Source organism: Fulmarus glacialis, unplaced genomic scaffold, assembly GCF_000690835.1.
Source record: "Fulmarus glacialis isolate BGI_N327 unplaced genomic scaffold, ASM69083v1 scaffold7480, whole genome shotgun sequence".
NCBI classification, from domain to species: Eukaryota; Metazoa; Chordata; class Aves; order Procellariiformes; family Procellariidae; genus Fulmarus; species Fulmarus glacialis.
In genome coordinates, this window is record NW_009187047.1 from 13,130 (window position 1) to 85,126 (window position 71,997).

General features: G+C 41.3%; 1 protein-coding gene across 1 annotated transcript; it reads right to left on the reverse strand.

Moving 5' to 3' along the window:
- Nucleotides 1–7,694: 7,694 nt before the first annotated feature.
- ST8SIA5 (ST8 alpha-N-acetyl-neuraminide alpha-2,8-sialyltransferase 5) lies at nucleotides 7,695–48,827 on the reverse strand. The gene is made up of 7 exons (XM_009573622.1): nucleotides 48,697–48,827; nucleotides 22,375–22,467; nucleotides 19,819–19,905; nucleotides 16,523–16,667; nucleotides 14,148–14,260; nucleotides 9,351–9,443; nucleotides 7,695–8,376 (listed from the first exon to the last, which is right to left on the reverse strand). Exons 1-7 carry the CDS (start codon nucleotides 48,825–48,827, stop codon nucleotides 7,908–7,910), a joined length of 1,131 nt encoding a protein of 376 aa, XP_009571917.1. The 3' UTR covers nucleotides 7,695–7,907.
- Between the last annotated feature and the right edge of the window lie 23,170 nt (nucleotides 48,828–71,997).

Genomic DNA, 71,997 nt, shown 5'->3' on the forward strand with positions numbered 1-71,997 from the left:
ATGAACCATTCTTTGATTGCTTGCTCAGCTGAGCAATTTGCAGTGTGATAGACAGCAATTATATCATCCAGTGTCAATTTGTCTATTCATTTTTCCCTCTCCACATGTTTCCTCTTCTTGATTGAATAATCACAAACAATAATCACAAGCAGCTGGGGGAAGGAAGTACATCCATCAGTTTTAATGTCAGCAAGAATGAGAACTGATTCCTCCAGCACTCACCACAGCTCTGCATCTTCAAAGTCATTTACATTTTCCTTATACCAATGCTATTATCAAGATCGTATTATTTCTATTATCTACTCCTATTTCTGTTTATAATCTAGGAACAATAGAACGCCACAGGAAAATACCCAATTTCAGAAAATATATAGTTGTTTCATCTGCTATTCTGTATTCCCACAAATATTTCTACATTTATGTTTTAATTCTCCTGATGCTGAGAATATTGATGGAAGTGTAAGCTTGTAAGACTGCGGCTACGTAAGATAGACCAGACCCGAGGAAGGTGAGTTTATGTAAAGGGTGAGGACAGTAAGAGGCAGAACTGTTAGGAAGGTGTAAGTAGGCAAAACCCATGGATTGCAGAGGCTTTTCAAACTTGCCTGCATACAGATTGCTACTTCCAGTAATAAATTACCTTACTGTGCCCATATATATAGTAGGCTACAATCCAGAATGTAACATCGAACGTCCAGTGATAAATTCTCAATTTATATCATCATATAGCCCTATATATACTTTTACATATCTGTATACATAGATGATGTTATATCATCATATAATTCTACAGTGGTATTCTCTAGTTATATGAACCAATTTCTAACAGCTGAGCTTCCAACTCTCTCTGTTCAGAGACACAGAACAGCAGAAAATACAAAATGAGTTTGAAGGCACAAAAAGTGGCCCAAAGATTGCCTTTCCCGTAAAACTGTTAAAGTGATTTATTCAATAGAATTAAATAATCTTTCAAACACAGTGACACAGACCAAAAAAATACCCTGATTACTGTTTTAGTTATGGCTTACATCAATTGATAGGCTTTCTATTACAACCATAATACAGCTACAGAAACAATAAGCAAAAATTACAGGGTGGAAGGTTGAAAAAAGAAACGTGAGTCAATGGACACGAGGGTTTAACATCAGCATGAAACTACCATGACTCCACTTGGATTTCTCCGCCCCCACCGTCACCGCCTTACAGAAATACCAAACATGAAACAAGGTTTATTTTTGTAATAGCCCAAGCTCCCCTAGCGTGAAGACACACAGTTTTGCTCCACTATTTCCAAACTAAGCATTTGTTTTCCACCAAGTGAAAACGGAGGACATATTCAACAGGCAGCAGCTGTTCAATACAATTTACATGGGCTGAACGCAGAGGTTTGATCAGGGACCTCATGGTTGACAGTAAGGAGGACCCGAAAATGAAGCGAAACTCACCATGTCCTGTCCCAGATGGAGCAGGGACAGGCAGTTTTCTTGGTCTCTAAGGGGACAGGCTCTAGTGTCACACATAAGTGTGTATCACTTGGACAATACATGGGAATTAATCCCCAAACAGGGATTAATTCGATTCTGCTTGCTCCCCACTACTAAAACGGGTATAACCGGAGTCTTCATAAGCCGTATGGAGCATTGGAGATACTTCAGTGTCTTGGTCCATCAGACAGTTTCAGGTAGAACAGACATTTCGAGAACTAGCCAACACAGTATCTGATTTTGCTGGCTTAATTTGTCACCATTTTACATGCTAACACATCTTACAGTGATTAGTACAGTTAAAAACGTACATCAACTTACCCAAAGATCAAACACCGAGAACATTTATGGCTTCTAAAGGGAAAATCAGACATGTCGGTAACGTATTTACAGCTTTCAATCCTTGAAGCGCTGAGGCAGATTTGTCTTTCTTTAAGTTTCCCACTATGGCCCAGTCCCACATTTCTGATGTTTCTCAGATGCTCAGGGCTTCGGGGAGCGCTGGAGATGCTGGGACTCAAGCTCTCTCACTCTAACGCCTAGCGTACATTTGGATTTCCCCTAAGTTTATTTTAAAAAGCACTTAAGTACAATTGCTTGTTGATTTTGAATACCATGCAAACAACACAGGGATGCCCAGCAGCCTCACCCATGTTAGACAGGATGATAAGAAGACATATGATAATAGTCTGGGAGGGTTTTGGGGGAGATGCAGGTTATTGGCTTGACTTACAAGCATTGGACCCGATGTTTTTTTCTGTTGAAGCCAAATGCGAATATTGTGCTGGCTTCAAAGGGAATGGGCTGAATCCTGCCTTGAACACATTCATATCACTGATGAATTCCACACTGGTATTTTAAAGCAAGCAGAAAAACACCTCTTTTCTCGAGGCATGTGATTCGTATACACACAGTTAGGTCCAGAGGGTTCATTTGTGATTTGACGTGGTGATTTACACTACCACGATGAAATGCTTTGCATAGATGAGTTTGAAAAGATGAAAAGTGCCAAAATCTGGAAGGGAGAGTGACAGTCACAACATTTCTGCTTCCAGATAAGTTTGTTCTTTATGCACACCATTAAAAACACAGTATTGCTACTGCACCATATCTACAATATTTTAAAAAACATATCTGAAATCAAGTGAGTAAGAAACAAGAGGCTGCTCTTCCTGCCCATGATCGGGGCCTGTTTCTGGAGGCTTGCTCTGAAGTACATCGAACTTTCCACAGACTTCACTGGATTTTGGAAAAGGCCCTAAGCATAAATACTGACTCCTTTATTCCTAAAACCTCAGCTCACTCCAGAATTTCCCAGGGAATTTGGCCCTTAGGGACTGCCAAACTTTGCTATGTTTCCTTCTTCATATACGTGTAAAAGCTCCAAAGTCCTCCGCATGCTCGGATGCAAGCAAGATGGGGGAAAGGAATTTCAGAGGTCTCCATTTTCACTACCCAAGCTTGCGCTCTCTACAATCAGAGCTTTGCTGACAACCCACCAGGCCTCAGAAGATTAAAAAGGACAGATTCCCTCTCGCTCCACGTCTCAGTGTTTTATCCACTCCGGTTTCCCTTGCATGCAAACCAAAGGTTGCTCCTTCCTGCCATATAAAGCCGAGCACGGGCAGTCCGCCCACGTAGCTGCGTCACCATCACTGTTTTTGCCTTCAAGGTCTGAGCAACATTTCTACTGATTCACCAAACCCCCGCGGAGTGGACTATTCTTAGACTTGATTTCCTTCCGTCTACTACATCTAACCATCCTGAGTGAACATCACCTTTAATTTATCATCAGTCGAGCCTGCATGGGGACAGCTTTTGTCAGGGACTAGGGGAGCTACTCCTGGCCGTTGCAAGCTGTGGAGCTTCGTCTATCATCATTATCATGTTACTCCACAGTGTTAAAGGCTCTGAACCAGACTGTTGGTTGCAATCTCCCATATTCCCTTCACATCGCTTTTCCAGGCCATCATGGACCTACTCGCCATGGTGCCTCTTCTCCTTGAGATTGCAGCAGGAGGAGCTGCCACGGCATGGCTCTCCCTTTGCAATTCATGAGCTGGCTTTGACAACTCCATTGCAATCACAGAAAATATGCTAAAATATTATAATGGCCCTATCACCATTTAATCCATTCGGTCCAACAGCAAAGTTGGATTTCATAAATCAAAAGCAAGTGGCTAAACTATTTTGACTAAATACTTCCTTCCCTTTGACGAAAGCACTGGCAGATTAATAAGCCTCCTCTGTTGACTTGACAATACAGGAGAAGCAGTCCTAGTTATGTTTTTCCGACTGAATTTGCATTGCCAGTGTACGCAGATCTCAGGAACTTCTTAAGAGATTCTCCTAAATAATATGAGGAGTCAGTGATTAAACCATAATATTATAATTTCTTCTCTCCCTGTCTCAGATTTCATATCCTCAGAACAGAGCTGGGATTACAGCCGGAGCTCAGGATGTGGCACCAGACAGCTGTCAGTGTTTCTTGTTGGACAGATCAGATTTTTGTATCAAGGGATTTCTCCGGGGCCTGCAGCCTTTTCTGTGGGAGAGCATGACATGCTATGCACACCCTTTACTTGCCATAACAGTGTGCAGCAAACACACACGCCTTCCTGACAGTCAATTCTTATCACTCCGGTATCCCATTGTTCAAAGAAGGTTAAGATTGGATATTTGGAGCTTTGACCGCATGGGAGAAGGGAAAACAAAATAGCCTCAAACTCAGACAAATTCTTGATGTCAAAAGAATGTTTTCTTATGCTCAGTACACAAAAGAATGATGGCAGAAAACAAAGAGGGTCCTTCTTTCTTCAACAGCCCTTCTTTTTGTCCATTTAAGCAGGATGGGCAGAAGCTCAGGCTGGTCAATGTTGGCTCACCCACCCCATAGTGACATTGCACAGGTAGTGACCCCCGCGTAGCTAAAATCTCCTGAGCAGTATTTATTTGCTACCCACGGAGAACAGAGCAGCAGGTAAAGTCCATCCTCAGACCCTGCTCCTGCAAGCTGCCACCATGCCGTTTCCACCCGGCCCCACTGATGCTGCAGTACGGCAGCAGGAACCTGATTTTCCAGTGCCCAGTGCAAGGTAAGGAAGCCAAAAAATATCTGAAAACTTCTGCATATGGCATTTCTGACAAACATCGTCATTTTTCAATCATTTTTTGAGCAACACCTCAAAAATGAATCAGAAAGTAAACACGCTGCCACATGCATTTCATCTCAAGGACTATTTTGTATATATTTCTTTAAGTATCTTTCTGGCTTGCAAATCACTTCTTCTATCTAACTATACACCTATGTACACCTTCACAGACATGTCTGGGCCTGTTTCTGTGGTCTCTACACAAATAAAACACCCATCCACTTGAATGGGAGCTCTTTTCAAATAAATGTGGCAAGATTGGGCCTTTGGTGCATTATATGTGCAAGTATCCTGCACACACATTTTAAAATAATTAAAAAAATATAGTAGCTATAGATTTATAACTGATCAAAATCTAAACACAGTAAAACTGCACTTATTACAGTATAGCCTAGGTGAATTTACATTGCTCATTTACATGAAGCAAACAAAGGAAAGGAAATGTCTGTGACCCTGTAACTACAGGTTAACTGTAATTACAGTTTTGCTTATCCTTTTGTCTGTCCAAAAAGTCCAAAAGGATTTTTGCAACTAAAAAGAGGGATTTGCACCATTTCTTTCCAACATATGGATGCTTCTCAAGTGCTTTCCCATCTTTTTTGAAGTATCTTTCGCAACGTATCAGACTCCTTTTGGTTGCTTTTGTTCACTTCAATCATGATAGTAAAGAAAAATCCCTTACTAAAGAAGGTAATCTTAGCAAAGCAGCAGCAGCAAAGCAATACTGAAGTCACTACTAGTCCCATACTTGGTCAGAATAAGGAGTAAGGGCTCTAGGTAGCAGCTTCAGCGTCATTACTGTTATCATAAAGCTTAATGCACAGCAAGATGGCCAACCCACAGGGTCACATTGCTCTCTAAATAGCACTTTCATTACAGCACTTCATTATCAAAGCCCTTTGCACATAAATTTACAAAACACAGCAAAGACAAAGATCTCTTTTGCATATTAAATCAAGGAAACCATTTCATCTACAAGTTCATTCTTAGTGTGCTGCATATTTCACAGCTAGCCGATACGAGGTGGTGCTCACTAACACACGGTATAACTCTAAGACCAAAAGCACAACACCACAGATATATAAAGCTTAAGCACAGGTCCTTCACCTACCCCTGGCTGGTATTTCCCAAGTGAGCTCTGACACCTTTATCAAGGATATGGGTTGCTTTTAAAGTAATCAGACCTCTGGAGTCTAGTGTAAAGTTAAGGAAATACACTCTCACATACTGTCCAGGTCACTGCTGGTCAGTAGGGACTTTTGAAATGGTGACCATCGTGCTTCACTTCCTTTTTGACCATTTTATCTGAAGCGTGAGCAACTTTCACAGCTCTCAGCATAGCACAGAAGCTTTTAAAAGAAGCTTCGTGCATTCATGCATTACAAAATTAAAATCCAAGTCCAGATTTGGATTTAAACCCTCTCCCCCCCCCAAAAAAAAACCAGTATCCCTCATATAAAACTAGCACTTTAAACTCCAAATCCTTGATCAAATATCGTGTAACCTAAGTAAGACAAGACAAGGCACTGGACAACAGCCCAGGTGCTTCAGACTAAGAACATATACGAGGAAACTCTGTTCATTTAACTATGCCAGCACAGCTGAAACGGCAAACCTCACCCTCCTGTGTACGCAGTCATACCAGTATGAAAGGGCCTATACCAGCAGCCTACTACACCACAGTTCAGCAGCCAAAATAAACTCCAGCAATATGTGGCATCTTTTCTGGATCAGGATTTTGCCAATTTAACTGTATCGTGAAAAATTAAGCTTGGCATAACTGACAGAGTTACATTGGTAACTTTTTAAAGAATACACCAGCCCTTTTACTATCCTAATAACATTCTCAACACACAAAAATGCCATGTTAAGACATCTGACATCTTAAGGTGCATAATTTTAAAATAAGCATCATAATCCAAGCCACAAAGTATCTTCACTGTATTTTAACTTCATTTCCTGCCAGTACTTATCACAGATACCTGACAGTATTTAACTCGACCTGCACAACAGTGAATCAACATTCAGATACTCTTACGAAGTCTTTAATAAAAATCAAAACAAAAATGCCCTTTTCTATCTTATGCTGTGATATTTCAACCAAAACATCAACTCAGAAAATATAACTATGCAATCTCCTTGCTATTCAGCCCGAGAAAAGCTTGCAGAAGTGTGAAGGAGCATGTTTCTTCAATGAGGACTCCAATCTGAAGCTGGGATGGTCACTGCAGGAGGAAGTACGCACACTGCTCATGCATTAGCTAGAAGGAAAGCATTACAGACTATGAGAAAGAAAACATGATCAGCAGAGGAGACCAGAAATGTAAGACACAAGAAGGAAGAAGAAAGAAGCTCTAAAACAATTGCACACCATGATCAACACAGTTACCTGTTGCTGTGAATGGGAGTTTAACATTCTCTTCTATCCTGGCTGAAAAATTTCCTAAAGTGATCTTGTTTATTCCTATCACATCTATCTGCTATTGTCACCAATACTTTGTACAGTATTTGTACAGAACAAAGACCTCAAATTATATACTTCCCCTTAAAACTATAATGCTAAAGAGTATTTTCAAAAACCCAAATGCCAGAGAACAGTGCTTTCAATAAAATCTGGCAATGCCCAAGGTACTCGACTCAGAAACCTATGAAAAGTCATACAGTCTCTGCTGAAATTCTCCACCACTGCTTTTCCTCAAATTTTGGTGCTTTTATTCATAGTGAAATGATAAATATATTATACTTTGTGACATTACAGAACAAAGACCTCAAATTATATACTTCCCTTAAAACTATAATGCTAAAGAGTATTTTCAAAAACCCAAATGCCAGAGAACAGTGCTTTCAATAAAATCTGGCAATGCCCAAGGTACTCGACTCAGAAACCTATGAAAAGTCATACAGTCTCTGCTGAAATTCTCCACCACTGCTTTTCCTCAAATTTTGGTGCTTTTATTCATAGTGAAATGATAAATATATTAATGTGCTCTGTTTATCCCTAAACCTATTGGAAATGTGCTTCTTATCTGACTTGCTTTCCAGGGCAGTGTATACCCTGGGACAGAGGAGTTTTGCTTCTCCCACACTGTTACGGACCCAACTCTGCTAGCAGGAAAGATGCTGGTGTCCTCGATCTTATGGGATGCAATGCCTTGAGGAAATTTATATCAAACAATTATTGCATTATCTCAGGGTGTAATAAAACCTCCTACACCACACACAGGCATCGAGTTCCTGTTACACTTTTGTGTCAGAGGAAGAAGTGTCCCTGTCAACAGCAGCTACAGGTCCCTGTATGAACCCGCAGGATCCCCTTGCTGTGCATGTGGAGGAAGTTGAAGATTTCTGAGGGCATAGCATGAAAACCAGGGCGAGGTTTCACATTGTCATAGTAGTGGTGAGTTATAAAAATCCCTGAGGGGTTCATGGGGAAGGCCCAAAAGCCAAAAAGGTGGACCTCTTCGCAGAGCTCCAGGGCAGCAGTCACCAGGATCAGTCCAGTGCTAATCCGCTTGGCCCGCACCCCTTGGCCGAGCCAGTAGCGTGAGACGTTGATGAGATACTGGGGATGAAAGTAATAAACAGCTTGCTGAGATTCAAAATCATCCAGGACGTATTTGACCCGGATTGAGACGTCCGTGTTGCGAGTGTTGTAGAAAGCTGGCAGAAGCACGGAAGCGTTCTCGTAGACCTGGAGCACGTTGTAGAAGGGTTTCCTCCATTTTTCCAGCTTATGAAATCTAAAGGGAAAAGGATGCGAGTGATGGTCAGACCAGTGCGGACTCCGTCTGGACCCAGCAGACAAGAAACCTCAATGGGCTTTTACTGAAACATTTCTGATACAGACATAATTGAAAGGGGAATATATTTATATTTGTAGCTAAAGTGTCAATATGAAATGTAGGGCAAAAATGCAGGAGATAAAAAAATTTTCTCTCCTTTTTTGGCAATACATTCATTAAACAGTGGACAAACTTTGTAGACATTTCTGATCATGTCTCACTTCTCATTTTATTATGAGAAGTATGTAATTTTCCTAAGGTTTGGTTAGATGTATAGTGCACTATGCAGTGCAGAACCGTATAAAAAGTGGCAAATACCAAAGCAGAGCAAAAACATTTCTAAAATGACATTTTAATAACATTTAAAAGAAATCCACAATGCAAGCAAATGATTTTTTGTTGCTCGAGAAAAGAAACACATTCCCCCAGCAAGAAAGGAAAGCAGGAATTAGCCCCATGGTCCCAAACCTGTCAGCAAGGTGGCATTAAAGTATTAACAAATTTAAAATTAAAGTCACTCCTGGTTACAAAGATTAACTGGCATTTTTAAAAAAACTTATGACAATTTGTGCTACTTTATTTAAGCATTTAGGGTGGGAATCAGTTGCTTCCACCCTAATGTTTCCAATACATTTGCCTGGGGCTTGCCAGCACGGTACAGGACTTCCAGGGGAAGGATGGCTCTGCTGTTATAATTCTAGCTCATCAGCTTCCCACTTTCTATCACTAATGTGCAGGTCTAAGTGTTTAACACACTTCTATAAGTTGTAACTGATTCCATATACTGAATAACTTCAATTCAGAATTAAATGTATGATTCATAGTGTCCGTTTAAAGTAATATTGGGAAAAAATTCTCTGTAACAGTTAGAATTAAGTGAAAAGTAGATTTGGAAAAGCAATAGAGATGAAAATACAAAAACCAGAAATGACCTCTCAGTAATTATACTGGGATTGACAGTCACGACATCCGTCTTTACCCCAACGTCCGTGAAGTATTTCTCAGATATAGGAGGCAAATTGCATCTATAAAGGAAAGAAATTAGTAAGAAAGTTAAAAAATTCCTTGCACCTTTTCAGGACTAGAAAGTAGAATTGATTTAAGCATTTCTTCCAAGCAACAAATCTAGAAACAGATTGAGAATTTAAAATTGTATCAAAACATGTTGATGCCCAAACTGTGCATTAAAGTAACAAGTTCTTAGGGGCTGTAAGAAGAGACCTCTCTTCTTCCCCAAGTCTGTGAGAGATGACCCCTTTTTGCAGGTGTAGCCAATGCTCATTTATTTTGCTTCCTTAATAGCAGTTCAGCTATTTACTTTGGCAGTTTAGAACGAGAAATGGGATGAAGCCCCAAGGACAATCAGCCTATAAAATCAAAGACTTCCTCAGCAACAGCTGAGCTGTATTCAATAATTAATAGATAAACTATATCTATAACATTGCCTTTAACATGCTTTCTTTTATACCCAAGAGAATTTAGGGGAAATGCTCCACAAGAGACAAATCAGTCCAGTCCTAATTAATCTAAAACTATCTGTTTCCCTTCCTTTTCCCAATTCTGACTCTACAGATTCACCAGAGGATGTCAAAGCTATTAGGAGCAAACTTGTGAAGATTTGCAAACCTTGACTTTGCCCAGCCTCCACTCACCTTGGCCTTGACCTAGATTCATCATCGCAAAAAATTTAGAGCATCCCTTAAGAGATGCTGAAGTTACTGAAACACACACACATACACACAAGCTTCACTTCCATAGGAAACCCAGCTAAAAAAAAGCTTCAGCATGTGTTATAAGAGGCAACATAAGTGACCTTGCAACTGGTTTTACAGTCGGTTTAAGCTATTTGATATTTGCTAACACTTTGAAAACTTTTTGAAGTGATCTACAAGCCACAATAAAAGCCATCACTGTTAAGATCCCCACATCTCAAAAATTTTGCTGTGCCTAATTCCCAAACATCTCCATATTTTTGAAGATCAGGGCTGAAAAGGAGAAAACTGTTAAGGTCTTTAGGGTAAGTGATGCTCAGTGTTTTCACAATACTACAGTTCAGCTGCCATCATAATTTCTCAGTCACAGGGAAAGGGCAAGTGAGGGAGCAGAGGAACGCACAAAAATCCTTCAAAGTCCTTCTCAGACTCAGGAGGTTCACATCTACCTCCCAAAGAGTCCCTCTTTATCAGGTCAGAGAATTTTTTTTAGCCACCTCATCCTTCTCATAGGCAATGTTATTTCGAGCACTTTTCGCTACTAGGTCATGCAACGTCCTTCTGAAGTCCTCTAGCATCCTCAGTTCCACCTAGCACTGGGCACTGTGCTCATTACATTATATTTGAAAAAGGTTTTCAAATATTCAGCTTCAATATTTTCAAACAGTAAACTCCCACCAGGATTAAGAAAGAACGAATTTGTTGAAAGTGATAATTCCTTATAAAAACGATACAATCTGCATAAGCTGTAGTTTTGTCATAGGACTCCAAAAATCCATCACTGCAAAGAGAGTAGTCCCATCTATAAATGCACCCAATGTTTCATCACAGATCTCCACTTCGGCCAGTAGATGGAGATAGACAATAACAACTAGTAAGTGCAGTTCATGTGTGTGTATTTTATATATGCTATTGTAATATAATTAATTGCTATCAGAATTTATTTCATAGAAAAATCTTGGTTGCATCCTGCTGGCCACAAGCTTCCTGACAATAAAAGATTTTCCCAGGTGTCCTGAAGGTATCACTGAATGTTAGCAGTGCTCCATAGGCAGTTTTTGAAATATTTTAAAGAATTGTTTTGTTGGTGACCAAGATGGTGCTTCCCGGCAGTTTGATGAACTGGTGTCAGACTGGAAAGTCCATGTGTTCAGACCTGACCTTAAACACAAGCTTTACTTTAAAATTGATGTCAGCAGACCTTAAGCTCTTAAACACTAGCATGTCTTTGTGCACAATGCTGGTCCCACACGTTTTGGAGGTGGTGAACCAGGGATTTTTTTGCACAAGTACGGATGTACTTATTCATATTTCAGTCCTACTCAAGCCTCTACTTAATTACTGGTACCAAAAGCAACTTCTAAGTTCTGTATTGATATGATCTGCTCTTTTTATGCAGTTGTGGTACAGTTCAAGAAAGACCAACAGTGGTAAAGAGGGACCTCCACTAAAAGTTCTTATACATAAATGATGACATTTGCTGCCCATATTTCCACTTCCATTCAACAGTTTGTCACCTCCATGTGTAACATGTACCTTTCATTTCAACCATACTGGTACCTGTGATCCAGCACAATAGAAGGGAATCTACAATAACTATTTAATGTATATAGGTTACAGCAGGCTTTTAAGAAGCAAACTATGTGAAGCCTGGACTGTTTCACAGATTAAAATAAGGCAATAGTTTTCTATAAAACAGGCATAAGAGGCAGACACAAGGGGTCTGAATATAATCAATAGCAAAGGTAGGACTGGTAAAATTTTATTTCTCATTTGATGCCAAAAGGTTACAGTAGGCTTTTAAGAAGCAAACTATGTTAAGAAGCCTGGACTGTTTCACAGATTAAAATAAGGCAATAGTTTTCTATAAAACAGGCATAAGAGGCAGACACAAGGGGTCTGAATATAATCAATAGCAAAGGTAGGACTGGTAAAATTTTATTTCTCATTTGATGCCAAATTAAATTAAGAATGCAATGAGCCAAAATCTGACCTAATTTTTGCTGTTATTCAATCAGAGAAATTAATTGATTTATGCACAGTTATTCTAAACTGACAGGAACGTACCTAAGATCAGAAAATAGGCCAACAGAACTAAAAAGATTTTTCTTTCCTCAGAACATGTCATGAATCTCTGAGCTAGCTGTCATATGCCATGACCTGGGAAAAGAGCTTAACAGGATTTAGAGAGGGATTAGTCATGCATATGAATAATTGTGGTGCATTGACCCTGGCTGGACGCCAGATGCCCACCAAAGCCACTCTATCACTCCCCCTTCTAAGCTGGACAGGGGAGAGAAAATATGACGAAAGGCTCGTGGGCAACATAAGGACAGGGAGATCACTCAGCAATTAGCATCACGGGCAAAACAGACTCGACTTGGGGAAAATTAATTTAATTTGTTACCAACCAAATCAGAGTAGAATAATGAGAAATAAAAACTAAATCCTAAAACACCTTCCCCCCACTCCTCTCTTCTTCCCAGGCTCAACTTCACTCCCAAATTCTCTACCTCCTCCCCCTGAGCGGCGCAGGGGGACAGGGAATGGGGGTTGCGGTCAGTTCATCACACATTGTCTCTGCTGCTCTTCCTCCTCAGGGGGAGGACTCCTCACACTCTTCCCCTGCTCCAGCATGGGGTCCCTCCCACAGGAGACAATCCTCCACAAACTTCTCCAGCGCGAGTCCTTCCCACAGGCTGCAGTTCTTCACGAACTGCTCCAGCGTGGGTCCCTTCCACAGGGTGCAATACTTCAGGAACGGACTGCTCCGGCGTGGGTCCCCCGGGGTGTCACAAGTCCTGCCAGCAAACCTGCTCCAGCATGGGCTCCTCTCTCCATGGGGCCACAGGTCCTGCCAGGAGCCTGCTGCAGCACAGGCTTCCCACAGGGTCACAGCCTCCTTCAGGCATCCCCCTGCTCCAGAGTGGGATCCTCTACGGGCTGCAGGTGGATATCTGCTCCACCATTAACCACCATGGGCTGCAGGTGAATCTCTTCTCTGGCACCTGGAGCACCTCCTCCCCCTCCTTCTTCACTGACCTTGGTGACTGCAGAGTTGTTTCTCTCGCATATTCTCATTCCTCTCTCCAGCTGCAGTTGCTGTTGTGCAGCAACTTTTTCCCCTTCTTAAATATGTTATCCCAGACGCGCTCCCACCACCACTGATGGGCTTGGCCTTGGCCAGCGCTGGATCCGTCTTGGAGCTGGCTGGCATTGGCTCTATCAGACACAGGTGAAGCTTCTAGCAGCTTCTCACAGAAGCCACCCCTGTAGCCCCCCTGCTACCAAAACCTTGCCACACAAACCCAATACAATAATAAAAAAATCTTTCCCATATGTATTAAGGATGATGAAAGTGCTGCTAAACTCCGTTACCCAGGGATGCAAGTCGCAGGACATTCCAGTCTGTGCAAAACCTGGATAACTCCACATATGGTGGGGAGCACAATATGAAGACACTCAACCTTCAAAGTTATTCAGGTATCTCTGCACACCCTGGAGTCTACAGTACCGATCAGTGTAACTCGTATTATCCAGCACTTGAGCTCTGCACCACTTCAGAAACACACCTCCGAGGCACATGAGCTGCACAGCATAGAGCTATTAACATCTGGCCAAGCTGCTTGTCACATGACCGAGGTTGTACTTCAGGTTCAGAACTGCCCCAGAAGATCATGGCCACATTCACAAGACACTGCTCCTGGGCTAATGTCCGTGGAAGGATAAATCCACAACCTGAGTAACAGGGGATATCCTGAATGAGGACATCAAACTTTGTCAGTAAGTCAATGATTAACCACATGGAGTTAGGAAGGGGTAATTCCTCAAAGCATAATTTTTAAATAAATATTATACAGTGAGGTGGTTTTTATGAAACATCATTTTTTGTGCAAGAAGCAGGCTTGATATCTCCAGTTTGGCAAATCCCATGTTTCCATGTGAGAGAGAATAGCTTTATAATCCTTTATTTGTCATTAAAACAGCCAAAAAGAAAAACGGTGCTGTGGTGATTACCGAAACACGAAGTCTGCGCTGTCAATTTCCCGGCCACATCTGCTGTTCTTCAGAATTCCTCCGTTCCCAACCACCGCACATTTCTTAAACTGGGAGCGGTGGTACGGCATATCCTGCAACATCACAGCAAGGAAACAGTTAAATATCCCGCAACATGGAGGCAACAAGTCTCTTTTTTTTACTTTTTCCTTTTTTTTGTGCAGCTGCATCTTGCTGCAGATGCACTAATCATAGGAAGTTGACACTGGTTTTGGCCTGCAGTATTCCCATGGTGTACATAAATGGATGGGAATGTTTTCTGTGCAGTTAGAGATGCTATGGACAACTAACTCAGAGACAAAAAACCAATAACCTGGGTTTGTCCAAACTTAATAATAGGAGAAGTCATTTTAGAAACTTGCTTTCCCTTCTGATTTCCACATGGGGCATGAACCATAAAATTAGTGAAGCGCAGATGTTGTCTTCTGAGCTGCCTGCAAACTGCTCGCTCTTCAGGCTCTGATGTCCTGCTTTTAGAAGTCTGCACACATAGTCCGGGAGCAACTAGTAAAGCCCAGGAAGTCTCTCTAAATCAGACAGCACATTACAGCTATTTATCAGAACCTAGCCCAAATTTTAGTGTTTGCTACCACTAATTGTACTAATAGCATTAAAGATTATTAATTAGCACTTGTACTAACAGGAGTGCCTAGAGCCTTTGGTCAGGAACCTTTTTGGACTCGTGTAGGACACATCTTTCTGCAATCTTCAGGCAAAATTCTGTCTTTATATGCAGACATGCAGCTGCTGCCGAAGCAGGAGAGAGTGAAAATCACATCTCCGAGAACAGAACTGGGCCATTAGGGTGAGAAGTGACACAGAACTGAGCCGCTCTACACCTTATGAATATGTAGAGATGTGCTTATATAAGCATGAGAGCGCTCGTTTTGGTACATACATATTTTATCAATAATTTCATACAGCAAACTACAGAGAGGTGCGATAGTGGCATGACATTTCTAGGTGATTATTCCCAGGATCTTTCCATAGCATTCATAAGCCATGAGGCAAAAGGGCATGCAATTACACCTGTTTGAGAAAAGCAGCAGCTGTCTAACAGAGAGGCATTATAGAATTGTCTGTGCATTATCCAGTGATTTCTTAAAACAAAATGCCACCGCAGTCCTGAAAGGGAGATCAGAAGCCAGGTCTCCATACTCAGCACAAGGCTTTTGCCCTTAGAGTCTTGCTCCCGTGCTTTCAGTCCTTTATCTCCTACATTTGCCATGCTGCAGCCCTGCTCCTAGGTGGAGGATGGCTTTGGCCACACAGGTGCGCCCAGTAAATCCCAAAGGCACTTCGGCATGGGATAGAGCCCGCAAAGCATCCTAAAGGCATACCTGGATAAATACAACAGCAGCTATAGGACACTCCTAGCAAAAGCGTAGGCGTCTAGTCTTTCATGCATTCATCTGCGCAGTCGGGCAGGGTTTTTTGAGGATAATACTCCTGGACTTAGATGTACCCATTCTTTGCACGTCTCCAGATGCCAACGTGCTTTCCTGGATCTGAGCCTTTCCCCGGCTCTGCCCCAGTTCCCCATGTGCACATTTAGATAACAGCACTACCCTACCTCTTAGTAGTGCTCAGAAAGCAAAAGGATTAAAAGTGGTTAGACCCCGAAGGACAACATTAATGACACAAATCTAAGTACTTAACTTGAATATTTTTCTGACTTTCTGAAAGGGATAAATTTCAGTTATCCCCTCCAAATACGCCTTTTCAAATTCATGAGGTGTGCCCCATGATAAATTAGTAGTCACATAAGCCCATTTCTGCATATCAGTCACTATGTGCAATGGGAATTGCCCACTGGTTATTACTGCGAATGACCCTCAGGTCAAAGATTATTTGCTGAAAAGGTTTTGAATAATCATTATGATGAATATATTTAAAAATTGTGCAGCCTTTTCACAAATAAGCTGCAAACAGAAATAAGTGTAAAAATAGTTAGTCATTGTTAATATGAATTATAAAATAATCATGCCCCTAAATAAGCAGACGTACCCCAAACGTTGGATTTATTGTATGTGAGTATTGTACTTTTAAAAAGTTCTGATCAGTAAGTGCCTCTTTTATTCAGTTATTTCATTAGCTACTTTGTTGCTACACCAATAATATTCTGCAGGAAAACATATATATATTGCACACCAGAGCAGATAACCACTAGAAAATAGGATAATCAGCTAAAATATCATATAAAAAAAAAATATTTCAAAGTATATGCAATGAAGTTTGTAGAAATGTTAAACAGCCAACTGCTTGGCTATCAGATAGCATCTAATGCAGCAAGTAGAATGAAGTTGATTCTGCAAATGGACAGAGGCATGACGCACCTTTGGAAACATTTTGAAGATTTCTTGGTTGATATGGAAGATTCCACTAGTGTCCACTTCATATTTCAGTTTAGTTCCCAAGGGAGTATTTTTCTGGGTGGTGAAGAGAAAGGCAGGGGCATTGCAACACCTCGACAAAGTAGACCTGCAAAATGAAGAAGAGAGAAATAAGATCAAGGTGCTTTAGGATTTGCAATTACTACTACTCCTAACAAGGCATTTTTCAACAAAAAGAAACTTTTTAGCTGTAGGAGGGGTAAAATGGATGTTTGCTGAATTTTTTTTTAGAAAATTTCAGATTCAGTGAAATTTTCCTTGATTGAGGAATTTATGGCAAAAAAAAAAAAAAACAAACAGAAGAAATGAGATCCCTGTACCTGTCTCTCCTAGGCCGCAGGAAATATATATGCAAATTCTGCCCTGCTCCACACCCCAAAGCTGAGTTTCTGCCCCCAATATCCTGCGGAAACCATCCTAATGAATTAGTCCCTCTCTGCTTTAGAGGTCTTCCACTTTTTGTAAATTTTTTACTCATCACTGGGCAGGAAATGCAGGGGTTAAAGTATTCATCTGGGGATGTGGAAGCTTGGCAGGGCAGGGATTTAAACACAGCAATACCTGAAGACACCACCTCACTTACCAGATTACTGTGGAGCACAGCACACTTTGATTACAAAAAAAACTTTTAAAGCTCCTAGTTTTGCCTTTGACCTTGCATATGCACATCAGGAAGATGATGTAGCCCCAACAGATGAGTGTCAGACAGACTGGTCATGGCTACAACTCCAAAATCTCAGACAAATGGCCAAAACTTTCTTTGTCACTGGGACAAAATGGCAGGTATTCCAATGCAAACAAGAAGAGTTTTGAAATTCAAAAATGGGATTCACGGCATGAGAGAAAAAACATTCAGCTCTTATCCCCTTACCATAAGTTTCATAAGAAATTTAAATAGGAAAAGCAGCTTTCCAAATAGGAGTCCATCTCTTAGCTCCCATCTTTCCCTGAATGATTTTCTCCTTTTACTGGTGGAACTGAAAGCCCTTCTTACTCCAGAGCCAGTTTGTTTCTCAGTCAATGCATTTTATATCTTTAATGAAAAATACATGTCATGGCAAATGCACAAACATGACGACAAAGCCAAATGGTTCTTAAATAACCTAGATTAAATACCTTGCCTCTTGGGTATGTGGCCTCATTATGAGTTGGAAGAATAAGCCAATCTTCTTTATGGGCTTTATTACAAGCACCAGAAAGCAAATACAGAATTATGCAAACATTTCAGTGATGTCCAATTACTATTATATACTTGACTCATGCAGAATGACACAATATGATGATCAGATCAAGGTAGCAATTAAGACTGAATAAGTCAATTAATAATTTCTAATAATTAAATCATTAAATAATTACAAGCAGGTAGTGAGATTGAATTGTGATATTTGAGATATGAAAAAACTATCCATTAGTTCTGCATTAAGGAACTGAGAGAGATGTTGTTCTTTAATCTAATGTCCAACAGGTTTTCCAGAGGCACGTTCCTTAATGTAAATGTCTGATATCTGATGGAGGAAGACTGTCAAGAAAATTGTTTTCCTTAGTCTCCAGATAAAAAAGCTAGTGTGATTTTTGTGTTTCCTCCTTTCCTGCTGCTTAAGTAGCTGCCCTTTAACTTTTGCTGGATTCTCCTCATCTCACCTGATGGTCCAGAACTGGCAAAGCCCACAACTCAGTGTTGTTAGACCACCACCTTTTAGCCTCCTACTAGTCTACCTCCAAACTCAGAGACTTTGGTTTGCTTTTAAGGGACTACAGTTTCCCCACATTCACACACTGAAGTCTCTGTCCCATAAGACAAAAATGAAACAGACTTTGAACTTCTTTTTTTTATATCACTAGCACGATTATTGTTCCTGGAACCACCTAACAAAGGTTAGGTTACATCTAGGTGCCAGTGGAAGTTTCTTAAGCAGTGATATATCAGTCAGGGAGGTATAGCCAGTGACAGGAGCCTTTCATCTCTTCTTTTGCTCAATGCACTGTCTAGGATGGAGAGGGGTTCTTTGCTTAATGTGCTGGTATTGGTGGCCTGAGAGAGAGTGCTGGTCTTCCTGATGGTCTTTAGATAGTCCTTTCTCATTGCTCCCACCTCTGGGCTGGCCTCCATACTTCAATGTGCTCCTTGCACTCTGGGCACAATCATTAGTTCTCTTACTCCAAGCAGTCTTTAAGATAGTAGGCTCTAATCCTGAACGGCTCTTGTCTTCAAAATGGGCTCTGATAATTGCCCATCAAGTAATTTCCAGAAAAAAATATACTAAAAAAACTCTAAAAAAACTTACGTGTAGCGCTCATGTAAAAACTGCAATGAGTCTGGGACTAATAATTAGTTATTTTTAAAGATGTTAATGACTAACTCAGCACATGCATTTTCACACTCTCTCATTAACTTGTGACAGCTATTTCCTGGAATCATGCAAGAGAATTTGGGAGAAAGTTGTGCGGCCTTATTCTAAGCAACAGCTCTGAATCATGCCAGTGACTTACAGACTTAACCAGACTATATTCCACTTACTCTGAAATAATGTGGTTTCTCTAGACCTACTCAAATATGGCCCTTGAATATACCAATCTACAACATTCAAATATTTTTTTGGCTTCATCCGACTATTGCCTTGACAAGACCAATTTCAAAAGTTGTATCTTGAAAGGACGATGGAGGACCTTCAGCGAAGAGGAATTCACATGAAGAAAGACAGAGTACCACAGAAACAAACTGCAGAGGTCTCCGAAGACCAGAAAAAATATCTAGACAGTCAGGGAGTAACAGCTGAGAAGCCATTAAAAAAAAGGAATTGATAAACAAGGTCTGGCCGTACCTAATACACCACAGAAAAAATCCAGTTTGAGTATTTTGTAGGCCAAGTTTGCAGTGTCACCAATGATATTACCATTTTACACAGAGAGCTAGGTTGATGTATTAGGTGCAGCCATTAAGTCTTGGCTTCATTCTCATGTCTGCCTGAATCATACCTGGAAAAGACTTTTTCATACCACATTCCCTTCCTTTCCTGGGAAGACTGTCCCACATGCCAGAAGAGCTCTCTTTCACTCTTGCTGTTGACTTTTTTAAAGTAGAAAAAAGTCCATATTTATTCAAAAGGATGGTACTCCAACAGTAACAGTGTTATAGTGCTTACTCTTGCTATCCGTATGAAAGTTTGTTCTCTCTACAGGAAGCTAAACTCAAACTAAAGTAAACCTTACTCAGACTCATTAATGTGGACCATTCTTACTTGAATAAGTTAGCTTCTGTGACATTCATCTCCCATTTGCACATCTGTAGGCTCTTCCATCTGTCAAACAATTCAGTTTGTTTCACCCTAAAAGATAAAAGGAAAGAAAATAAAAATCACTTTTTTACAAGGGCTTTATTTCTTAAACCAGCTGCAGCCAGGGTACCATGCAGCAGGCTTTTGATAGGGCAAACCAGTCAGTCTATCCAGTGCCAAATTTATCATTTTTATTTCTTTTTCTGCGCAGACATAGCAACTCTAAGCCATATATACACAGGTACTGATGGAGCTCTTCGGATGTTTGGGACTGATTTCCATTTCCTGATAGGCATTCTCCATTTCTTCAGGATAAAAATTGCAATATCAAGCAAGAAGGATCTACCTGTACCAAAGTCTGTCCACAGTCTGCTGGGAAGCTAATGAGTGTCTGGTAACTACAGCGGCTTTGGGGGAAAAAGTTGCACCTAGCATAAGGGCACAGCAGAGGGGGTATTGGAAAAGAGGATACTTCAGATAATTTGGCCAACTACCATTATATTTGGGTGAGGTTATCTTAATCCGTGAGATCCTACACAACTGTTGGTAAATCCATTTTATAAACTGCAATAGCACACGTGTCAGGATAAGCATCTGTGATGGTAAGAGGACATGAAAAATTCTTTACGTAAGGATCTCTCCCTCCCTCTCTGTTAATAAATATACTTCTAGTTATATCAAAAAATGATACCCCTACTTCCACTAGGCTGATACAGGATGACACATTTTTGGTGATATCATTCCAACCACTTCTACCTTAGAGTTCATACATATTGTTCTGTATTTGGACAACAGAGATAACGAAGGCCTTGCAAATATCTAGAGCTAGGGAGCAATGTCATAACCTGGCTGGGAAATTTTGAAGTCTGAGATTTCTTCAAGTCTGATAGGTCTTAATGAGTTCTCTTCAGGCTTGAGGGCTTTGAATGTTTGAATAAAGCAAAGACTTTTGAGATAATTACATATTTAAAGTGAGTAGAACTTGGGATTTTCCAGGCTGTGGAAGCTACAGGAAGGAACTAGGTCATATTGTACTTTCTGTAGCCCACCAGAGCACATTAACTTGGAAATCTTCCATTACCGTAAGGGCTGATTTACTTAGGAAATGTAGCACATTAGAAGCAAGCACATCAGAAAAACCCGGCATAGTAAAAGAGCTTAATGTCAAATGGCATCTATCGTAAAAGTAAGGCAAACTCTATCCAGCTGAGCAGGAGTCCACTACCTTCTATGTGCCATTGACTAAGATGAAAAGAAATGAGTAATACTCTGTACCATCTGATACATATGCAGAAAACCTATTCAAAACTCCCCATCTTCAGCAGAACATTGGCACAAGTGTCACATTCTCACCCCTTCTTTTTATTTTTAAGCACTGCAAGTCAGCAAGCAGTGCAAAGTTGTTACTCGCATATCCTTCATCCAGTACAAAATACAGAAGGCAAGGACATAACCTACATTTTTCTGTGCACAGTCAGTGAGGGAGACACGCTCAAAATTCATGCAGACCTGGAGCAACAAATTGTATTTGCTGTAGTCCTGATTGCTTAACGCTATGCACTTGTATAGCTGCACTTTCAATTGAGATTCTCTGTGCAATTTGCAGACCTTAATAAGCCTTGTGGATTGTTGGTAAGATTACTAAACCACTGGGTTTAGATATGGTAAGGGACTAGGCATAATCTAAGCACCTAAATTCAGTGCAATGCTGAAAATGCTAAAGGGCAACACAAAAATACCCTGCTTTGCTCTGTCCCATGAGCTCCACTGGCAACCTCACTTTTTTGCCTGATTCCATCTCTATGGCTTCATGGATGCATCTCATTTAACTCATTAGTTTTCTGACATAAATATAGGACCACAAAAGCCAAAATACAGATCTTTTATTATTTCTCAGAATCTCATTTTCCTACTTCTTAGTGAGTGTTATTAACTTGTGAAACTCACTGCTGCAGGAAATTGTGGAGGTCAAAAATACAAACAGACTCAGAAAAGATCTAAACAAATTAACAGAGAGGTCTATTGTCCACTCTGACTACCGTAGTCTAGTCACCACCTACCACCCAGCAAAACCCCATGCCAGTATGTGTTATCAGGAAGGGCTAACCTTTTTCCTTCATTTCTTAGCCTTCACTGCTGGCCACTGTCAATGACAGAGCCTTAGGATAGATGGACACTTGCTATGAGTCAGTCTGGCTGTTCTTACTCTTCAATTACCCTCAGTAGAGGACCTGGAATATAATATTATAAATAATATTACACTGTATTTCATTCTAAACAGTGATATTGGGCCTGATCAAAATGCCTCAATGTATGTGAAATGCCTCCAGTTTTTTCAAATGGACCTCAGGTCAAATTCAAATGTGACTGCTTGCACATATAAGACAACCTCAGGAATCCCTGATGAGATCCATGTTGATGGGAGCTCTTAAGCCTTGCATCTTTGACAATCTTACTGGAAGTTATCATTTTCATCCAGCCTAAGAAGTAACTTTCTAGCAAACATTCATTCATACTTACATAGACAAAACCTTCACTTCAATGATGTCCTGCCGTAATTCCAGGCATTTTGTAGAGTTGTATTCCAAAGGCCCTTCATAAAACTCAAAATACCTGAAGAAGGACAAGAAAAAAGATTATAAATAAGCCTTAGACTGGAATACTTGTTTTACACATCAACGGAAATTTGCTTAAAGTTGTCATTTATGACTTCTGCCTAACTTGAGACTACACTGTCTGGCCCATACGCAGGTTATTACTTCGAAGGAAAACACAGATGTCATTGCTGATTGTAGAACAGCCACCCATGTCCAGTTTGTCCATCTTTACAAGAGTTCATCTATCTTGTAGGCACCAGCAAGGACCAGCTACCTTTTCCAGCAGTCAGCACATAGCAGCTGCCACTGAAAGTCAGGAAAAAGCAGTGATCACTTAAGGAACACTGTTCCCATCCTTTGGGCATCTGAATATGCTCAGAGTTTAAAAATCAGTTCCTTAAATTTTGCTTTTAGGTGGAAAACAAAGTGCTGGAGATGACCTGGAGGAATAGGCTAGAGCAAGTTATTTTGATGGATCCTTTAAAATCTCAGAATTCATGAGGCTGTAACTCCAAACTATCTTTTGAATTTTCAATATGAAAGAAAAAGACAAGATTCCTAGAAGAGCTTTGTTTAAACCATCATTGGAAATGTAGTATTTTGGGTTTGTGTCATTTTAAAATACCATCAAAATTCATGTTTGACCTGAATGTCTGTTCAGGTCTGAATATATAATCCTTAAGTAGGAAAGCCTTGTTAGTTTCCTTAGCAGTTCATGTTTATAGTTAATATCAAAATTTTGGGGGATCCAAAATTTATCTGTTCTGGAGAAGTGCTAAGCGTTCACACCTCCCAGGGGAACTGTAGGAAGGGAGTGTGTCCAGAAAACAACACCTCCAGGTATCTCCAACATGGCCTCCAAAGGCCAGAAGCATCTAAAACCAAACAGCTTCTGAATTTTGCCTTGTAAGTACATCCAGAAATCAATTTGATAAAGCAGGGAAGAGAGGAACCTATAGAAGGGAGAAAGGGACTATAGTATACGACTGGAAAAAGCCCAAGACCTTCCCAAAGCAATCTGCTACCAACTGGGAACGTTTCTATCCTGTCAAATGCTGCTTTAGGATGTGTCTCCTTCACCTCTTCCTGAGGTTTTCACCACCTCAGCTTTGCCAAATCCCAAACCAATCATTTCTGTCATCCAGTGAGAGGCACAAACCTTGAGACTGAAAGGAAGAAGGCCATGCCTAGAAGGTGGCAGGAGAACATCATGAATTCCTAATAAAGAAGTAAACTGATTAGTGTTAGAAAAAAAAAATAGCTCAGCAATCTTTAAAAAATGTGAATATTTGGAAATGTGTTTGCATTGTCTTCAAGGCAACAAATACATTTTTATGAGTTTTGTAGAGGAAATTATATATTTAAAGCACTCCATAATCAGTGACAAATCTGGGAAAAGACTTCCTCAGCCTCCAGAAGGGAGATGAAGTTCTTGTAACATGAACCTTCATCTGGTCTCTCACCAAAAGGCTTGGGCTCTCGTTCTAACTCAATTGTTCACCTGGACATTCAGCCTTTACCAAAGAGCAGCTGAAATCCATTGCATTGGCACATCTCCTGCGTGCTTGGCTTGTTGAACTGGAGCTGAGCAACTTGTGTATTTTGAAAGCTGCTCCAACTGAAATTGGATTAAGAGCTCACCTGGTTGCACCAGGCCAAAGCCCTGTGTGGATGTACTCCAGATAAATTTCCAAAACTAAACTGAAATTTCTCTCTGTGAAGCCAACACCATAGGACTTCTTGCTGGTCACAGAATTTTACAGGAGTGAAGGAGTCCCCTCTGGCTACCAGTCCAGACAACTTTCTCATCCTCCTGCAATACCCATTTTTCTTACTGTATTTTGCAGTATCCATTCTTTACTTTAGTTCTTTGAGTCAGACAAGACTGGGACCCTGAATGTGCATGTTCTACACAATAGCTAGAAGCAGGTAAACATCCCCACGCAACACTCAGCACGTTACACACCACTCCTACCTCTTTGGGTGTAAGGGGGATAACGACGGCTAACAGCCTCATCCTCACCTTTCACCTAACACTGCATTTCTGTACCTTGTATATGCCTCAGGACAGATAAGAATGTCAAAAATCTAGATTAACATGTATTTTTATCTTTTCTATGAACTTCTGGCTCTGCTGCTAAGTTAGAGAACTGCAGCTCAGATGTCAAACAGCACATGCTATCATGTGGGAATGCTGCAGCAGGGAAAAGCTGGCTTCAGCCCATGGCACTGGAGACAAAGATGTCATTTTATGAAACAGATGAAATTTCCTGAGTCCCAGAGATTCCCTTTGATCATTCCCTGTTTACCCAATCCACAAACGAAAAACAGAAATAAAAAATGAAAGAGGCAGAAGAGTAAGGAGGAAAGGATTAGGTAAAAAATAAACGGCTTCTGGATCTGAAAGGAAATCCGTGAGGCAGCATTGCATTTATAGGAGAGTTATTCCATTAGCCTACAGCTTCAAAAAGTACAGGAGTGTCCTGCAAGTCTCTAACTCTCACAATAACTCCAGCTTTTCCAGCAGAGTTCCAGTTTGGGAGTGTCAAATTCACCATTTGGTACCTTGTGGAAGTGCAGAGGGAGGACCCGTGAAACAGGCTGGATGACTTACTGCCGATGGGACACGTGCCTCCTGCGGCAAAGGCAGGGGACACTGACGGCAGTGTCACTCCTGCAGTGAGTGGGGAGAAGATGCTACTGGCCGTGGGGTGAGCTCGATTGAAACTAACTCAGTGTGCCTGAGCCACTGAATAATCATCATGTGGGCTGTCATTCATAAGCTCTGAACCACATCGGAAGCAAACAGCCAGACACTAAGCCTCCTTAGTGTTAATGCTACTGATGCTGCAGCACTTAGGTTGCAAGCATTAATGATGCTACAACAGCATTAAGGAATTTGCAACACAGTATCTGATCAATAAACTAAAAAAAAAAAAAAAAGTTTCCTCTCTTTCTCCCAGGAGTGTTCATGCTATTTATTTGCTTCACAGCAATCCCGCTCCTGCTACAGACACCGAGGCAAATTAGCAGAGGCAGCTCCCTGGAGCACTGGCCAACCTCTCCCCGCAGAAGTGCTTCACGTTGTACTTTCCCAGAATACAGCTTTTGCACAACACCGGGCTCTAGCACAAGGAACACGGGTTCCCTCAAGCCCTGCGGTTGTCCTTTAAACCCAGCTCCTCCGCTTGGCAGGGTCTGGTCCTGCTGGGAGTGTTTGGAGACCAGCCCCCCGCACTCTCCCAGAGGAAGCATCAGTCTCACCCACCCCCCGGGCTCCGAGTGCTGCTTCTGCCTATTAACTCCCACTCTAAACCATGTAGTTCCCTGTGAACAAAGATACATCTGCCTGTCAGAAAGCTTAATTAGCACAAATGGAAACTGTCCTCCCCATCATCTTCCTCAGTCTGATATCCAGCTAAGAAGCAAGGGTGTAGTGCAGTTTAGTTTGATTTATGCTCTTGATTAGTGACAAGTGACAAACCTGACTATGCTGCTCCTTTTGCTACGGAAAAGGGCTGTGTTTCAGCTTTACAAAAATGACAGTCATGTTTTATATCCATAAACCACAGTTGATATGTCACTGCCAGAATGTCCTCTCCCTGCATTGCCTTCGCTTCCCCTGCTGAAATCTAAATAACTTATCCCTCAAAGGTCACAAGTCTACGGGAAAACCAACACAAGAATTCATGATTCTTTACAATAGGGAACACAATTACAACCGAATCACAACAAACAGCACAGTTGCACATAGGATTGCGTTTTCCCAGGGTACCAGGCACCACACATGACTCACTGCTCTATGTCCATTCAGGTCAATTGTAGCTTTCAATTCTACTACATTTTTCCAGGATCAAATCCTGTATCTGAACACCACACAAGCTGCAAGAGCTCGGAGAGGACTCTTTTTTATGGCTCTCAGTACTGGATGCCCAGAAATGAGATGCTATTCACTCTGTAATTTTCCATTTTTGACTGAGACTTTCTTCTTTTCTAACCTTCATGTCTCCCATTGTAACCTCACTTCCAGCTGAGTAGCCTACTGAGCTCGCTAGTGAGAGACAGATTTGGTTTCCCAGTACCCCAGCTACTCTTACGTCTTTGATCATCTGCAGTTGGGCTGTTCCTACTTTGATCAAAAGTAAGCTTTTCTTGATCATGCTATGTGAATTAAAAAGCCTGAGACTTCAATCCTGCCTTCAAGTGACTTGGATTGAGGCACTCATTAATCTGATATATTGAACAAAGGTTTTAAAATATAATTGAGTGTAATTGTCAGGCATCTTTTAAACAAGACCATTTTCTCCTGCACAAGCCGCCTTCCCATTTTGCTCGTCCCTGCGGTGCCGGCTCTGCACTGTTTGCAGTGAGGCTGCAGCACTTACGCTGCAAGAGAGCAGAGTATCGCAGGAAGGATTCCACCTACCCTGCAGGAAAAACAAAGATCTTTCCAAAAATATACATTATCCAGTGACTAAGAAATGAGAATAAATGAACCAAGCCCTGCAGGCTTCTACTAAATACTTATTAAGAGAACTGTCCAATTAGCAGTGCCTGCACTCATCAGTATGGGCAGATCCACAGCCAGCCTTGGGTCTAGATTCACCTTCCCTACTCAGGAACCTCGCAAGTTTGCCAGAGCACACTCCTCAAGGCGTGCAGGGACTCACATTCGTCTGGCAGGGCCAGCATGGAATGTGTGAAGATCCCACATGGGATCTTCAAACCCATGTAGCAAAAATACTGCTAAGGTGGAACATATCATGGCTATAGGGGCTCTGGAAAATTCATCCAAACTAGGTGTTGACTTCATCAAAGTCCATTGTGAGTGAGCCACCAAATCCTGCTAGCCTTCGCTTTCTATTAACATTTCTATGCAACAACATCAAAAACTACAAGATTTGGTCACAAGGTTTAAGGGCCCGACATCAATACAGTGATCTTTTTCCCTCAAAGAGTGCATCCTACCATGCCACATGGCATATTCTCTTAAGATTACTTTGACCCCGTTTGGAAGGCACGATCCCCATTTGGCAGATGAAGAAGCTGATGTAGAGGCTGATTGACAGGTAAGTCCGTGGCAGGCAGGAACAGGGACCTTGGGCTCTGCTCTCATAGATGCTGCCTAGACTACACAATTCCCACCAAGAACAAGAGCAGCCACTGGAGTTGATGGAAATCATAATGACCTTTCTCACTATACCTTGCAAAAGAAAACACCTGTGGACATACTGATGTTAAATGAGATCCCCCTGCTCTGAGAATTGGCAAGTGAAGCAGAAATGTTTGATGCCCTTAGATTAATTTACACTTCGCTAGGGCTGTGGCACAAAAAATCACATTGCTGCATGTGTTATTTCTGTTGTTTGAGAGCCTGTGTTGACTTGTTCACACCAGGGTGGTGCTTGAAAGACTGAACTGAGAGAGAAGGTGCTGTGGGCACGAAGGAGGAGGCTGGAGAAGCAATAGTCTTCTCCTATACGGGCTGGTGAAACTATTTGACTACCTCCTCCTTGGGGACAACAAATATAAAAAAAGATGGTTCACATTCCCCCTGGCTACCACCTGCTGATGTCAATGTCACTGGCATTAACTGGTTTAAATCTTTTACCACCTTCATCTCTAATGTACTAGATGTAGTAGATGTCTAACTGATCATGAACTTTCAGTATGTGGCTGTAGCTGGGAACAAGATGTGTCATTATAAATATGTAAAAAAAAAAGAAAATATAAGCAAGAGAAAATGGTCATATATCTTTGTATACATTATGTGGTAACAGCTATTCTGAATTACTGCATCCAGTTCTGATATTTCAAGTTTGAGGGTTTGAGACACTGGCAAGAGTTACGAAAGGACCTGCAGAAAGGATTTGGGTTCCAAAAAGTATGAGAGGCGTATGAAGCTTAATCTAAACATATGGTGACTGGGTAGGGAGACACTGCACGAGGAAGCAATTGCTAATAGCAGGAAGCTTGTCAGTACAGCATAGCAAGGAAGGAAAAATTGTATCCAATGCCTGGAAGCTGAAGATAGAAATGGCATCTTTATTTCAAGGCTCGTTTTCTTTCTAGAAGAACCGGAATAAACAAACAAAAGTCAGGAGCTGGAATTCTTGTACAGGGACTCATGCTTCTCAAGAGATTCATGTAACTGAGGTTAAAAGCTATTAACTCATGAACCTCCTGATCTTTCACCTAGGACATTCTGAAATGTTTGGCTAGATATGTCTCCTTACAGTGTCACAAGTTTTTCTGGGTCTTGGTAATAGATGGCATCAGAAGTGTCCATCCACCAAGACAAGGGCAGCTTCCCAAGATACCCTGCCTATCTTCCAAATTAAAGATTTTTACATTAAAAAAACCAAAAAGTGCTTCCACAAGCCAGACCTAAATTTGTAAGTTTGATCTTTCACAGAAGAGGAGTGGCTTTTATATTTCTGTCCTTCAAAAGCAGTGCATTGGTAGCTCTATGTACCTCCCAAGTAACCTTAGAAAAGTGCATGCATCCATCTGCCATATCTCAGAGGTGCTCCTTTTCTGGATTCCTTATTTGATCTTGTCCCGTGACTTCACAGACAGTTTACACATCGGGACAGTTAAGATGAGAGCTGTGATACCCTGAGGATATGTTTTTCATCACGACTATGAAAGCTCCTGGCAAACTGGTACTGGCTGCTCACTGCCATTCTGATTTTGATCTCCTGTCTTCATGTCTCAACACACAGATCATTTGGGATTTCTTGGCTCTCCTGTCCAATGCCACATCAGCAGTGTGAATTGACCAAACATCCACTCCAGCCAATGCCACATTCTTCCCTTCTCGTCTGTTCACTTACTTGGGACCCACATCTCCTCAAAATTTCAGTCTAATATACTACCCAATACAGCTCTACTGCAACAGCTGTGGGTGTAAGAGCAGGAGCTAAAGCAGAAACAGCTCTAAATGACATAGCAAAGTCCAGGCTACAGACTGCCATGCATCTTCGTTTAAAGGTTTTCCCACCGTTACAATGTGTTACCCCTAGAATGATTTATTGGAGAGTATATTGAATTCTAGTTTTAGGGACACTTTGGTACGTCTTTTCTTTCACAGTCACTGTATCAAAACAAGATTGCCTCCTGAGAAGCAGCAGTGGGGTATGCTGCAGGGAGTCCTATTTTACCAATGTAATTTCAGAATTCTTCCAGTATTTAATAAACTGCTGTTTGGCTGTTTTAATCAAGACCATTCCCATCACTCTGATTGAAATAAGCTGCTGATGTTGTTATCCATATGACCATCTGGGAGGCATAAGAAAACACATGACAACACTTACACATAAATAACATCTCAAAAAACACATTTTGGTTTATCATTGCAAGCAATGGCTTTTTTTTTTTTTTCTTGTGGTTCTCAAGATTTCAGTATCTTTGTATGAGAAGTTCAGCACTGTGACTTAAGGAACATCCTCAGCTACTGTCCTGGCCAATGAGGTCTGATGCCTCAAGCCCTTACATTCATTTTTGTAAAATGTGTATTTGACAAATCCAATTGATTATACTTTCTATTTTGTAGTCACTGAGGACAAAGTTCCAGATTTGTCATACTGGAGAATTCAGCGTACAAATTGACAGGTCCAAAAGTACAAAGCTCACATCTCCTCTTGCCCATCAAAGGCTTCTGTGGTCTCACCACCTAAGTCCTACACTGAACTTATCTTCAGCTCAGATGGACTGAAGGTGGCAGAGAACACCATAACCCAACTAATATGGCAAATAGATCACCACATCATTAAGGCAGCTTCTTGGCAACGAAAAATGCTTTAAGCATGAAGACTCACAATCCCAGTAAGTTGCAAAACATATTAAAAGGAGAACAGAGGAATCAGGGCTCTAGGAAGTAGTTTCATATATTACTTCTCATAACCAGCATCAGATAGAACCCTTTACCTGATTCACCACAAGGATGTTGTAAGATTTATAATACTTAACACATGATAAAAAGCAAAAGATAGAAATCTGAGCAATGTCTGATATGTAACAACCAAAAATAAGCCAGTATTTGACAACTGGTTGACATTGCATCTGAGTGAGGGTTTCAAAGAGCCTGCAGCCCATCTAGTCCTCCTTTAGTTGAAAGTACACATCCTATGGCTTTGGGGAGCTGTTGAGTGTTTCATTTTTACTCCTTGCAAGTATTCACAACTTCTTTGCTACCTAGAAGACCTGCAGCAATGCAATATGCATCGAAATGAAGCTTTTGGTGCCCAAAAAACCCCAGCAAATAGAGATCTCTGTCAGGCATCTACCCACAGCAATATTAGATGCCACAAACATGATCCACACTCTCAGTTGTACCACATACTGAGCCGAGCTCATGATATTAGCTTTTATCTCCATGGCCTGGTTCTACGCAATCTGAAGAAGTGTCTTATGCACTCGGATGAAAAGCCTGGGTTAGTTTGGTTACTCCTGCACAGCGGGGCTGTCTGCAATGAGACTAGGGCTCATTTTCTGAAACTGTGTAATGAACTCCCCCGGAAGGTAAAAACCACTCCAATTGCAAACCACACTTTAACTTTGTACATTAGTTAAGGTCTGAATCAGTTTCTACTGAAATCAGATAACATGACATTCTTCATTTCTGTCCTACTTGATCCTTTTCATGCAACGTTTAATTTTCACTGTTCATTGGTTTTGATATGGCCACTACTCTTCTGAAGTCTGGCTGTCTTGCAATTCTAATGCACTTATTCTCTCAGTGTGCCTTTGCTTTGGAAGTCCTTCATTTTCATCTAATAAATCACGCCTACAGAATGAGTTGTCAATGTCTCTATACCATGTATTAAGTTACATGATTAAAAGATAAAGAGTAGTTATAGAATATACATGGGTTGATACCACATATGTATGAGTAAACATGTATCTATATACATATAGATATATAAATGATATAAACTAATGAAAAGCATATTAATACCTATTTCAGTTAGTATCTTTAAACACCAAACCTTTCACAAGGAGATCATAACACACAATAAACTGCAGAGCCACGCAGTGAAATATATTTACTGTGTGTATGCTGACATATAATTAGTTTTCTGCACTTTAGATGTCTCTCTGGAGACGCGTAAATATATACAATTAAAATAAGTCGGTAAAATGTAGTCTGCAAGTTTTCTATTTGGTGGAAAGAATTATTCATTAGAGGAAGGCTTGGTTTCAATTGATAGCAGCAGCCTGAAGTTGGGTGTCAGATAAAGACTCTCAGGAGATGTCTAGTGATAACACAGCAAGAAAGGTGATCAAAGGTAAACAGTAAACAATTTATGACATAGCTCTGCAGTTATTCACCACACAATCTCATCTCCAGTCTAACCTCCACGTTTATACAGTTCTGTTTTATGTTGCTGTATTCTCAGCTTTCAGACAGTAGACAAATGGATAAATAATATCTATAACACACTAATGTGTAATATATCTTACAGCTGGACTTATCCCTAACTCAAAATCCTCTTTCAGTTCTGCAGTCATTAACATGACACAGACTTTGAAATTTGCATCTTTTGTTGGTATTATAACCTTTGAAATTTATACCTAACTTGTGAAGTTTAAGCCTGTTTGTATAAAAAACACTTGCATCCTGAACCTCTTTGTCTTTGAAGGGGCTAAACAGATTGAGAATGGTACTGTCGTTCAGTGCCTCACAACTAGTATGTATTTGCAGTCAAGGGTTTTGGTTCCCTGTCCTGCAATCAATGATCATTCAATTGTCTCTGTCAAGGGTGCCTAGAGGGGGAAACCTATACTTATTAATTCTCTCATGTCTTCAAGAAGATTTCTCTCTTTGTGCCACATTCAGTTATTTTATATGCCAAGTGCCTAAACTGAAGACTTTGCATATACAGACTATACAGACATACACAAAAAAGGCAACAAAAGTAGGGATAGATAGATAGACAGACAGATAGGTAGATACACACACACACACACACATACATAGAATGAACCATTTTTCCCTTGCTCCCTTGCAGCTTAAGCTGGTTCTTTTTATAAAGAACCTTAACTAGTTAAACCAGCCGAGTGGCGGATAGCACTCTTACAGGATCACATTACAGCAAAGAAGAGCCGTAACAGGAATTGCAGCATTGCTGTGGTTCAGTGAGACTGGATGATTTTTGGCAGGTCTCTGTACTTCCGCTTGCCTTTGAAACGCTATCAGCTCCACAGCTGTAGTGGCGTACGGTTACCAAAATATACTGTGATGATATTTTAAACAAAATATGTAATTTATCCAAAGGGAGTTTTATTTATACACAGGTATTAAATGTAAGCTTCCTTCATTATTTCATTTTTTCTTTAACTTACAGTCTTTCTAAGATTACCTTGCTATTTATTGAACTTGATACTACACAGCTCACGATTTTTAACCTCTACAACTGAGGTTCCAGGAAGATATCCCAAATATTCATCCCGGATTTATGCAGATGGCCTGCAACAGCCATGGAACTCTTTAGGCACAACTGCAGCCAGCTTCCTGACTATGCAAGTGGCTCTTCTTGACCCTTCAGATACCTGTCAATCAAAAGGATCCTACTACAAATTTATAAGTACAAAAAGAGCAGTGGCACATCAGTGCTTCTCATGTTTTCAAAATAGTATAAATAAAGGAAATACTCCGTTCTTATCTTGATAGAACACTTTTTCCCTACTAGGCCCTGGAAAGATTTCAGGTTAAAGCATGTTTTCTTAGAATACATATTCTATTATAAAGAAACCCTCGGACCAGATTCTCCAGTGTGGTCTGCGTGCATCAGTACTGTCATGTTGGGACACTGCCCACCCAAGTCCCACTCTCCCACACTGCCACATATTGACACATAGCATTGGTGGGGGAATGGAAATAGGAGAGGCCAGGACACAGAAGTCACCCTCCTGCGTACTGCATGGATGCTTATGGCATATTCCAAAATGGCCCCAAGGCTTTGAAGGGGGAAAACAGCTCAGCATTTGAGCATCCCTGGTATCTTCTGTGCCATGGGGAGCAGCACCAAGAAGCCAAAGCAAACTGCAAGTCTCATTTTTCATACAGCCTGTGCTCACATTTGTGGTTCATACAAAGAGAGAGATCTCTGTAGTCATTCCCTCGAGCGTTGGTACCTGGTGCCTGTGTCACTGCCACTCTTCACTGCTCCGTCATCCGTGAAATTAAAGGTGCCGGTCCAATTTGCCAATTCCTCTCCATTCTGCCAGCTAAACTGCAGGCCTCTAGCAAGAAAACGAGGCAGTTGATATTTGATATTATTCATTAGGTTAAGTCTATCAGCATGAGTTCTCATGCCCTTTTTCTTAACACAGAAATGTGACTATGACACATTCATCAAAAACAATAAAAAGATACCAAGAACCACAAGACATCATCTTACTAGTGGAAACAATTAATTTTCACTTCCCATAGACTCTTCAAGTCCTTGGCTGAAAACAACACCAGACTCCCCAACCAAACTGGAAGGCCATAAACAACATACATATGTGCTCATAAACAACATATATATGTGTGGAGCAAGGTGGAAATTTCATTCCCAGAGACGCAAGTGCAAAAAGCTGGAGACTTATGTGAAAAACTGCAGGACCAAGGAAGTAAACCCTCCAAACTTCAATTTTACATCTACAGTAGTTGTTAAACGTGGTGGGCATTGGGTCCCTTCCTCTGATTTTTTGGCCATGCCAGCAAAGGATTTGGCATTTGATGACTTCTCTAAGTCACACTATATTGCTTCTTTTCCCTGTTTGGGAAGATGACATTTTTTAAGCCAATGCGTATCACAATCATCACAACTCCCTGTTTTCCAAACTTTCATAAATTCATTCCAAGACCCATGATGCCTGCAGTCTTCTGGAAACTCCACCTATAGTTGGGTAGAAATCTCAGATGTATTTCAAACAGCTGGGTCTGAAGAAACATTTGACAACACAAGTCAAATCCTTCCCTTAGCTCAGAAGTCAATGAAAAAGATTCTCGCAGTTGTTATTTTTAATCTTCTCCATTTTAACCCAATTTCATGATTTCAGAAGCCTGGCAGCTGACTTGTGAACATTTGGTGCTGCCAATACTGAAAATTAACTTCCCGGCTGGGCTGTGTGGGGACAGCCAGGAAGCAATCTGCCAGCCCACTTTGCCCAAAAGAAAGGGCATCCAGGACCCCACTAGTTTTCTTGGTCAACAGGCTTATTACAAGGACTGGAGAATCTCTCAGACCACATCCATCCTCTAGGTTAATTGGCAGCAGTTATAAGCATAGGAAATTAAGAAGGAACAACATGGGGCATTAAAATAAGGCCTCTCTTCTTCCTGCAGCAGGGAGTAGCTCTAAACAGCTCCAAAAACATATAGTAGGAGTTTATTTGTTCTGTATTGTGGAAATCTGTGCACGTAACTTCTTGTTGTCATAGTGGTTTTAAGACCACCTTGTCTAACTTCAAGTATCTGCAGTGCAGGCATTTCCACATGAGCTAATTGTCTTCGTTCTTAAAAATCAGTAGAGATTGGCTCAGTACAGTTAGTTTAGGGAACCCGACCAAAGGCTGGCTTTCACCCTAGGGTGAACTGATCCATCCCCCAAACTCTTCCTCCATCAGCAGTACAGGGAGCCCGGGGTTGCTCGTGGGCACGCATGACCGAAGGATCCCACCACACAAGTGAAGTGCAGTACATGTCACCACAAACGTTTTTTCTGACCTAAAACCACGATATTTTGAAAGAACTTAAGAAGTTTATTCTTGTACGTTTTGTGCCTTTTAATCTTTTTGTTTGGGGCTTTTTTTTATTGAAAACAGAATTTTTGGTAAAGGCATTTTGAGGGAGAAGGAATTCTGAAGAAGGTAGGGAGCCATTTCAACACTCTGAACTGAGGAAAGAGCTAGCCTCCTAAACTGCCCCCTCCCCTCCCAAGCTGCCTCCCACCACAAAAGGTGGGAGAAAAGCACTATGAAAATATTGAAAATCTTCCTCTGAATCTTTCAAATGCATTTTCATTTCTTGCATGTTCTCCAGTGGTCAAATTTTGCTTTTTCAAAGAAAAGCTTTTTAAGTGTAGAATTGGGAACATTTCAAATATAGAAGCCAAATCTTTGCTCATAGGAGACCCATTCTGATTACTTCTTAGTTAAATACATCGATGCAATTCTCCTGTTTTCCAAAAAATCAGAACAAGTGGAAGAGACTATTCTGATCGCCATAAGCAAAATGAGATGATATCGCACTTACATCTGACATTCAGCTTGGAGAGACCTACTTTGGTGATCAGTTTGGAGAATCACATCAAAGGGTGTATAGGTTATGCTATAACGGTTATAGGGTAACGCAGTGCTATGGCTTGTCAAGGAGTCCCATACCTTCTACGTTGCTCTGACAACTTTTAATCAGCTGAGGCTGCCCAAGGTACGACTTCCAAGTAGAATATTGGTGTGAAGAAAATATAAGAAAATTCTCACTTTTACTAAGACACCTTCACTTTTAGGCTCGTTGAAATAAACACTTGTGATTCTCTCCCATGTACCACAGTCTAACACATTTTTTTGCCACACTGTAACTGGTATGGAAACATTTTTCTTTTGAATGTGTATGTCTTTGTAAAAGGCATCTAAATATATGACCTTAAAAATATGTTTTAATTGCTAAGGACAGCACTGAATGATACATGGGGAGAGAGAGTAGAAGTGTGGGAAAACTGAGTTGGAATTGTACTTTTTAATTGGATTTAAACTAGATATTTTGGGCTTAGATATTTACTTGTAAACTGAAATAGAGAGCATTAATCTAGATAAATAGCTGGTGTCGGTGCGTCCTTCAGAGGTGAACTCTCCTAAAGCATAGCCAATATTCAGGCAGATGAAATGAAGAATTAAAACATTCAGTAAAGTCCTTTCCCTCTGTACATCTTCACTCCAGACGTAACAGCTGGAAGAAAAGCTAAGTAAATGTTCAAAGGCGGAGGGGGGTGAATCTGTCCATAAAGCAAAAGAAAGGATAAAACCACTCTTTAATGCCCTCCTCTCATCAAGCCTTTTTTGGGAACAGTGTGTCCTGCAGCTGAGGCATCAAGTTTAAAGGAGGACATGCACATTTTGGGTAAGATCCAAGAGGAGATCAGGAAGACTAACACTGAGGAATGGTAGATATGTCTTATGATGAACAGCTTAAAATACTTAGCTTTGAAATGGCAGAATGGGGGATCTAATTGAGGCACAAAAATATCTAACGAAGGCAAGCAAGGGTCTGGGTATGACACTTCTACATGGCAAGGACAAAGTACAAAGTTGTGAGCTCAGCTTAGGGTCAGGAGCAAGCTCAGTGTCCGACCCTGAACCAGACAGGAAAAGGGGACCACGCAGTGCTCTTCTTCCAACAAACAGGTACTCAAGAGGTTAACAACACATAGACTTATATATACACAAAACACACCACCAGAGAAACATTACACAGCTCATAGGACTCTGTGTCTCACTGTGAGTCTGCAAGACTGAGATCAAGCTGCTGCATTGCATTTTCTGGAGTGATGGTACGATAAACCTCTTCCTCCTGGTAAGAACAACACCCATGAATAATGGTTTGTAGTATTAGGACTGAGTAGAAATCAGGGATGAGGCATTTAAAAACACTGACCTGAATTAATTCTGTTCCTAACAAGATTACTGAGAGTTTTACCATTGATTTCAATCAGCCTTGAGTTGGGAGATATCAATTTTAAAAATACAAAACTTTCTAATCCTCTCAGTTGTGAGTCGTAAGCGTTCATAAAAGCTGTCTGGCCAAATTTGCAAACAGCCTGAGAAAATAGAACAGAGACATGAACTGCTCTATCAGTATATTTCTTTGGCATACTATGGTAGTTAAATTCTAACACGTTCACTCTCAGCAGTAACTACATTTTAACAGGAAAACAAAGAAGAGGTAAATTAAGCTTCTGTGAATCAGAATTGCAATAGAAAAGCACGTGCAGGATGGAAACACAGAAAAGAAAGAGAAAAAGAAGCAGGACAAAAAAGAGGGTAAGGAAAGATTAAAAGAAAGGAAGGAAAGCAGAGGAAATGACTTAGACATAGAGGTTTCCTATGTAATTTAGACAGCTCATGCCAAAGAGTTTAAAAAAACCCGAAAAGCTAATTTTAAGCCTGGGATCATTACCAATGATTACCAATGGTGGAACTTTGCCATTTGCTCAATTTGCCCTAATGTTATTTCCTTCTAAAATTAGTTTCCCCTTCTAAATGTTTCCCCGATGCGTGATGCTGATGATGACAAGGGAAGACTTTATAAAAGATGTAATAACCAGAAACACTTTTAGTGCAGAGATGCTACGTTTTGCCCATTCACTGTAAGCAAATTTGTCATCAAGGTTCATGGACATCATTAATCACGGGACTTACCCCCAACAAATAAGAGTATGAGCAATGTTGTGCCTTGCATTAGAGAAGCTCCGTTAAGTTGGATGTCTTAGCAATAAAGACCTTGAGTTTCAGGTAAATGTCAAAGCAATATTTTGATCCTAATTGGTAACTGTAAATGTTGAATCAGTATGTGGTCAAATAAACACTGTGGCGTAATGTAAGAATAGCGGGAGGGGGTGAAAAAAACCAGAAAATTAACAAAGCAGCAGTAATTCTGAAATGCTTGTCAAGACCGGCTGTCACGAAGCAGCAGGAAGCAAAGCAAAAAGCCTGTTGCCACAATCCAAACAAGAAACAACTCCTGCACAAGCGGAGGTTTTAATAGCAGAGGACGTCAAACAATTATGAGGTTTTTGAACTATAAGGCGAGAATGAACAAGTGGGTAGATTGCAGCAAGAAGCTTCATATCTATGCTGCCGTCACACTGAGATCCCACCTCAGGGGTGTCTCATTGCCTTTCTAAAGTGCGAAGGCAAGGTGAAAATTCAGCTCAGACAAGAAGGCAAGGCTTTGAAAAGGGAGCTATTCTACAGCTAATAAATGGAGAAGACCCAAAAGACTTTAAGCACAGTCGGCGGTCCTGTCTGGGCTCTAACCAGAGAGCAGGCCATGACCATGTATGCAGCAGAATTCATTCAGGAGAGACCCACATGCTTTCAAGGCATAAGAGCAGTTTGGTGCAAGTGGCTGAGTAACACAGAGATCAGCACCTATGGGTAACGAGGACTGAGTGGCAATGGGGCATCACGCAGGTGGTGTGAGAAGAGGGCATGGAAGAGCACCTGCCACTGCAGTGCCAACCCATTCACCAAAAAGCACCAGCTCATCTCATTTAATCCCATCTAGCAGGCTATTTCCACTCATCTTTCAAGGTGACAGCTACCACTACCCCCATCCTGCATCTACTAGAGGCAGACTAAACCCAAAAGCAAGCAAAACCAGACAGAAACCAATGTCATTTTATACTGGTGAAACTAAGCCAAAATCTGACTCAGCTTGCTGGCTTACCACAGATGGTCAAACAAGGGGAAGCAGAGGAGTCTATAGTCTCCTTCTCTGAAGGGGTGAAAGGAAGATACGAATGTCCCCAAGAGCAAAGCAAATTACTTCATTTTCTTTCTGAGCTCCCTCTCTTACTTGTCTTCACTCTTCCTGCTCTTTCTTTCTAGCAGTTCTCATATTCCTTCTCCACACGCATTCTCCCTAGAAAAAAGGCCATTAGGAGGTGACAGGAAGCCCAGCTTTTGTGACTCCAGCTCCTGTTTAAGTTACAAGCTAATAGTATATACATTAATTCTGTATACATCATTAATAATTTTATAATCATATTTCTACAGGTCATGGTGCTGCACTACACTGTTACATACTACCCAAACATAGAAGCCATATACAGTCCCTGCCCTGACAAACAGACAGTCCAGGCTACGTATAGGCTTCCTAAAGTCAGTGGAAAATCACTTACTTTCACTGTACCTCAGTTTCCCCATTTCATAATTCCTGTGCCCTTGAGAGGAGGAACTGAAGATTTCAGTGTTAAATGATCACGCTACTCTCTTTGAAAATGGAAAGTGATGCCCCTAGCCTACTAACAGGGATGTCACAGAAGTATAGGAAAGTCAGATGGTTAATCTTGCTGAAGATCCAGTTCCTTCTTTCTGCAAAATAAGGCAAATATGACTCACTGTGTCCACAGGGTGTGTGGAAAATAAAACGAAAACAGTGGTATGCATGAATGACCTGCAGATGAGAGTGATTGAAAACACTCACTAAAATGGATCAGAGAGCAAGAGGAGGTTGGGTAAGAAAGGGGAATATCAGGAGTCTCCAATGTGACAGACTGCTGCACAAGCAAAGACAAGCATAGGAGCCAACAGAGATAACAATAAGAGGAGTTTTGGAGAAAAAACAAGGATCCGTTTTTTTTTCACGCAGGCTAGAAACAGCAAGTTTATTTACACTGCACTTGAAAAGATATCAGAGGGGCTCAAAAGGAGTAAAGCATCCACTAGGTAACAATGAGACGCTGAGAGCAAAGTGAACCCAGCAGAGTCAAGGCAGACTAGCCTCTGCATCCAAAAACTCCCCTTTCCCGACAAAAGGGCCAGACTCAGTCCCTGAAGACAATGAAGTTAGATGACAAGAGAAAGTCAAATGCTTACTTGAATAGTTAATATCACTTCAAACACTCCAATCCATTTTGAAATAAATATTCAAGGCACAGCAATCTAGAAAGACACAGCACAGATGAAAGAAAGAAACATAAATCTGCCTGTAGCAGTCCAGGTCCAATTCACCTGTGCTATAGTGCCAGAAAAATACCATGTGTGCGTTGGCCTATTTCAGTGGAGAATCCATGGTCATAACTCTACCAAGTACAGCACAAGGAAATAAAACATTTCTGGGACCAAGTCATGTACTTGAGCAAGATGCTCTCCTTATGTGAGTCCATAATAAAACTCACGTTTGCATTCACTGGAAGCAGAGTTGAATCTGACCAGTCCAGTTTAGAAAAATACTTATTTCTCCAGTAAAATTAGCAAAATGCAGGTTTTAGCCTGGATACATACACATACACACTTCTGCTCACTGCATTAATAGAGACCAATCTTTGTCTCATAGGCAGTACCTATGGCTTTGCAAGTTGACTGACAGTGGGTAACTGCTGAGCTGATTGCTTGCTATCTTATTGGGAGAAAACCCTTAGAAAAGGTTTTGAAAATGTATGAAAATATGTGGGAGAGCATGAATGGTATATTCACAACAAAAAGAAGAAATGAAATAATATGGGTCCTGTGAAAAACAAAATATGGATAGAGAATGTGGAAAATGGGCACGTCTGGTTACACCACACACTTGGCCATACAATATTGTACCAGGGACAAGCTTGGCTCTACATGTTAGAGGGAAATGGTAGTAATAAAGTGGTGGAGGAGTATATTTTGACTAGCACAAAATGCAAAATTGGAAACATAGGTGGGAAGCTTCTGGATTCTAACCACTATTATACAGAAAAAAAGCTTTGTTTCACGTAGCACATTTCACATTTGGGTTAAACCTGGTATCAGATATTCACTCACAACATCTGAAAAACCTAAAACCACTCCCCAAGAAAGAAAAAATAGACTCAACACCAACATTCAACTAGTCTGCTTTAACAGGACGAAGTGTTAAGTAGGACATAAAGGACATCGCAGGATACCTTTCAAAACAATACAATCTCTCCTTTTCTCATCTGTGGCTGGAAGATAAACATCCAAGGAGTAATAGATAATCTGTACCAATTCTATTTGTGATAATTATTCATAATTAAAATATTATTATTTGTAATAATTAGAGGCAACACAAGACTCACAACAGAATGAGTTTACATTGAGGCAGGCTGTGAACTTTTCAAGAAAAGAGGCCAATCAAGCCCCAAGCACAGAGGCTCACAGGAAATCCCAAATATTCTAAGATACCAGCAAATTCTGACATTTGAGGCAGTAGCTCAGTGCAAAGATACCTGACGCAGCATAGGTACCACAAGCAATCTCACCATAGCTTTAGAGATCCGAGTGAGCTAATTGCTTTGCATCTCGTGTTTCCAAAACTAATATATTTAGCACCAGGTCAAGCGTCCCTACACTGCACTATATTCTTCTGTGTAAACATACCCACAGAGCCCCAATTGCACTGAGGACTCGTGTTGAAGACGATGAGCAAAATGCCATTTGGAGTCAATGTGTCCGTACTCAGTATCAGCCACAGGAGCAGGCAATATTCCCTTTCTCCATGCATAGAAGTGGAGGGCGCAATCTCCTCCCACCATTTGTGCAAGCCCTCCAAACTGTTGACTGTCCAAGATTTTCAGCTGGGACTGTGAAAAGCCTAGCCTTGGCTGTATTTGTTCTTATGGAATGTGCCATGAAACTACCCGTGACGGAGATTGCTTTTAAGGTTTTCATCATGAGAACTAAAGCATAAAACTAAATAAATAAAGAGGACGTGGACTATCTGCGGGGCTGGTGAAAAAGCAAAATGGGTGCAAGCAACGGAGGCCAAGGATGCCTCAAAAAAATGAGAGGTTAAGTCCACAATTTGCCTGAGGGAGGCATGGACTGCTGAGCAATGAATACACTTGAATTAAAAAGTGAGAAATGAAATGAAAAAGCAATCAAGGATAAGAATGAGGCACAGCGAAACTAAGAAAATACAAAGCTTTGCACAGTGATTATGTCTGAACCAAATTCAGCAAATGTAAGAACGATCAGGAAACTCCAATCAGGGCAAAAATAAAAGACCAAATTACCAGGTCTGCAACACTGGCCATGGAGGTCAGCGGTCACAGATGTGATTGCTCACAGCTGGGGTTGTGGGGGACACAGGTGTAGCACAACTCAAAACAAGAAGACTGGGTTCTTGATTTGGCTTTCTACAAACGTAGGTAAGACTGAACTTTGTACCTGCCCATACACATAGAGGGCAAACAGCCAATTTTTTCAAAACAACATAAAACAAATTGATGGCAGGTTATAACAGAGATGTTTTTGAAAGAAATGTCATGGGGCTTAAACCACTTGGGATGAAAGGGCTTTGATTCACAGGTGTTGAATGCTGGGCATTGGCAAAACTCAACCATTACTTTGTCATACAGAGGCAATGGATCTGTGTAAAGTGCAGAAAGTGGAGTTAGGCTAGATATTCAGCCAAATATTCAAAAAGAGCTGTTTGCATGGACAGAATTAGGCCTAGATCTCCACAAAACAAAGACTGAAGCAAGCTGCTACTCGGTATTATGTGAATTAGAATTAGGATTTAATTGTCTCTGTATTAATCAGTGAGGATAATGGCCACCTTTTGGCTGGTAAATGGGACACCTATAATTCACCACTCCAGGGCAAGAAGCTTTTGCAGAGCTCCCACAGCCCAACATGATTCAAACCCTAGGCAAACCAACGACTCCTGTGCAGGGTGGGCTTATGGGAACCGGATTAGGGACTGCTGGGTGGCCACAGCCACAGCGAAAGGGGCAAGTGTCTGTAGGTCACTCTGTAGTGACTCACGTTCCCCACAGTTTGAGCTCAGGAAGGACCATGGTGTAACACACCAGGGAGTGACACGCTCGGGATAATGCAATTTGCACATGTAAAATATTGAAATAATGGACTTTCATTACCTTAATGTACTGTGATCTCGGGAATGGAGAAGGTCTGGCAATTCACAGACTAGATCAGCAGGTGTTTTTGCCATCTTAACAGCAGAGGTGCAACACAACAATGCTAGAAATAAAGCAAGTCTAGAGAGAGCAAGGATTCAAACCCTGCCTGTTTTCTGCATCAGAGCCATAGAGCGCTGCCAGGGAGCTCAACAGAGGAAATAACATACCTCCATGCTCTGGTACTAAAACTTCAGCCACTTGATGCTTTCCTTTAAAAGTAAATGAAAATTATGAGTCAGAAAAAAACTCCAGGTAGCAGAAAGTAAGATTTTGGTTTGGGGACACTTCTCTCAATAAAAGTCCCTGTTGCAGCCTGTGACAGAGCTGTGATTGTTTGCAAAGTTTTGCAGAGCTTTAATTCACATGCCACATACTTGTGAGCTCTCTCCTTTTATTTGATGTGGGGAGGCAGGAGCGTTATGTAAAGCAACCAACAGCAGCAATGAGAAAGGGAATGGAATGACCAGTGGGGGATGACTTTGCAGGCAGCTGAGTTAATCTATCAGCTCGCTGTTTGTTCTGCCCCCTCCGTCCCATTGCCATCTCTCCCCCAGCATAGGCTCCAGTGCTCCTCTGACCTCTCGGAGAGCTGGTTCAGCTCCTTGTCTTTGAAAGGTTAGTTAGGCATGATGGGGGTGCCAGCCCCCCAGTCCCCATCCCCTTGAAATGCGCTTGGGAATACCCTGTAGCAAGAACAGCATGGCTGGAGTCTCAGCTTCTCCTGAGACGCTAGACTAGATCTGGTCACTTTAAGATGATGGCCATATTCCATACATACACCTACTGGTGTATATAGCTTCAAGACTTCGCTGTCTCCTGAAGCTTCCAGTGCTCTTTTCTGAAGAAAACCAACCAAAACCAAGATGGGCTCTGCAGCCCCATCAGGGATTCAGCAAGGTGACTCACGGGTCGCATGTCATTTCGCTGGGATAATATTTCACTCTGGTTAGAAACCGAGGGGGCACAGAGCTGTGTGTTAGAGAGATGACTCACTAGGTGACCTTCAGCTTACATCTCTTGGGAAAAATATTTGCATGGAAAGAGACTTTTAACACTGGAATAGATGGTCTTAGGTTAGGGTTAACATCTTCAGAGGGTGTTATGAACAGGCCAGAGGAGCACATGCCAGGTATGGGGCAGGAGCTCTCAACTGACATGAGTTGGCTGTAGTTCTTCAAGAGCCCAGCCTAGAACAAAATACAACTCAGGCCACATGCAGCCTCTGTGTCCACATCACAACTACTGCTGTCGCTGGTGTAAGATATGATCTTGTCTTATAGCATGGTACTAAATGATCTCTCAAGGTGTAGTCCAGGTTTATCTTCTGTGGTTTATTCCTTATTTGCCCACGCTGTGCAAAAAATGATCATAAGCTCTCTTTCTTACGTGGGTAAGGAAAGGAGTAAAGATGTCTGGGGATTGATTTGCAACTGTTGAATAAAAGCTGCTTCAGAAATACCAAAATACCAGTGGTATAACCTCAACTTACCAGAGTTTGATATTAATTATAGGGTACACACACATAGGAGTGATGTTTTATTCTCATTTAAAAGACATAAAGCTTCCCTGCATGGGAAAGTTTGCTGTTTCTTGCTGTGTGATTCTTCGAGTTATTGTATGTGCCCCCTCTGATAGACCCCAGGATAATCTTTGTTTAAAGTCTTTAATAGCTTTGAAAATGTGTTCTCCTCACTTGACTGAAAAAAAAAAAAGGGGCAGATTCGCTTCTTCAGCTGACTCTCACCCTGTGCAGAAGTCAGGCTGTTAAAAAAACAGTATTTAGTGAATTCCCTGCCAATAGAATATCAGTATATAGCAAAGTATTGCTCTGATATTTTTCCCTTGTCAAAGCAAGCAAGGACCATCCTCTTGATCTCTCCCATGCTACAGGTTGGGAGATCAAGACAGGGACCATGTCAAGGTTTTTTACTGAAGTGGCAGTTTCCTGATGTGATCCAGGATTATTTCTTGCTGGCCAAACAAGAGCTCACAAAAAAAGGCCAGCCCTCAGCTGCGCATCTGATTCAAAAGAAAATTCAGCTGAAAGCCGAGTGTTAGAAAGATGAGTCAATACAAAAGCAAGCGGCAGCTCTGGATTTAAGCAGAAGTCCACAGCATTTAACCTACTTTAGAAGATCAATGCAGCAGATTTTTAATCATCACATTAATCCTAAAATAAAAATAATTACCCCAGAGAACTGTATTAAAGTCCCTTAATTATATCTCATTTCATCATCCTTTTTACTCAGGATCAGGAGCTACAGAGACCAGAGCTTCCCAATGTCGTTCTCCAGCTTGCAGTTTAACTCTCTAGTTAGGACTTTAGCTGCTACTACGGGGACGAGGTATTGGCCTTGCTGAGAGCACCCACATCCATCCCACTTAGGGGAAAACTGAAAAAGGGAAAAAAAAGGTGGGCAGGATTCTGCTTTCCAATGACACGGTACAAAACAGCAGGGGAAGGAGCAGAGAACATTATACGGTGGGTGAAAAATATGTGAATACCTAGAAATTCAATCTCTACATTCTCCCCTTCTTCCAGCAATGCCAGAAGATCATTAATAGCTCATTAAGGGGAAAGAGAGGACTTGACCAAAGGCTGGGCCCCTTATCAAATTTGACTGAGCAGAGTTTATTTCCTGGAGCATCCTCTCCTGCTTGCAGACCTGCCATCCCCACAGCCAGGCTTTGGGAGCATGGCCGTGGGCAAACGCAGGACCGTGAGCCTTCATGGCACCCTCCGTGGACAGCTTCAGGTGGGTTTTTATAGCAATAAAACCAGCCCATTCCCTGCTTGTAAGGGCAAGCTTACAGCCATACAGCTAACTTTTCCATCTTTCTCCCAGAAAAGGGTGCCTCTGTCCACACTGCTTATTGGGACCAGTCCCCAGTCTGTGCTGTCCCCTGTGTTGTGCCCAAGCTGCTTGTTTTAGGTCAGATTCCCCCTGCCTTGCTGGCCTTTACCCATTTCCACCATCTTCTTGCAGAGAAACAAGCTAGCCCCGTGTTATATTTAGGCTTAAATGCATTGTACATTTACTGGAATAGCGCTTCAGGGCAATTTTCAGGTTTCTTTAAATACACAAGGGAATTTCTTCCCGCTGCCTTGGGAAGAGGCCCAGAGGCCTCTTACTGTTGCAGATGTTGGGATGCAAGCAAAGGCTATCGTAAAACAAGCAGCATGTTGAATCTTAGCGAGTCAATGGCTTTAGGTTTAGGCAACGTCCCCAAGCTCCAGCTTGGCAAGCGGCACCAAAGCTATAAATATCCCACTTCCCCTCTGCAAGGATGCTCTCCAAAACCACCAGCTCCACTGTGGTTCCTGGAGGTGCAAGCTATAACGTGTCCAAGGAACCTCACAGCCAGCATCAGCTTCTAACAGGGGACTTAACACCGGAGGTTTGTGAAAGAAAAGTAATTAAAGGTTACAGCTACCCCTGCACGGAGCGGACTGGCGATCAAACTGCCAGGGAATGGTCACCATAAAGTACTGCAGGGCATGAGAGTGAGAGAGGGAAAGAAAAAGTGAAAAAGTACCTTCATGATAATATTATGGTAATGATGTAGGCTGCTATGTAAATCACCTTTTTATCATTAATAACTGACAGCCTGAGACTGCCACATTCTGCATTTTTATTTCCATGAAAAATGGGAACTACCACTTCCCAGCAGAAAGGAGTCAAAGCGCTTTTTCCCTGCACTGAGTGGGGGGGAACCCTCTTTGAGACTCTTTCATGTGATAAAAAAAAAAAGGAAAAGAAACAAATCATTACAAGCTGGAATAAAAAAAATAAATAAACAGTGTTTTCCAGTCAAAGTGACAAAATATATGCACATCTCCCTGCTTGAGCCCCTTTGATGGCAGAGTGCTCAGAACCAGACTTTCTCCTAGCAAGCCCGGGAATCAGACATCCCCCTTTTTTGCATTCCCTGCAGCCCACTGATGACAGAAGAGGCTCCCAGGGCACGAAGCAGGACAGAGACTGGCCACAGAGATCACTCAGTGGAAGAATTTTAGTTGCACCTTCTCACCATTTTATCTTTACTTTGCTATTTTTCATTTCAATCTATACTTTGGATTTATTTTTCATTGTTGTAATTCTGTTGCAGTCATTTCAACCTAGAAAAGCAAGTATTGGCAGGACTGCGAGGCCTCTAGGACAAACAGGAAAACTGAGAAAATAATGCAAGATGAGACCTGAACTGGTCATAAAGTCATCCTCTCAACACCAAGGCAGCTCAGTACCACCCTTGTCTGCCTAACAGGTTCCTGAAGCCCCCAAAGATGGAGATTTTATACCTCTTCAGGTAACCTTATTCTTTAAAAATTCCCCTTCATGGTCAAAGCGAAATTTTTCCTGCTGCAACTTAAGCCCATGACTTCTTGCCATCTCATGAGTCTTCACAGGGATGTATTTATTACCTTCCTCTTGGCAGAAATAGTTTGGGTGTTTCAAGACAGTTATTTTATCTCCCCTCAATTTTCTCCAAGCCAAACAAACACAGGTTTTCTACACCTCTGCTCATTCTTGCTGCTTTCCTTTGGCTCCTTCCAACTGAGTCACATCTTTCTGGAAGTGAGGTGCCCAAAACCAGACGGAGTCCCCCAACCAAGGCCTCACTGCTAAACAAGGCACACAAATTGCTCTGTAGAAAAACTACAACACTCCTGTCTATACATATTAATATCATGTTTGCTGTTCCCCCCGCAGCGAGAAACATTTGCTGAGTTGTCAGCATTTTGCTTGCTCTTGGCACAAGGCAAACAACTACCTGAGCTGCAAATCAGGCAGGAACCAAACCATGATCTCTTCTGGCAAAATGCAGCTAAATTCCAATAAAAAATTCCACAGCAGCTGCCTACACTACTGAAACCCACTTACCTCAAAGCATGTAAGAGAAACATTCCCCTTTATAAAATCATACAAGCTGTAACACCTTAAACTAGATTTAAGTAAAATAAACTCTGCACAGGTCAAGGTTAAACACTTGAAGATCCCTACTGGTGTTTGCCATAAAAAAAGCAGTACCATTTTCAGATCAGAGACTGATGTGCTCTACAACAAAGCAGTCTCAGCAGTAATTAATGAGAATACAGCAGTGAAAAAATGAAGTGTTCTCTATGTTATTTGGAACACTAATATTGCCACTTTGATCTTAGGAATTGCATCCGCCTGTTTGTTTCTAAAGACGTTAAAGTTTAGACAATGAGCATGCTACCTTAATTCAACCTCTCAGGACATTTCAGCTTGAACTTACACAGGATGAAAAGCCTATATGGCAGGGTCTGATCAGGGGCAAATACTCGGGCAAATACTCAGGCAAATACCAGACAAGTCCGTCTAGTTTAAGTTTAAGACCTAGATTTTTGCAACAGCTGAGGATTAAAACACAATCTAAGAAACACACAAATCATTATATTCTGCCTAACATTCTCCTTTATTAATAACCTAACAGACATTACAGATGCTGGATGCACCTTCCTGGATTGACAAGATATTAATATTGTCAGCATAACACCGAGAAGTGGTTTGAACCAGTATAATGGTATGGCTGGATCTCTGTCTGCATTCAGTCCGATCAGACAACTTTTCCTATTCCCTCAAATCCCCCCTTACCTTTTGAGATAGTTTCTCCCATAGAGGATCTGCTGCAGCAAGGTGACCACGGCAAAGGCGCAGATGAATATGAAGAACAAAGTTCTGTTTCCCAGCAAATCCCTGCTTGAGGAAGGGTCAGTGTATCCCATTCTTATTAAAAGCCACTGAAGCTCTGCTGGGTAAAATTCAGTTCATTGTCACCTTCATGCTGGGAAGCAGAGGGGAATGCTTGCTGGCTTTTCTCTGAGCAATCCAAGAACAAGGTATTCCATTGTTTGGCCCTTCTGCCCCTTCCTTGCCCCTTTTGGATGTTAGCTCCAGGATTGTGCGCAATGGCTTGCTTCCACGGTAAAGTTTCCAGGAGATTCAGACGTGGGTAACATCTAAAATCATCTCTCAGAGCTCTTTCAGCACAGGCAGCCTGTGCTGTGCAAGAGGCATTCTGTTCCCTCTAAGCCTCTCTTGAAAACCCGCTGCTAGCAATTATCTACTTCAATCCCATTTTCATATTCCAGATGGGGGAAGCTGCAAAGAAACCAGAAAACTGCAGCCAATGGCAAACACAGCGCTCCTGCAACCCGCGTTGGAAACACATAGTCGTCAGCTCTTCTTTGCTTCTGCTCAGTGATTCCAACGAAATGTGCTTGCAAGGAGACGTGACTGGGGTGAGCTATTATTGAACAAGCATGTAACGATCATGAGGAATTCATTCAGTCCCCTGCAAAAAACAACAGCAGCAATCTGGTCAGGCTAGCAGGAAAGCTGCATTTTGTATAGCAGCGTGCCGTCCGTACCGTGCCTTCGGTACTGTAGCATTTGCATGCAGAATGCAGTGCCTGTAGTCATAGACCACTCACTATTTGGGGTCCTATATTTCCCCTGGTTATTCCTCCAGAGTAAGCATAAGCAAGGTCACTGTGCATCTCTTCAAGGACAGAGCTCTCAGTTCCTGCATGCTGATTTATTGGAGGCTCTGAGTAGCCTCACAGTCGCAGAGAGGGAGACTGCCTCTCAGTGCAGGCTCTAAGAACCATTCATTTAAAGAGACAAATATTCCGATTGTTCCTCCATCAGAAACAGTTCTCTTTTGAAAGGGCAAAGCAACAAGACCTTGTCCACGGCCATCATAACTCCTCTAAAAATCTCCCCATTGTCAGGAGAGACTCAATTCAGCTCACAGGGAAATCAATGGGAGTTTTGTTGCTGATTTCACTGGGAGCAAAATCTGCCCCCAACCCTTAGCTTCTTAAAACAAGCTCCAATGAAAGCTTTATCCATGAATGAAACGTCCTGACTAGGAGGTTGTTTTGCCCCAATAACAGATGGGAAAAGGATTTTTACAACAAAATGTGGAAAAAAAAAATCCTTTGTCTAAGAGAATGGGAAGATTTTTGTGTGAATAAATTTTCCAACAGTTAAATCAGAATATGCAAAATGTTCTAGTGTGCCAGCAGCCCAGCTGTGCAAAGCAGCAAACAGGGACTGTTTCTGCACTTTGTCTCAGCTGTAGTTGGTGCTGCATGGGAAGAAGGGCCAAAGGTAACTTTGTGTAACCCTTTCAACCCAGTTCCTGTTGCCAGGGCTAGTCCTCAGCATGACCTACAGCAATTCAGGAAAGACAATCAAGGGCTAAAGCAGGCTTTGCTTTACCTAATTTTAAGCAACAAAAGTATCAAAAGCATTTAAGGTAGGAACCTGGTCACCCTGAACTCCTGCAAGGCAGGAACCCCCAGGGGAGACCAGCCCTTCAGACACCCTTGACTTTGCAGAGAAGGTGTAGGGATCCAGCCTCGTCCTTCTTCAGTCCCTTCCAAAGCTCCCACACGTGCATTTCTGAACCCTGCTAAATGCTTCCATTATCACCTATGCATATAAAAAGTGTGGTCATCCCAGGTCAGATCAAAGATTATACAGCCCACTGCCTTGTCCCTGACAGTGGCCAGTGATGGATACACAGGGAAAAGTAGAAGAAGAGGACAAAGACATACAGATACTTCCTTGGAAACGCTCTCCCACCATTTTGTGGTTCAGGGTCTTCCTGAACCGGGGGAAGAAAAACAATATTTTGGTTAGAAAAATAACTGAGTTGGATGTACTCATTTGTACTGTAGTGGGAATAATACACATACCAGGGACTGCAAATTAAATAGCAAAAGCAGTTTGATTCCCTCTTGTCAAAGTCGTCAGCTCTAGGGCCAAATATTTTTCTTTTAACAATCAGTTCATGTAAGCCCATATAATACAAGAGTGTTTCCATATAGGAACCGTACCATTTAGATGGATCTAACCGCATATCCTTCTCAGTAACAGGAAAAGCAGTGTGGCCATCAGAAATCCCAGGTTGGGATCCAGGATACTACACTGGCAGATTTGTATGGGGAAGCTGAGAGGTAAGGCCTGTAAGGGCAGATGTGAAGGAAAAGGTACTTAATGCTTTGATTTTTACTGATAGCTTGGAAAAGAAAGAAATTTGTCTCAGTTGCTCCTGGAGTTATTTTACAATAACAGCAAAATATCAGCGAGCAGAATTTGGCTACTTATGACCTTCTATGGGGGTGATGCCAGTTTTGCAGATTTTAGTATCACTTAGGTTTCTTTGATTTATTGGATTTTTACTGATAGCTTGGAAAAACCTCTCCAAGAAATTTGTCTCAGTTGCTCCTGGAGTTATTTTACAATAACAGCAAAATATCAGCGAGCAGAATTTGGCTACTTATGACCTTCTATGGGTGTGATGCCAGTTTTGCAGATTTTAGTATCACTTAGGTTTTGGTGAAAACACTTTCAACCTTTCTTACTCTATTCTTCTCCATTCAAAGTGATTTTTTCTTGAGATATCTGTACTGTAGTGCACCAAACTCATGAGCCTAGTAGCTATTCTTTCTCCTGGACTGATGGTCAGCCTGAGCTGCAGTAAACAGCCTGGAAGCACCATGTACTCTCAGTCATTCTTTGATTTTCTGTGTCCTCTCATCCTTCTCTGCTATATCGGAGCTGGCCAGAAGATACAGCACCTGAGAGGCCCATGTGCAGGAGAGCTGCACGCCTAAAGCAAAAAGCAAAGTACAAAGATACATATTACAAGTGAAGAGGTTTTTCTGTGCCAGATCTTGTGCAGACACTGTTCCTGATGTCATATATAACAGAAATCTGTTTGCTGCCTTCAGCCGAGTACTACAATAACACTGCAGAACTGGAAGCAGAGCAGCTCTGTGCATGCATAAAGAAATAGGATGTCTGTCAACAAATTTTCAAAGGACGCTCAAGGTTGCCTGCAATATTTGTTGTGAGTGAAAATAATCACATGGTGCATGCAGAAGGGCTGGATGAGCAATGCCAACACTCCTTCCCAGGGACCCTTTGAGAGCTTGACTTCTCAACTACAGGCCTCCTTGAAAGCATCAGGCCTCTGCAGAGAAAAATTTAAATTTGTTTTAATGATTTTACACCCTGCAATTAAGCAAGCAACGGGCAACAAAAGATCCCCTCCAGATTTTGAGAAGGGCTTAGGGAAAAGGACATTACGGTACGTTGTGTTGCAAACACGGATTTGCTGGGCATGACTGGGCCTCAGGTGCTGTGTACAGCACTGACTGCTAGTCACGCAGGCATTGACCCTGCAACGGGCAATGTAGCTACAATGACACTGGTAATATACAGGGAGTCCAGGCCACATCACGCTATACTCCAGTTAGCATCATGCCAGAGCACGGGATCCCAGTAAGTAAGATCTCTTCCATCACCAGAGGGTCAAGTATCACTTAACTGGTATCAGCTACTCAAAATACCTCTTATGAGATGGTGAGAGAGAGATGGATAAGCTGCATAATACGCACAAGCTCAGAAACGGTATTCTATATTGTTTCTTGGAGTACAGACTTCAGAGGCTAAAGCAAAAGTGGCAAAATGGAACTGCTCATAGCCTATCATAATATGAAGCTGCCAGAAGCAGTCTGTCTTTCACATTGCTGGCCTTTACTTGTTGTATGTGAGCTGCTTGATAAATATCATCAGAGATAATCTATCACAGGAAACTCCTCCAGCCTGAGCAGTGAGACTCTGAGCCCTCGAACACAAACATGAATATGCTCCAGACAGTGATACCCTCCAATGGGAGCTCATCGTTTGCTCTTAAGTCCAAATGAAGCAGAACTGAATTAAAAAAAAAAAAAAAACAAACCTTAAAATTGAATCTCAAAGACAAAGAAATCTTGGCTAACCACCAAGACCATGTTTGTGAAGCTCCACACAAGGAAAGCAAAAGGACAAAACCTGGTAGGAGTCAGACTCTACTTCTCTCGTGCACAAGCACATCTCTCTCTCTGCTGAAAGGACAATATGCAGCCCTTATTTCTAAGCTGCAGTTTATTTTTTAATGCAAATGAAACAGAAAAAATCAATTCTGATGGGCAGGTCTGATTGGGAATTTCCTTAAGTCCCTTTCACTGAACCTGTCATTTGAATCAGTGTTTGACTGATTATGCACTCTAATCTCAGCTGAAAGTAAGGGCATTTAGTGTCTCGGATAGCAGGATCTGTTGGTTGTTTAAATCACGGTATACGTAACTGAACATGTTAAACTCACAGTATTTTACAGGTTCAGAGTAAAGCAAAACATGCTTCACATTCCCCTTCAGGATTTTTTCTCTCCCTGCCTGCTCAGCCACTCTCCACTCCTCTTCATAACTGTTAGGCAGATTAAAGAACTTCACACACAGCATAGCAGAATACTATGGGCTGTAAAAGGTTTTAGTAGAACACTTTTTACATCTCATTCTAGTATCTATTTTTTCCCCTAAATTAAAATTAAATCAAGTCTATTTACAGTTTCTAGGATGCCTGTGTCAACTGCTAGATCCCTGATTCTGCAAAGCATTGGCACATAGGTATATGCCTGGAAGGTTCTGCTGAGTATGACACTCATAAACATATGCTTATCAATATTAATTATTCTGCAAATATAAAACATGAATTTATTAGCATAATGTAGTGTTTAACACAATGTCTAGTCCCCCATCACTGCCACAAATCCATATGTCTTAAACTGGGATATAAAAGGAAGCTGAAAGGATTCAGCTAAGATGTAAACATTTATTTCCTCCTGAGTTGGGCTAAGCCACGAGGAGATGACAACGGCTAATTTGGCACCAGGCCTCCTACCTGTGGGGCTGCCTGAATTGGAGGAAGTGTCCTGAAGATAGCATATGGTCTGTACACTGGATATACGTTACATCATCTATTGAATCATGACCAGTTTCCTTCCAATTATGGGTCACATAGGCACTGGGGGAGAAATGACCCAGTGCACAAAATATCCCTTTTTTACGCTGCTGACACCATCTCTGTTGGAAAAGAAGCCAGGTCTTCCTCCCACTGGTAGGACGCTCTAATGCAGCAGCTGCCACGGCTATAGTGCTGTGGCATTTACTATTAACAGTTCCTCATAGCAGGGCTTGCTAAAATGTATAGCAAAGTGCAAAACTAAGCTGGGCTCGATGCTAGGGACAGCCTTGCTTCCCTAGTGGCGTTTCCAGACTCGAAAATATAGGAAATTCAGCATGATTGTTATGATCCTGTACACGCTCACAACAACCCTGCAAATAATTGAGAACCATGGAAACTCAGTTTTTCTGCAGGGAAAAAGAAACAGGGCCAAATTGCTTTTACAGGGATCATCTGTTAAAAGCATTAGTTTGATTTTGGAGCACTGCATGAGAGCCCTGGATTTAGCACCAAATCAACAGGACTGAGATGTTGGCAGAACCATGGTGGGGCCATGGCCAACACTTGCTCTCAGAATAGGAACATGACCCTGCCTCTATCCCAAGCAAGTCATAACTCCCACCTAGTTCATCAAAACCAAACTTATAACCTTCTGGTCAAAGTCGGAGTCAGTGGCACTCACTTTACAAGTTTAACGGCAGTTTAAAGTTTTGATACTTCATTTCACTGAAAATATTCTAGTGTTAACACTACAATGAACAAATATTTCCTATGGCCAGAATAAGGATCACACATTATCTAATGCTGAAAAATCCAATTAGTTACTATTTCACTATTTTAACAATACATTTTTACAGCAAAAATAAAAATGTTAATCTGAGATATTTTTAAAAACCATAATATAGCATATAAAGTTAGATTTAATTCACAGAGACAATGAATCTGATCTTGGAATACGTTTTGCTGTGTCAGTGAGTAGTACTAATCAGAATGGGGGTAAATATGAAAAAGAAAATATTCCTCTGAATAATCAGCTAATTAAGTATTTCAAAAATTTTATACTACTCTTATAATCAAGATGTAGCAGACACCTATTATAGAAAATGATTTAGGAAAAGTTACCTTTGCCTTTTTACAACAGTTCTGCATTGATTTTGCTTTCGAAGGAATGAAGTATATTCCTCTTGAATTAACCATCAGCTTCAATTCACACGAACTTTCAAGCAGTCCAGACATTCAGCTTTCAAACCATTCTTCATTATGTCCTCCTACAGCACTGATTACATTACTAACTATACACTGTAGGCAACACGTGTTGTCTTGGGTAGTCTACCTGTTTATCTGCGTTAATCTTCTAGGCAAAGCCAATATGTTTTCAGACGCATCATGATTTTATAAATAGTCCATGCTAGTCCATGCTTAGTTCAGTCCATGTCAAAAATTATAAATTAAAAAAAAATCCAGCTGGCTTCTGCGGTCTTCAAAAATCCCCACTCTTCCTGAAATACATTTTATTTCGCTCTTCTGGCACTGTGGAAGCGCTCACTGGAAATCTGGACAACCAAACCTGAAGAAAGAAAGCTCTATCCCTACAGTACTGTGACTAGGCACATCTTTCTGCCCCTCCTGTGATAGCGTGGATTCAGCTTTTAAGCTCTTCACAGTGTCCGATCTGACCTGCATGTGGTTACAGAGATGGCTATTAATAAAACTGGCGACCCTTTCAAATTCCTTCCTTTGGATCTGCGATCTGCCATGAATTCCTGGGTCATGTTTATCTGTATTAGGGTAGCAAATAGAGACCACTCCTGGAACAGGACTGTGTTAGACACTGCAGCTGGGCATTAGCAGAGCCAGTTCTTTCCATGAGAATTTATAATTTAAGCAGGCAAGAAGGAAAGGTGAGAGAGGGATTTATTAGCCCCTTTGACAGAGAGCAGGAATTGCAACTTAGAGGTGCTGCTTGATAGCATGCAACCTGCTCAGCATGCAAACATATACTAGGATGCCAACCCAAGGTGACGATGGTCCATTTTGCTGACAAACAAGTCTAGGAGTCCTGAGGGGACAGCCAGACACCCAGATCGAGAAACTCATCTGTAGACAGGGCCTGGATCACCCCTAACCTCTACCAGCAGTTTGAGCTTTGCTGGCTCTGTGAACGTAAATGTCACAGCACTATCACAGGCAGTGCTGACATGGGCACAGAAATTGAGGGCCAAAAGGGCAGCCAAAAGCGTATTTAATCATCTTCCTCCTCTTGAAATTTTGAGAGTTAAATAAAAACCTTTGTTTGGCTCTTGGCTGCAATGAATTGTCCAGGGCTACGATTCAGATAAGGACTTACAGTGAGATTTTAAACTCAACCAAAGCTTGGGGCTAGCTTGGAAGTTGCTCTGACCTGAACACGGCAATAGCCCTTGGGGAAATTGCAGCTTCTCATGACCCGTGAGCCCCATTACACTGGCAAGAGTCTAAAACCACTCCCCAAGCTGAAGGTAGTGATCCGTGCTTTCCCTGCTCACGTAACCAAACATGCCACAAGCACGGCTGACATACTTTTAAAAGAATCACTAGTTATCACTAATGAGTGTCTGACCAGACTTGCGTCCTCCACAACACACTGCCAAGAAGAAACCCCGTAACTGACCGCATTGATATTTGCTATATTCCACCTGCTTCCAGTGCTTGCTTCTCTCTAGCGTAGGACCACCAGTACAGCCTCCTTTCCATCGGCTAGAAAGTTTTGAACATTTATCAGCAGTCTTTGGTGGTGCTGTTGACCTTTTGCTAGACCTGCAACAGGTTATTTATTTAAATAGCCGAGTACAGCCACTCGGTTGTGGTTTTTCTTTAAAAACCTAAAATAGGGACAACAGAGTGGTAGTTTATCCACAGCCTATTATTAATCTCCAGTGCAGGGAGTTGCGACAGCATCTGGCCTACGGGATCCAGTGCTCTACAAGCAGGCATTAAAGAAATGCCTTTGACTAGGGAGAGACATCCCCAGGAGAGCTCTCCTCTGAGGAAAGGGAAGCACAGCATGGCATTTAGCCAGAATAGGGGTTTTTTTGCAGAACATTCCCATCATCATAACCTTTATTTAAACTTTATTTTCAATCAGCTTTTTTATTTTCTTCCAGGTGTATCCAGCAGCTCCTCTGGAGCTAAGAAGTTTATGTATGGGGTTTTTTTCATGCAGTGTGGGTAGGAAGGTATGTGGGAACTGTAATTCAGTCACTTTAAATCACATGAAGCTGAAGCTTGAAAGGAAAAATAATAATAAATGGTTTAGATTGTCAGGCTCAGTGTGATGCTCAATCAATTAAAGCTTATTTTAGCATCAGGGCAGTTTATTTTTAAAAAGTTCTCCTGGCACTTTGATGCTTTCATGTTACTGTGTAGCTAAAAAGGTCTTGCTGGGAACAAATTACTTTTGGTAAAGCATTTTCTGAACTGCATTTTTAGTTTCTGTCAAATGACAATAAATAAGATCCACATGAGCATACAGCAGCAGCAAAATAGCTTGTGGCAGTGAGAGAGTAAGGCTTTGGACCTGAGTAAAGGAGGAAGATAAATCTGGGGCTCAAGCACAGTAAAAACATGGTTGTTTGGGCTCAGAGTCTACAAATGTATTCTTCAATGCATCTAACTTCCAAATGTGATTCAGTATGTTGGGATATTAAACAGCGAAAAGTCACCAGTGAAGGTATTCTACATCAGATAGTTGTTTTTTTCACAATCAGTTTAAAATTAAATATGTATCTGCATTTTGGATCTTCATTTTGTGACGTTTTCTTGGCTTCCCATTTCACAGATGTGGATGGCACAGGAACAGCCAAATCAGTATTCCTCTTTTGCAAGCCATGAAGCACATAAGAAAATGAACCATGATGCCAGATTCACACTGAAAGTTTCACAGGTCCAAAAGTTGGCTAATTGATGAGGAAAGCTCTTCCCTGTTGTGGTAACAAAAATCATAACTAGTACTGTTTGTGGGTCCTTGCAGTCTATGAGAGTAGACAAAATATTTGCTTAATAAAAGGGGCAATAATCACACTAAATTCTCCTTTTATTTTTACTGTGACAAACAAAGGGATTATGGAGGATATATGCTATACTGTTGCATACTGTCATTATAAACTGATTCAGCTTTTGCTCTAAGGTTTAACAGACAAGGAAATTAAAAGAAAGGTGGAAAGGGAGTGTGAAGACTGTTCCTTACCCCTTTTTAATTCACAGCTTTCTAGCTTCCCACTTTCTCTTGCTTTTCCTCCTTCAGGCCTGGAGCCATCGCTCACAATACACAGCCCTGGGTAGAGCTTTTCCATTCACTTTTCCCAACTGGAAAAATGCACCATACCAAATACAAAGCCATAGGGAACTTAAGGCCTTTCAGAGCAGCAGGGAACTATAGCATGGTCATCAATTTCCTTCTGACAGCTCATGTTCAGGTGCTATTCCCTCGCCTTGGATACCGCTACAGGTTTGGCTTGGAAATCCAAGGAAGCTGTAGTTCAGATCTATATATATAGCATCCATCTGCTTTGGGCAAAGGAAGGGCATGCCTTTTTCCTTAGCATTGCTCCTTCCAGCTGATGAAGCAGAGGAATTGGCTGGCACTGCAAAAGTCAGTGCCTTCACGATGAACATTGTGCTGTGGCACATGATCTTAGTTTAGATGGTCACCAACTTCACAGGAATACATATCTTGCTCTGGGCCACACACCTGGTTAATCCCTGCATGCTCTGATCGGCCCTACACAGAGCAGAGTTTGACTTTGAATGTTAAATACATACTTGAATTCACCAGCTGCTGCATGGAACCAGCACATCGCCCTGCCCTAAAATATGCAGGAAAGCCATTAACTCTGCATTTCATGTCTGTTGCCCTCCCTTGCCCACTCTCCCTTCCCACTGTCCCATCAAGGCATGTCTGTGCTCCAGAACTTACATGTTCCTGTTAAAAGTATTATCTTCCCAGCAGCCAGTGAAAAGTTACAGAGCTACAAAAAAGTTACAGTTCAACAATATTCATCCAACCTGACTTCAAACAGTAGCTCCAAGTGTTTCATACCCCATTGGTTTTAATAGGTTATTAATATTAAAAGTAAGAGATTCAATTAAAAAATCATTAACTATTTTGCTATTTTTGCAGAACTTTTTTAACATAAAACCCTAAACTGCTTCCCAGCAGGCCAAAAGCTGAGTTCATACTTATCCTCATCCCAGGGGCGACAACAGCCCTAACTATCATTTGCTAATTAGGAGGAGGTTTGGGCTCAGCTCCATGTTTTACCAGCCTTCCTTCATGACTTAAGGCAGAGCGACGCCACAATGCTGAGATCTCCAAGCTGGCTTGGGAAGGCAAAACGGCACTTGTGCAAAAGCACGGCTGCTTCCAGCACTTCAACTGTGATTTCTGCATGGTGCGGTGGAGTCATCTACCGCTTAGTCACCTCACCTTACACTCCATATGCCACGCAGATGAGTATCTTTACCCTCCTCAGCATCTCTTCCCTCATTTCTGAACTAGCAATCATAGCATTTCTTGGCCTTGCAGGTGTATTGCAGGAGTACACGGCCAACTCTATGAAGCTTTCCACTTATTGCATAAGGCAAAAACACTCTCTTGCCTTTTAACGTATGACTTCGTCAGTGTGAAGACTGCAAGAGCAGGATCCACCTGACTGGGCAGAGGATTCAGTTCCCTAAGCGCTGCCATCCTGAACTACTTGACATGCCCCAGGATCATCTAGTTAAGACAGAAAAGTATCTCACACAGCTCGTGGGAACCCTGCTATAGTGGCAACCAGGAAATCTAGGTATTAATAGCACTAAACATAGATGTACCTGACTCCCACCACAAATCTATGTGCCTGCAGCCTACCAAAACGCTCCATGCAGTTAGCTGATATTTAGCCAATACACTCCATGAAGACTAGCAGTCCTTTTCATCCTAAAGAATATTTCTAAGCTATGTCAAATGAATCAAATCCTAAAAATGCCTTTGCCTTTCCTGACTAAAATGGGAGCTTGGGATGACCAGTTCAGTTGCAGGTATCTGCATGATGGATGCCTAAACGTTGGTGAGAGGGTCAAGTGTGAAAACAGCATGAAAACAAGTTGAAGTTAATGCCAAGTAAATAACATAAGGAAGTGAGCTATGAAAGTTTCCCCCTTAGTATTTAATCCGCCAAAAGTGCCTATATTAATTCCAGTGAAACTGTCCAGAAACTCACATTTCCTGCAGTCACCTGGCATTGAAGGGGGACTAAGCTACAGAATTTCACGTAGATTTCCAGTAATATTCTGGTGCTCTTTTTTTCTTTCTGATAGCTACTGTAGGTGATCATCAGCAAATGAATAAAACATACTTTCATGCGAATGAAACAACACGTGCCAGCTTTGCTGCTGGCATTCTGTCCACATGACTAGCACTCCCCTTTGCTAACCCTTCTTCCCACTTCTACTGTTAACCCTCCTCTCACAGTCAAAAGAAAGACAAGGCAAATCTGGAAGTCGTGATATTTCTTCCCCCCCAGTAACATTCAAAAATGGTCTGGGCTGAAGAGAGGGGGGAAGTTACATTTCCAGACAATATAAGAAAATCACATACTTTAAAATACCATTTCTCCTAGAACTGAAAGAATTTAAAAAGTAACAAAAATGAAATAATTTGAAACTATTAAAAGAAAATGCCCAGTTATATAGCACGTAGCTTTTGGAAGTCCCTGCCACATGGCAAAGTGCTTACTGAGATTCAAAAACTCCTTTGACAACCCATGCAAAGGCTAAGAGCATTGACAGCTTCACAGACTGCATACTAACACCCCAGGATCACTGTGTGAGCACCCGAAAGTGCCTCAGCTAGGCTATTCTGTAATCATCCGTCAGGAAGGTGGGAGATAGGAACAGCTTGCATGACCTGAAGCATTTATTATTCAACATTCCCTTATTTTCATGTCCTTTGCTAAGATGCCTGACCTCCAGGTTCCCCCACAGGGATGGCAGGGAACGGCAACAGGAATATAAAATGAAAAAATACTCGTATTTGCATAATTTGGCCCCTGGATGAAATCTGAGAGGGAAATCAGGGAAGCTAAAGATTGTTAAGAGAATCTGCTCTGATTTTTAGGTTATATTTCACCCTTTGGTCATCTCACTTGGCTGCAGACTAAATACAATAACAAATACATCTTATTGGGGCTACAGTTCCTGGTACACTACTTTATTTGCTATGAACACTTCAGGAAAAGGAATTAAAATGCCTACAAAGGAAATCTTCACTTGTTGCACCATTTGAAGGTTAGCAGAGAAACCCTCGAACAACAAGCAGCTAACGATTGGGTAAATGCCAGATTTCACTGAGTTGTGCCAGGGATGTATTTGGCCATGTATTTTTCATTTGTACATCCCCCATAAAGTTGAATCATCAGGCAAATTCTGCATTACTGCTTAATCAGAACCTAAGCCAGTACATGCTTAAATCAATGGGAGGCAATCTTGATTTCCAAGGGAGGAAGCAGAATCTAAATCACTTTATTATCAGTTCAGACTCACTTTTTTTTTTGTTCTCACAGCAAAATCTACTGTGCCAATGACTTTAACCTACCCCCGTTACCATCTGTAATAGAGATCCTTAATCCAGCAACTGGCCGAACACCCACAAGCTCTTTTAAAGCCCTAGGGAAAGCTTAGAGCAATCCTGGGAAGCGTCCAATATCATATTGGACTGATACATAGAATAGCTATTTCAAGCTTTTTTTCCCCTATTTGTTACCATGCCGGATAAAAAAGGCATTAACTAATTATTTTAATTGCACTTTTTGTAGTATTTCTCATGGGACCTGGACTGCAGCTGCCTCAGCGTGATCCCATCTGGCTGGGGGATGGGAAGCTATTATAAAATGTGTTTTCCCCAGAGTGAATAGGACTTTCTGCTGCAGCTGTCTTTATGGAGGTGGGGGAGCTATTGGAAACAGGTGTATTGCACATAAATGCTCCCTGGTTTGAAACTATCTAATAGACTCCAGCAGGAAAAGTTCAATCAACTCCACAGGATCAAAACCAGCCTAATTCCCACCCCCCTTTTTTTGCAGAGGGCGGGGGGGGGAAACACACATTAGTTTTAAAAGAACAAATACCTTTGTGGGGCTGATGTCTTGAAAAGGTATTTATGGCTTTCCAACAAGAATTTTATTAGTTTCTGAAGGCAAAATACTGCAACTTTTTTGAGCAGTCATGATCTTGCAGGCAATGAATTATCTGCAACAAGATTAAGATCATTTACAGAAAAATATGCTGTTAGGAATGAAGGAAAACACCCCCACACAAACCTGATTAATCAAGTACAATTGGCAGCAAGCATAGAAGAGAGTGTGTTCTTTAGGAGACATTTTTTAGTGCAGATGAATTTTTGCTTAGCTCCAAGTGACAAAGTCATATTTTCCTACTCCCATTCCTGTTTCAGACCTTGTCAAAGACTCTGTCAGTACCTCAAACCCCACATGTCCTGACTCATTTTGCTTGGACTCCAGTCTTTCACAGATACTTGGTTAGAAGTAAGAGGGAAGGTAATCGGGATCTTCATTGGTCCCAACCAGGCTATCGCTGCTAAAAATCTGCATTGCCCCCTGAAAATCCTGCTCGTGTTCAAGATGAGCTACATCGGTACAACAGGCACTGAGCTGGGTATAAGGCATTCCCAGGAGCTGGTCAGACCCTGTTCTCCAGAGGATCCATGATAACATAACCTCCTGAACACGCTACTGGGAACCTCTTTGTTCACAACTCTTTTGGGGTGGGCTAGAGGGTGAAGTTTCTCCCCCTCACAGTTAGAATTTGATAGTCAGAAATAGATATCGCTCCTTCTCTTCTGATATTAGGGAGTTAACTTTTTTCCCCCTGTGTTATTTTAGCTCCTTTTCTGAACATATAACAGATGTGCCCAGAAAAGGAGCTTTGGGAAACATTTCTGTTTTTTCACTAAACAAATTCTGACAAGTCGAACATCCAAAGTACAACAGCTCCCTTCCCCTCTCTGACCTCTGCCTCCCAGCTTGGGGAGGCTGTCAAAGGCCTTTTCTCCTCTCCTCACATTTTCTGCATCTGCAGCCTGGTCTGTGCACTGTGTTACCGCTTGCATGCTACCCTGGGGCGACACAGCATCTCCTGACTCTGGAAGACACTAAATTATACCATTTTGGGTACAGAAAGGGTTTTCTTTGACTCTCCTACATCTGCGCAGTTGCTTAATGAAAGTGCAGCATCTAGTCTAACAGGCCCTAATTAAAAAAAAAAAACCCACACTTTCTCAAACGTTTCCTACTAGCTGTTCCAGACTACATTATTTTATGGAAATGTTCATGGTGTGCCAGGACAGAATGATTTTTTAATGGCTGAAGATAACATGAAGCTGCAGTATTACAAGTACTACAACCTGGCCTAAGCTGGTATTACCAATGGAAAAAGCAAACCTGTCCTGCTCTCCACTACGTGTCTTTGCTGTTGCACTGCTCCTTCCCTTGTACAGCATTAGTGTTTGCACAGATGTGTCATGACTATCAAAGAGGTAATCCAGTTTAGAATAAACCCAGCAGAAAAAGAATTTAAAAGGTTAGTTTTCACATGGATCAGCTTCCCAGTCCAGATTCACTGCATAAGCACACAAACACTCCCAAAAAACAGGAGAGGGGTTGCTATACGGGAGGCGTGAGCAGGGAAACTAGAGATGAAGGGGTGAGAAGAACGGACTCTTTTGGCAGCTGTCAGCTGAAAGTGTTTGCAAAATGATGGCCTGAATAAGTGATTTGTGGCATTCTCAAGCAAGCCCTGCTGAAGTCTTTGGACAACATCGTATCATGTCCCTCTCTATTTTTGCACAGCACAGGCTGATTGTCCAACAAAATCAGTCTGTTCAAGTAGGCAAGAGGATAAAGACATGCCACAGAAGTGGCCAGGACAAAAAGCCTAAGAGCCATGTAGAGATGGGGGATTTTAACCGCAGGAGAGCTACTGCCTCACCGTGTAACCTTGGGAGAGGCACTTGGCCTCAATTTGCCTTAGCTGGAAAGCTGCTGGGGAGGGACGTGCGGGTGCACAGGCCTGACAGCATGATGCTGAGGCTGAGCTAGGCTTTGCTGGATGTTGTGTAGCTGCTCGTGGGCAATTATGTACAAAATCACAACAGTGACGCTAGAAAGCTCCAGGCATCTTCATCAGATTTTGCTGGCCATTAATCCAGCAGAAGGTTGCTAATGGATTCTGATCGCTTTCTTTGTGCTACTGCCATTTAAGGTCACTCTGAAGGACATAAACCCTTCTATATTTTACAGTGTGAGATTCAGGCAAAATAATAACCATGGGTTTCAGAGAATGAGTTCTCAAAATGACAATAAAGTAACGAGATGTGAATTTCATTTTTTAACTCTCCAGCCATGAACTGAAAAGGAATAAACTCTTGAAAAGCAAGGATCTCTGATGATAAATGAAATACCACCTAGTGAGAGCGGATGAAGAATTCATCTGTGACACTTCCATTACTAAAATCCTTTAGAACAACCCTCTGATTAAGAACCCCACAACTGGAAAGCTCTACTGCGGTGCAGCTCTCATGTGTCCACCTGACATCACTGCACATGGAGAAGTGCACGCCATCCACCGGGGAGTTCACAACATGCCAGTGTGCAGCAGAGATTTTCAATACCGGTCAGAGAGGGATGTACCAGCACAGGAGTAAGGGCAGCCAGCAGCGTGCTTCACATCATCCATGCACAGGGAGGACCCGAGCTGCCAGCTCCAGCTGGGCAAATTTTCGACACCAGAAGCTGTTATCAAGCTTAAGAGTCTTTCAGTCCAGCCTTTGGAAGATGACTTTTAGTCAGTGTGGTTATGCAGTGGTCAGTGCTGGCTATGGCGGGTTATTATGATTTGTTCCTTCCCAGCAAAGATAACAGACACATCATTCATTGCCTGATTTGAAAAGACCTCACACAACAACCCAGAGCCTTGACTTGAACTATTGCTCGAGTGTTGCCCTAACGTCGGAGGGTAAGAGCTCTCAGAGTCAGGAGAGTCAAGTATCACATGCAAAAAGAGCAAAAATATAGCCAAGCTAAAGGGAAAGGAGAGGCAGGACCCTGCCTATCTTGACATTTCGGCAGCCTCTTACAGCCTCAACGAAAGGGTTAATCCGACTCAGAATGGATGGTGAGCATCACCACAGGGTTAGTTTCCAAAGAGATGCAGCTTCCCTGTGGCTAAAGACGGTGATAATGAGATTGTGTCACTCAGCATGCGTACCACTGCCTGCCTTCCTGTTTGTCCCCAGGAGGGGTTAAGCTAGAAGCCCAGATTGATCCCTCCTGCCCTGCATAAGGAAAACTCTGCAGGAGTAGGTGTAAGAAGGTAGGAGGGTACCTGGAAGTCAGAGGCACCAGCTAAATGGCATGAACCAGCCAGACTGAAAAATCCCACGTCCTGTGGAACAGCTCCAATACAGGACTACGTTAGGAACAATGACTCAGCTCTGCCTAGATCTCTTAAAAACACATTGAAAACACATTTTAAACCACATTTTAAAACACTTAAAAATTGGCATTTTTTATTACAGACTAGTGAATGTCCAGAGCGAATCTCACTATTTAAGTCAAACAATTTTTCATATGGCTTGCAGTCAAAGGAGGATCCAAATGGTGTACTGAATCCTCCTTCACAAGTGCATAGGACAGCAGGGTAGTTGAGAGCAAAATTTGATTGGAAAAAAGGAGTGAACTGGCCATTTCAATCCCTGCTGTAAGTATTTGTGATTAACCACAGCTGATGGTTTTAGAATAGTAGGTCTGAGGGTTAAAGTATTATGTAGGCTGAAAACATCACGTCACATCTCTAAAATTACTTTGCTTTGTATCATTTAATACTCTGCATACCCTTAGGTCCTTATTCACTAATGGGAACCTCTACCTCAAATCTAGTTAATGTTTAGGGTTACTCACTCACTCTCAGAGGCTTTTATAAGAGATTCTGCCTCCAGCTCTGTTTTATCATATTTTCTTGTTTGTACTCTTCAAATCCTACCTTAATGGTTTCCCTGGGAACCAATGAACGTCCCACACGTAGATTAAGAAGAACTACAAGCCCTATTTTTTCTTTACATGGATAATTCTTAACACAAAATAGTAATGCAATGTCCATTCACTGAAATATCTTAACTGTAAATAATATACCAGACTATCAGACTACATTCTGACAAAAAAAATGCATAAAAATGTACCCAGCTCCTAAAGTTCATGATTCAAATGTCCGCTTTTTAATGTCCAACTTCCAGAGTTCAGGCACTAGACTGCTTTACCTGTGGGTCTTTGCTCTGTTTACTGCAAATAATAGAAACTAAATTTTCTGGGTGTCACATGATACAGAAAGAGAAAAAAAAAAGCATATTATATTAGAAGTGGCAAATAAAAAGTCTGATTAATGCTCAATCTTGATAGCATTAATTACATATACATCTAATTAAGGATATACATTGTGCTTTTTCTGAACTGAAATTTTAAAAAAATTAAATCCAGCTTCCCTTCTGGAGGAAGCGTGCACTGACTCTTGCTATGAGCCTGCTCAGAACATGTGTGTGGTGTGTAAAATGCAGAATTCATTTGATTGAATGTTAGCTCTCTCAGTGGTAGATCTCTAGAAGAGCTGTTCAGCAGACTCCTGCTATAGCCAGCTGTCCTGGTTTTGGCTGGGATAGATTAATTTTCTTCCTAGTAGCTGGTATAGTGCTGTGGTTTGGATTTAGTATAAGAATAATGTTGATAACACACTGGTGTTTTAGTTGTTGCTAAGTAGCACTTACATAGTCAAGGGCTTTTCAGCTTCTCACGCTCTGCCAGGTGCACAAGAAGCTGGGAGGGAGCATAGCCAGGACAGCTGACCCAACTGGCGAACGAGGTATTCCATACCATACGACGTCATGCTCAGTATATAAGCTGGGGGGAGTTGGTTGGGGAGCAGCAATCACTGCTCGGGGACTGGCAGGGCATTGGTCAGCAGGCGGTGAGCAATTGCATTGTGTATCACTTATTTTGTATATCATATCGTTGTTGTTGTTGTTGCTGCTGCTGTTATTATTGTTATTATTGTTGTTGTTGTTATTATTGTTATTATTATTTTCCCTTCCTTTTCTATTAAACTGTCTTTATCTCAATCCACAAATTTTACTTTTTTTTTTGATTCTCTCCCCCATCCCACTGTGGGGTGGGGAGTGAGCGAGCAGCTGTGTGGTGTTTGGCTGCCTGCTGTGTTAAACCACAACACCAGCAGATGAAAACAGGCACCTCCAGAAACGTTTCATTGCTTTTTAAGGTAGACAGACTGGCAAATCAGCCATTGGGTGTGCTTCTCTCTCCCCACTGACTACAGAAAGTGTTTAAATGACTAGCTTAGACTAGAGATCTAGCTTCTTTACAACTAAACCTAAATGAGATTAACCCCAGCTTGATTCAAAGCTCACCAAAGACGATGCAGAAACTACTACCAACATTCTTGACCTCTGGTTCTTTACATTACTGAAAAGTGAATAAGGCCTCATTTACTTCTTTTTGACACCTCTGTAGCTACTTTGACTTGTTGGAAACCCATAATGAGCTCTACAAACTAACTAGGCAGCTGCAGGCTGTGCTAAGCTTGAAGGTCGTTTAGAGATAGGGAAGTTTGAGAAACTAAGTACCTGGCAAGAAATCAAAGAAGTTGGACTGAAAAGCAAGTAAAAGAGGATGTCAGCAAGGACACAGATGTTACAGAACGAAGGCGCGTGGACAGAAGGCTAGCACAAATCATAGCTGAGTTACAAGCGTGTGAATTATTGCAATAGCCTATGGGAGCTGTGTGTTGGGGGGCGTGCTTATGACAACTATGTATAAATTGAAGTAAAGCTGCGTAATAAAGTGGCATTAAAGCGATCATATTGATAGAATGCGTTGTGTCCGTGACTTCCGCGTCATTGACTCCTGCTCAATAGGAAAGTAAGGCACCATGAGTTTACACAATGATGCAGAAGAGCAGATATACATATATGTATATATGGCTGTAGGAAATATATTGCAGCCTCCTACAGCCCCCTCCATTGCTATGTGCCAAGGTTCACCTCAGCCTTCCTCTGTCTTTGTAGCCTGGTGGTTGGACTGAGCTCAGTCTTCTGGTAAGGGAACTCCCATGCCCCTGACCTCGAAGCTGGCTTGATGTCCACAGCACAGATTTACCTGTAGAAAGCTTCGTCCCCAGGCTATGGGCAGGTTAAGGCATCCAGAGATAATGTGACTTGCTCAAGACCCTGTAATGTGGAAGTGGCAGAGCTAAGACTACAACACCTAACATGGATCAGAGATTACATTGTCACCCATCCAAACCACCTTCCTTCTTATATCTCTGTTTTAATTTCTTTCCTCTTTAAAAAGCATTCTAGTTGTTATTGGTAGGGAGAGAAACCAAGAAAAGAGGATGCTTTCATCTAAAGGTCATCATTTAATTTAAATGTCATGGTTTAAAATTTCATCGTTACTTAAAAACTCCTGGAATAAAGGAGAGGTATCAAGTTGGAGAAGCTTTATAGAATGAATGGTGAACACAGAAGAACAGACTAGGAGCATTAGTACTGACCAAATACTCTCTGAATATGTAATGGAAACTAAGATCAGGGTGACACATCTACCTAGCTCAAACCATGAGATTCCATGGCTAAACTGGGATTGAAACTCTCACATTCATAGAGCCAAAAACTTATACAATCACAGATTAATTTATAATGGAAGGAACTTCTGGAAGTCATCCAGTCCAAACTGCCACTCAGAGCAAGGCCTACTCTGAAACTGACAGGTTGCTCGAAGCCTTCTTCAGTGAAGTCCTGAGTATCTCCAAGGATGGAGATTCCAGTCTCTCCTAGCAGTCTCTTGTGATGTTTGAATGAATGCTCCCAGACATCCACTTAATAAATTTGCTTTGAAATTCTACAAAACTTTAGTGTTTGTCTCATGACAGATTTTCTTTCTTCTCTATCTATGTAGCTTTGCCAAAAATTAATCAACAGTGAAAAGAATCATATGAGAAATAATTTGCTAAGTATCCCAGAAAATCTTACCAGCTTCGAGGTCTAGGACCACAAGCAATTTGCTTTCACCCCTAACTGAAACCATTTTTTTTTGGTCACATAATGAAAAACACTGCAGGTGGGATTCATTTACCTAACTAATAATACCTCTCATTCTGTTCTAAGCCTTCAGAGATGTCAAAAGCTTAGATGAAAAGCACAAGAAGCCATGCCAGTTTTGCTGAGCTCAAAATGTTTTGCAAGAAACAATATTCCTGGTTTTCATGTGATTTTAATTCCAGAGCATAGGACACTAAAAACTGTGGATTACTCCAACATATAACATAACAATATTTTGGGGTTTCATCATAAAGAATACAAACTTCTTGCAAAATAGATCTACTGAGGTGTGAAGGGGATAGATATCTACAGTACTTGCAAACTGCTCTTTGAAACTGATACATTTATTATTACTCTCTAACTAGAAAGTATATCAATTTCAGCTGCAGGTCTAGGAAGCCACCCATGCTAAGAAAATTCCACTGGTTTTAGTCTTGTTTCCAAAAATTAGATATCCATTGAACTGGAGGTTCTTAATGTATATATGGTTATCTTTACATCAATAAGTACAAACATAGACATCTACTAAAACTGAATAATACTTGCTTTTCTTTCCAGAACAGAATGTTGCACTCTAGAAATTTCATAAACTACACGACTCAAGCAAGGAAAGAATATTGATAGACAAAAGCCCCTTACTAGGATACTGAAAAATATATCAGAATTGAAATATTAAAAGTAATAGAAATTTAAAATTGACTGTAAAGGAAATATGATTGAAAAATAAGAAATTGCTTTAAAAGAAGAGATAGCAGTTAATAGTTTGGGAACTACAAAACACTGAATGCTTGCCAGAATCACATGGAGCATACAGTCCCTCCAACAAAGAAGATCAGGCACAATTTTGACATGTAAAATCACTTAACGGGATATTAACAGAAGCAGCAGCAGAACAGAACTGATAACTGAGCACATAGTTCTCACATTGCCAGTAAAAACAGGCCAACAGCTATTTCTTTCTCAGATCTCGAGTCAGGATATACATAACTGAGTTCACAAATTGGGACTGCTGATTTGCCCAGTGTTATAGGTCCAAAAAGAGGCATTTTGCTAAAAGCACACAAGTAGAATGCAGACATACTGTCAGTGTTTAAACTTGTCACACAGAAAGATGCTCTTCTAACTTAACATTAAAGGGCAAAGACAGTAGGGTAAGATTTCACTTCAGAGGTTGTACTTCTCTTCCTGTTCTTGAAAAAGAGAGCTAAAAGCTCCTCAGTGGGTCTACCTCCTCACTGGGAAAACCCAGAGAGACCCAGTGAGATTTTTAGTAAGCTATTTTTCTTCTACTAATAAAAGCTAATGTTCCTAACAGAGACTGTATTGACAGTTATAAGCAATAAATCTAAATATTTTACAACAATCCTTTTCACATCTTAATACCCAAATAGTAAGAATCATACTCTTGAGAGCTTTGTAAGGCAAATGCATCCTAATTCTTTGGGGAATCGTTGGAAAGTTGATAAATGAATGCTAAGGGTTATAACTGATGATGATGAGCAAATGCAGTAAAAAGTAATTTTCTTGATCTGTGACTCCAAGTCCCATTAGAACAATTCACCTGACCTGCAACACCACCCCTGGCACCCTCTTACTCAGTGATGAACTATTGATTACATCTATATTCTGTCACTTTCAGTGACCTAATAAGCCTCCCACATCCCAATTTGAAAAATACCTTTTAAAGAAAAGCTGCCCTAAAAAGGAACTAGAGGTAAAATTAGCAAGCCGACATTCCTAGAATTCAATAAAAAGGGATTATTCTAATTAAATCCTATACCAATACTGTCTACAGTACCAAAGCTGTACTGATCCAATTGTCAAAGCTCTAGATAGACAGTTAGACTTGAGCTTTAAAAGCCATCTGGCAACTTTGCAACAACTTAAGGTTGTCCCTTCCTTCGTGCATGGCTCCCCAGGTATCATCCAGAGTATATCATGCCTATGGGTCAGAGAATGAACAGTTGACCTATTTAATGAGACAGACTGTTTTCCATTTTTCCAAGTTTCTTTTTTTATGTAAATCCTGGAGGTCTTTTTCCATGTAAATACTGGCTGCATCTCCTTCATCACATTGTGTAGTTGGTGATAGATAGCAAATATCACACAAACTTATACTGAAAATTCCCTGGATCTTGGGCAACTCAGTATTTTCAAAGTGCTTCTACATCCTTTGAGAGAAGATGCTATATAAATGCAAATACTGACTACTCCCATTTTCTCACTTTCCCTGACAGGAAAACACTGCTGTTTTTCAATACTTTAGAAATACACACTTGTGCCTGAAATATGAAGTGGACTTCTAAAAAGAAGTTAATATTACAGTAAATAGAATAACAGCCAAGAATAAAATCACTCTGCAAAAGCAGAGATTTAGATCTGGAAGAAACCAACACTGGTGGTCAAAAATACCTGTAGTCTTTAAATACCTTATTCAAAAATAGTTGCAGCCTTTCCAAGCCACGATGCATTCACATATTCACGTGCTTTCGAAATCTTAGAATTATTCTAGAAATAGGTTTAGGTGCTTCTGTACATTGATCTTAAACCAAGCTTATTTTGTCCCTGTCCATTACAAAATTTGGATCATCTTTGAGCAAAAATCAAGTTGTTTGGTTACTGTTAATTTAAAATACTCCACCTAATTACTCAATCAAATACCTTATTCTGACATATCTGTGAAAAAGTCTTTCGAGAAGGTAGTTATGTACATAAACACCCTGGCCTTCTGCCCAGAGGCAGGATGCAAAACAGTGCTGAGCACAGGGCTGAATGGGTGGCTGGAGAGTCATTTAGTTCTTCAAAGCAAAGCTGTAGTAGGACATAGGTGATGCATCACGCCTCTGTAGAGCAATTAATTGCAACTACTGCAGCCTGTGTTTGTGGTTTCTGCA

What these genes read in the sequence shown, in the direction of transcription:
- ST8SIA5 (XM_009573622.1), bottom strand. Translation starts at nt 48,827, where the DNA reads ATGGGATACACTGACCCTTCCTCAAGCAGGGATTTGCTGGGAAACAGA. An exon ending in AGCGCAGACTTCGTGTTTCG is followed by an intron (nt 9,444 to 14,147) that starts GTAATCACCACA and finishes TTTCCTTTATAG; the next exon opens with ATGCAATTTGCCTCCTATAT. An exon ending in CCCAGTATAATTACTGAGAG is followed by an intron (nt 8,377 to 9,350) that starts GTCATTTCTGGT and finishes TTTTCCCTTTAG; the next exon opens with ATTTCATAAGCTGGAAAAAT.